The following is a 72,089-nucleotide window of genomic DNA, read 5'->3' as shown; positions in this document are numbered from 1 at the left end:
AAAGAATATTGGTAGCTCACGGTTGAAATGAGTTTAGTTGTTTTCTTGCAGAGGTATTATTAGAATGCATCAATGAACACCAACTAGTCAGAAGACATGATGAAAACTCTTTTAATTTCATAACATATAGACAGACTTAATTATAGTTTCAGTTGGGAAATTGTGACCATCCTAGACCAAGCCAAATCCAAAAATGCTAGGGAATTTCTAGAAGCCTGGCACTCTGACAATTTAGCCATCAATAGACATATAGACACAAACAATATTTATATACTAAAGAGACAATCAACAAGCCAAAAAGGGAACAAAAAGATCTAACGAACTTTCCACCAGCAATCACCATCCAGGTGAGCATAGATTAACTGCAAGATTAACATCAGATCAACAATCAAGTAAACATTACCTCAATCAAGGAACTGCCAAACAAACCAATAGACCAAAGAAAGACCTTCCAAGATCCCTTCCACCTTCACTGACAAGTCACTAGACTAGATTATAAAATGAGAGCAAACCCTACTCCTTACTGATACTGATCATGCTACCTACTGTAGTTTGGGTAATGAAATGTCTGCAAAAAAACAATCAAGCTTAGATGCCAACAAGGACACCTCAAACAGTGACAATCTCTGAGCTAAAGCATCATTTTATACCTTAAAATAAATGATAGTGAATTATAAAATAGCAATAGAAAACGATACATATCCCGTATCTATGCTGCCTTGAACCTATTTAATAGGATTACTTAAGATTTGGAATCTTCATTTGCTCATCATTCTAAATATCACTCACTTTAATCTTTGTTGATTTTCTTCTTTGTGGCATCCTGTATGAACACAGTTCACAACTGAGTTAAGCATGTTGTGCAAACACAGCTACCCAGGGAAAAAGCACTGGTTCTCCTTTTGACATGTATGCTTAATTCATTTAAACTAGACTTGCCAAATCAAATCTAGTGGGATGCCCACTCAACTATTTCTATAGTAACAAGTGGGTTTTTTCCCCCATATATTAAAAGGGTTTTGGCTCTGTGGATCCCAAACTAATCCCGTCTACTGTCCTACTGTTCTACAGTGTAGAATTTGTTATATTTATGCCTCACCTCATCAGAACAAGTCAAGGAAACAAAACTGCCCTCCATAACTGATACATCTTTGAGCAGTTCAGGTGTTCCATCAGAAACTGAGCAATAATGATTTTTAAAAAGTGAGGAAGAGTCTCAAAGTATAATTGTACAAAACAGGTCTTCTTGATAAGCAGAGCTTGTGGCTCATCTCTCTCACACATGGACAGACGTGCATTTATTACAAAGAGGTTTATTCAAACTGCCAACCACTAGTACAAATACCCATTGTTCTCATTCTGGTCTGTATAGCAATTAACAGTGATTAAAGGTCAAGTCATGTCTCTTTTGAGCATTCTGTTCTCTTCACCATGTTTCCATCACACCAGTATAACCAAGAAACATAGATGAGACTCCTCAGATGTCTTGTGCATGATATGTGCTTTGATTTTCAGTGGTTTAGGATTCTTGAGATAAGTATCACCTGAAATATGTTTGGTTTAACTTGCAAGCCTCATGATCTGCTAAGGATTTTAACTTGCAACTCCTAATTAATTATTGGCACACTTACTGGAAAAGTAACATCCCTGTGTTCCTCTTTCTTCTATGAAGGCAAATTGTAATTACAGGAAGGAAAACAATGTAATTCTGAGAATCAACTCACAACTTAAGGAGTTCTTAAGGAGCAGGTGGCAGCTGTGGCCACAAAGGCTTTTCTGCAGCTCCATCTTCTGAACCAATCGCAACCTTTCTTGGAGTAGGAGAATTACTCATTGTCGCTCCTGCTTCAGTCACCTTTCAATTGGACTGTTGCCATGTGCTTGGCATGGGGCAACGTTTTTATAACTCTATATTCAAAGAGCTGCATTGGTTGCTGGTTGATTTCTAGGTGCAATTCAAGATGCTAGTTGTCACTTTGAATGCTTTAGGCCTGATATTCTAGGACCATCTTCTCACAGTATCATCTGCCCAGCCATAATATCTATAATGCTGATCTGTTTACCCATCATATGATTGCCATCTTCCAGGGGCCATGAAGCCTGCTAGACTAGAATTCCTTGAAAAGTAAACCTTTCACTTCTGAGGTCCATAATACAGATTTGCCTGCCATCAAGAGAACTCCCTCTCTCAGGATGCTTTCCCTAGATCACAGATCTCCAACCATGGCAACTTTAAGTCTGACGGACTTGAACTCTAGGAGTTGAAGTCCGCCAGGCTTAAAGTTGCCAAGGTTGGAGGCCTCTGCTCTAGATTACATAAGGATTATCAAGCTCTTTAGCAGCCATTGATAACTGAAAGTAATTCTTTTCCAAACAAGATTCTCAGTGTTAACAAGATTTATTGAAATTAAAAATGTGGGTTATAAGAATTCCAGAACTGATTTTTTTAAAGTTTACAACTAATATGGGGGTCAAGGTGGAGATTTTCTCATTTTTCCATCCAACAACCTTCACAAGATCCTGCAAGGAAGCAAGTCTCTTTACTGATAACAAAGAAATTTGCAGTTCACTGCAGTTGGCATAATGGTTTCCAGAATCCTTACTGGTATGGGAACCCATTTTATAGCAATGTTGAAAAAAAGATGTTTCAATATCAAATGTGCATTTACCCATAGCTGTACACCATTTTACCGATTTGCAAGAACCTGCTGAGAAATCAAGCATATAAAACCAAGAAAATAGCATTGGTCATATAACCTGAAAGAAGTGCAGAAATGATTTAGGATCAGAGAATTACAGAAAGGGATTCAACAATGCTTTGTTTCATATCTGATGTAAAAACACTCAGGAAATACTATGAAGTTTATTAATTTATTGTGTATTTCATAAGTAAGCTACAAAAAAACTAAAAAGAATGACAAAAAACACTGAACAGCAATCTCAATTATTGAGAGTATAATTTTATCTACATTAATCTATCTCAAGACTATATCCCAACTCAAAAATATTTCACATAAGAATGTTTTATAATTGGGGAAACTAGTGATATCTTAAGCTATCTGTCCATTATCTGTAAAACAAGAAGTACTAAATTCCTTGAGTATTTCATATAGAAATTTCAAGACAGGAAACAAATCTGTATAATACTGAAAATGAATGTGTATCCCAATTGAGAAAGCAGTATAATTATAGATGCTTTACTTCTCTACTTCCTCTGGCTTAATGGTCTCTGACAGAGAGCTCGTAATCAGCCTTGATTAAATAGATAAATTAAATAAGAAATTTCATTTGGATATACTCTTCCTGGGCTGAAAACATTTCAAGAGCAATAGAAATGAGAGGATTGTTTAATTCTTTGTTCCTTGTTTGGGCATTGTTTTCCTTTTTCTAATCTCTATCTCTCCTTGTTGCTTATTGTCCATTGTTTCTCCTGCCTTTTCTCCTGCAAAGAAAAAAAAAAAGCAATTTCAAGTGGAAAATTGTTACGTTAGGAATATTTGTGGCCCTTTGTATTAATCCGGCAATATGCTGCCTGGGATGACAAGAAAGTACCCTGAAAAATCTTGGGAGAAAACCTTCAAGTAGCCACCAAACTGAAATTGATAATAATTAAATAAAAAAGGAGAAACTAAGTATATTGTTAGTTAGAAAAAATGCCAATGCTTTTCCAAGTAGAGAAAAGAAGGACGAGGACACAGTGGATAAAGCAAATAGAAAGAATCAGTCATGTCATTGGAATAAAGAAAATGAAAATATGTTTACAACTTTTAAATTTTTAAAAAAAGAATAACTATGGAATACCCATGGATTGTCACAGGGATTGTCAAGATGAAAAACATACATCTATAAAATCACCAGGTAGCGAGATAGACTTTGTGGCACAAAACTACTAGATCTGGGCCATAAAAACCCAGGTGACAACAAGATGGCAGAACAGACTTTTCTTTATGTCTCTGCTGCCATCTACTGACTATCAGGATTCTTGTAGTCCGATTAAATGTAAATTAAATTAATTTAAAGCATAGGCTTTGCTCTCACCCATATGATTTTGGAGAATGCAGTCCAACTTTCACACTCAGAAACAATTAATCTAAAAAAAACTTTAAAAAAATTAATCAACAAAGAATGAATAAACACCAATTACTAAAAGCAAATATGTAGCTTCTGATCATTTTTCTCAATAAATAAATGAACAAGTATAAGGTCTTTTACTCCTTTACTTAATTGGGTTTTCTCTATCTAGTTTTAGAATTTGCATGGAGAATAGATTACCTTTTAGGTCATATTTATACAGAAATATTGAATATTCTAAAGGATTCAGAATGGTTCACATACTTTTAAGCAATATTGTACTTAAGTTTTTCCTGATGTACTCAATTCTTCCTTCTGCATATCAAAGTAGACAGAGCCCATTTTTGCTTCTGGTGACAAACATGCATCCCTTGTGACATTATCATATACTACCACTAAGTTTCTATCAGCATTTCTTCATTAAAAATTCTTCTTTAATTTTCCTTTCTTTAATAAACATGCTACGAAGGTACGGTATTAAAGCAACTTGATCTGATTTTGGATTCTTTGTACATGACTTATAATATTTCCCTTTTCACTGTCAAAAACAAATAGCATGGTCTTTATTGCATTACTTTTCAAGTCCATACTCCATATTATCTCATATAATCTATGTAATATTTGCTGCAAAGTATGTGGCTTATTGGCTAAAAATACACCTGCATATTAAAGTATCTATACATTCATGTTCCCAACCAATAGATCTATCACCACAAACCTTCACCCTATAGTTATATCCAAATATATTAACAAATATATATTATATCCATGTGCCATAGCTACCAACAGGTGTACACATAAAGGTTGACTATGTGGACACATTTAAAGATAGATAGGTTATGTGTATGTCATATGCAGCATTTCCTGCCGACACTGAAGACTGAATGCCACACCCATTGCTGTTAATTGGTCTGGTCAACCACTTCTGGGGAGGATAACAGTGGTGTTGAATTGCTTCCCTTTATATGTGATCTGCCTGATAGTGGAGTAGTGGAATCCAAACTTTGTGAAAATGGTTTTATAACTTTTTCCAGCCTGATGAGCATCAACAACTGTTTTTCTGAGATCCTCAGAAATCTCCTTTGTTTGAGTTATGATACACTTTCCCATACCTCTGTTCTGAAGATCACATTTGGATAGTGACTATCCAGAATGCTGTTCTTTAAATAAGATAGAACCTTCCACACTCAAATCTGATTATTATCCTATTGACTGGAACACTTTCCTTTCAAATAAACTGATAAAGGTTCACTTATTTTTGCCAAAGTAAGTGCCAAATAGGTATCATTTTTGTCAATAAATCAGTGAGGAAACATAATGTTTCTGACTCATTTGTATAACTGGGTTCTCTTTATCTAGTTTTAGAAGATCTGTGGAGAACCGAACAGACGTGTTTCAGGTCTTATTTATGCATACTGAATAATATTGGATATTGAACATTCAAAAGGATTCACAAACTTTTAAGCACCACTATAGAATGCAATGAGTGTGTTACATAAAAACAATATTTCCAAACACCAGAAGAGATAGGGTAAAAATTGAACAAATGCTAAACAAATGTGGATACAAAAATACAAAACTGAGTTTGCCAGTGTGGAAAAAATAGATACACTGAAATGGCTTAGCCAAATAGAGACAGCATATCAGCATCAGATTATAATATTAACATTAATACATATTTTTAGTATTTATATTATTAGTATTTATATTTATGACATTTATTTTATTGTTGTTTATTATTATTACTATATTGCTGAAATGGTATAAATGAGGTCCACAAAGAAGAGTGGTAAGACATTTGAAGAATAAGAAGCAATATGTGAAGTGATATACAAATGTGATGAATGGAAGCAAGGATGGTTTGTAAAGATAAAAAGTCATAATGCAGAACCTATTCAATGGATGTGCTGAATGCCGTGAATGTTTTTTTTTTACTCATGCCTTAATTTCTTTGGCTTACTTTTTTAAACTTCTTTTCTGCATTTTGCATAATATTGCTGGTTCCAAAAGGAAAATGTGTAATGAATCAGTGTGGTGAGTTTTCAAGGTTCAAACCAAAGGCTCACCTAAATGGAGGTTCAAAAAGCAGAAGAGATAGCTGACTTTTGCTATTCTGATTGGTTACTCTGGAAGTTACACAGCTTTTATGTTTTCCAGCATCCACAGAAAACCAGATGCTGGCAGAACAATTTTGAAAGGGTTGTATGTTTGTGACACTGGAAGCACAAGGCACAGAGGGAGAAAAGACTTGTAGAAGAAAGAGAATCTCAACAGTTAGTTAATCCTGTTAGAAACATTGTCATTTTATCCAATATTAATAAAACATAAAATTTAAATATTGTGATAGAAGTTCATCGGAGACCAAATATCACAGAATAATTTTATCTATGGTATAGTTGTATACATTGCTCATTATTTAAAAGACATACAGATGCTTACCAAATCTATCTATCCCACCCATATCATCCACACATCTATGCATGCATGCATCCATCTGCACTATCACCTGAAATGGATCTCAGTCAATGTTCAATTGTAAGGAAATTAGCTAGCATCCATTCCTGTTAGAACTAAGCCTAGATGTTGATTCCCTTTCAAAGGAAACAGAATGTGCACATCTTATTCAACCAAATAATAATTAAACCAAATTGCTTACATTCTTACAAAACACATAACCATCTTGTCATCTAGCATGCCCTGCAAATCCAGGGTCCTGTCTAATCTGCACAGACAAGAATAAATCAAATATATTTAGACAAATATAAGAAAATTATCCAAACTGAGTTGCTAAATAACAGATTTATATGCATTCTTTGGGGATAAAGCTTGGCGTTGATTCCAAAATCTGCTGAATGGGTGTTTATAAAATCAAGGTTTTACTGTAACACAATAGATTTACCTCAGGAAATGAAAATCATGGCTGGCTTAAAGCTTTTTTAAATAATCAAAACAATACTTATTTTCTTTAAAAGGATCTTGATAGGGCCTTGCCTGGCCCAGCTCCTGCCTGGGAACTTAAGAGGTTACCAGGTACAGAGGCTACTTTATCTTGGAAGCTAGGACAGAGCAGCTTTATAAACCAACCACAAGCTCTGTGAAATCATCCCTGATTACCAGAGTTGCTAAGGAGTCAGCCACAGGCTGGGAGAGGCATCAATACAGGTGGATAGCCAAGTTATTCATTGTGACACCTCTGCGGTGCACAGATCCTGCAAGCTCTTACAAGTGAGGAAACTGTTGAGCTGTACAATTCCAGTTCTCAAAGTTAGAAGCTTTTTGCATTTCCACAGTTCTTACATCATAAAATCAAGCAATATTCAGGGCCATTCAGCCACTGTTTACATCTGCAGCAATTCTGTAGAACAAGGGTCAACAGTACTTTTATCACCTCTTGAGTGAGCTAGCGTAAAGGAATGATTTTCGACATAGTTAGCTTTACTATGTCAAGTTCCTAACAACTCTGCAAGAGTTATTTCACTATTTAACATTCATGTTTATAAGCAATTCAATCATTAAACGTTTGTGAAGGCAACTTGAAGCATCTCATCAATGTTTGGCACTCCTTGAATAAGCCAGAAAAGGTTCTAACCTTATACACAATGTGATCCTCACTTTTTCTGATTTAACACAAAACACAATTCATACCGTACACACTGAAACCCAGGGCTTCACAAACCAGAGGTTTAAATATCAAGGCATAATTTAAAATATATACATGGATACATGCTTTCAAGCGAGTGCTGAGGACAACCATAAGCTCAGTTTGCCTGGATTGGGATAGATAGAGCCAAGATTCATCTCTCAGCAAGAAAGAAAAAATGCAGTTTTCAAGTTCAAGAGTACATCTAAATTAAGTCACCAAAATCTTCATTTGAGATCATATTAACCCATAATGTGGCTTGTTTTGATTGTATTTAGCACATTGTCGTCACCCTACCCAATATGACTTCAAACCATGGTTTATAGCTTAGCATGTTGTGTGACACAAATCATTGTGTCCTGTTCAGTCATTCAGTCATTTATTTGATTTCTATATGTACCCAACTCAGATGCCAAGAATAAACTTTGATTTTGGGTAATGTGTCAACCCATCTTAGCAGTGGATTAAAATATGGCATTACAGGTGAATTATTTATTTATCCTATTTATGCAGCAGCCCATCTCACAAGACATGACTTTGGACAGCATACAAATTAACCTTGAAACCATAGGTATCTATATGGCAGGGGTGTCAAACTCACAGCCCGAGGGCAGGATGCATCAAGCGCTGGCCACGCCCACCTTCATTTTAGCGAAGGGGGGAAAGTCATCATACGTCACGTGAGGACAACATGACGCCACAAGTTTGACACCCCTGCCATATGGGACGGGGTGGGGAGGGAGAAAGCAAATGACCTCATCACAAGAATGTCATAGTTTGTGTGACATCACTGTGGGTTCAAATGGATGCCTACATTTAGCAGGATAGGATGGTTCCTGAATATCCTAGGACACATCTGGGAAGCTTGACTGGAAGAATCCCAGTGCCTACTCTATATTAACAAAGGACTCTGAGGGGCTTCTGGAAAACTTCTAGTCAAATGTCTAAAGGAGAACAAGAAAAAGAAAGAAAAAAGGGGGGGAGGATGTAAAGCTAGGTGCAAGCTGCATATTAGCCATGATGGGATTTAACAATAGCACTTCTACTCCTTTTACACTTGACTACAGTAGACTTTTTTTTTCCAGACTGTGAATCTGTTCCCCAAATCTAGTTCCACAAAGATAGAAGAGAGCCTCAGATTAGTAGCAAAGATAGTCTTTAATTCACTCTCATTCTTGAGTTGGGGAAAGAAAGGAAGAATGTCTTAACAACAGAGAAGTAAACAACTGAGCTTCCCCACTTCAAGATGAATTACTGATAGAGAGAATCTTGGAGAAAGGAAAGCAATAAAAGCAAAGTACTATAATTGATACTCTTCTTATCTGAAAACCTTAGTCCACTGCCAACTTAAGGGCACTTACTAATCAGGAAAGCTCTTTAAAATAATACTCTACGCCCATCTCTTTCAAGGCCCAATAAAATGATTACTTTGACATTTGAGCATTACTAAAGGAGAACGAATGTTAATTTTCTAAGCAGTGCAATTTGGCATACTTGAGGGTTATCCTATTTTGTCTTCACCATTTCTTTTATGAGGTGGATTAGGAAGGGGCCACATATCATGTTAAGCCACAGTATATTTTAGGTATATTCAGGTACTGAATAAATCTGATGCTTGAACCCACACATTATGTTCATAATTCATGGTTTGCATCTACATCTTATTCGGTTCACAAAATGCTTGTGAAAAAAAAATGAAAAATTATATTATGGTTTATGGGTATAAACCCAGTAAATGCTATTTGCTTCATATGATCCTAGGAGTTGAATAGTTAAACCGGTTAGAGAAATTATAACTTAACATAGAACTGAACTATACAAGGAGTAGTCTGACAGTAAATCCTCCAAACCAGAAAAGGGGACTCTGGAGGGGAAATGAGATTACTGTAGTTCTCTGGAATGTTCTGTTCTCAAATTATTAAGCTTTGTACTTTCCTAGTTGTTACAAGACTCTAGAAATTGTCCATATTTTACAGTCCAGTTGTGATAGCTCTACTTAATAGCAAAGAACTAAATGGTGCACACATTCTTATAGTGGCTATATTTTGAACCGAGAACTAGGGAACAACCCATCCCAGGTCCCATAATTCTTTTCTACAGAAATCCCTACATTTCTATATGTGTTTAACAGATGCACCCACCAATGTTGTGTAGCAGTTAAGAAGTTATGGTGAGGACCCAGATTGAATTTCATCCTCATCCATGGAAATTCACTAGGTGACTTTGGATCCTTCCTGTACTCATTCACTCTTTCAGTCCAGTCTGCCACATAGGGTTATTTCTGTGGGGAAATTCTGAACTGCAGCTATCAGGACAAGATTGTAAAGCCCCACTGTTCCTTATTAGCTTGGATACAAATAACTGGATAGAAAACATTTTCTAAAGAATACGCTGAAATGAAAACTAAGCATTGCCAAGGGGTTGTAGAGGATGCCGGAGGAGACCTATGAAAGGCAGATTTGATTCAGCAGGAAGGTAGTTTCCAATGCTATGTTTACTAACAGCCATCCAGTACATCCTGGAGGCCGCCATTTCCTTCTTATCTCAAAATTTAGCATTAGTCTTTAGAAAGATATAGGTCAGGTGTGTCAAACTCGATTTCATTGAAGGCTGCATCAGGATTGTTTTTTACCTCAGAGGGCCAGAGTGGGCGTGGCCAGAGTGGGTGTGGTCAGATCTACATCACTCGTGTCAGGGGTGCCTGTGGTGGTCCAAGCCCTCCGCCAGAGAAAACAGACTCCTGAGCTCTGTTTTCGGCTGCAACGGCCTCCTGCAAGTAACCCTCTGTCAATGAAAACAGAGCTCAAGAGGGCTGCGTGCAGCCCACCCGAGTTCTGTTTTTGCTGGCAGAGGCACCGCAGGCCAGACTTTTGCCGTTTCCAGGGTGGCCCTGCAGGCCATATCTAATCACCCCACGGGCTGGATCTGGCCCCCGGGCCTTGAGTTTGACACCCCTGATATAGGTGATCACTTTGAAAGAATAATTATCATTGCGGTTCTCCTAAGGTCATATTGAGGTAGGAGTGGTAGAACTGGGAAAGCTGTGGAGCTAAAGCCCTGGTATCCCTACAAGGCTTAGAACAGGATGATGACCTAATGAAGAAACTGCAAACGTCAAAAGATCAATATAAACAAATGAAGGGAAAGGCCTATAAAACCAAAGGGAAACTGAGAAAGAACAAGGTTGCTGTAAAACAACAAGCCAAGAAGCTTATACAGGTAGTCCTCGACTTACAACCACAGTTGAGCCCAAAAATTATGTTGTTGAGTGAGACAGTTGTTAAGTGAGTTTTCTCCATTTTATGACCTTTCTTGCCACAGTTGTTAAGTGAATCTGGCTTCCCTGTTGACTTTGCTTGTCAGAAATTTGCGAAAGCTGATCGATCACATGATCCCAGGACATGGCAACTGTTATAAATATGAAAGAGTTGCCAAGCATCCGAAATCTGATCACATGACCATGGGGATACTGCAATGGTTGTAAGTGTGAAAAAAAAGTCATAACTCATGTTTTTCAGTGCCGTTGTAACTTTGAACAGTCACTAAATGAATTGTTATAAGTCAAGGGCTAGCTGTACCTTGGCTAATTCTGTCACTACAGACTAAGAAAGGTGTTCATGTGAAAATCAGTGTCTCAGGCAAGGCGGTAAACTTATTATATCAATCCAACCAGAAAATTAGGCACGTTGGCTATCATGGTGGGAGATGTAGTCGAACATATCTGCAAAATATGTTAGATTTATTTTGTTACATAATTAGAGAAGTGCAGCTTTATTGTCAAGGGGAAAACTAGCCAAGCTGATAAGTTTGATCCAAGAGTTTGAATATATTTTCCAACATACATCTTTAAACTAAAATCCTACAGCCATGATGGCAAATCTATGGTACGTGTGCCACAGGTGCTGTGGGTAGGCGAGCCATCACCCCACCTTAGCTCTGCCATGCATGTGCATGTGCCTCCCCCTGGCCAGCTGGTCTTCAGGTCTCTCCTGAACATGTGGGGGGCACATGCATGAGAGACTTGCACACATGCACGGGGCAAGCCGCATGCACAGAGACATGTGCAGGTATGGGCGTGCTTGTGCATGCGTGGGGCGGGACGCATGCACGGGGCAGGGGACGTGCACACATTATATTTTGCAGAGGCGCGTATACATGCTTTGGGCCCTCGGTGCCGAAAAGGTTAGCCATCACTATCCTAGAGCTACCTAAAATTAGTGAGTTTCAGTATTGGGTTTTTGTAATGAGATATTGATATAGTAAAGCAAAACACAGGATGAGAATTAGAATGTCTCTTGAAAATGTTTTCCCTGCGTAAACACTACCTTTCACGCTCCAGCTTTCTGAACCAATATAAAAAGAATCACTAAGAAAAGTAAATAAAATCAAAATCCACTTTCCGTAGAGATGCGTAGATGATGCTTCATTTCATTTTAACCTTGGCTGCTTGGATGTTAAAAACCCACTGCTCCTTATCAGTTTTCTCCATAAGTAATCAGGCACTTTCAGTTTCAATGACATGGCAAACTCCAGCTTACAAACCTTTTCCTTTTTCTGAGTGATTTTCTTGAAGTTTGGAGGAATATAATATACTTGCCCTGGTGAAGACACCTCCAGAGAAAAGCAAAGTGATACTCCAAAGATAGAGAAGAACTCGGTCCAAGTGGAAAGAGTTATGCATTAGAGTCTATCAGCCCTAAAATTCTAAGAGAAACATTTCAGAGAGAGCCAGTGAAAAATGTACATTATATGTTGAGTATCACAACTCAACACATTCTTCTCTGTTGGCCTTAGAGCCAATTGGTGTCGACCATTGAGTGCCGATGATTGTGCTTTTGTATGGATTTTCTTAGGAGACAACAATTCAAGGTAAGAGGTTTCAATATTAGTAGCAGGAGGTTCTACTCAACTGCTCCATCTTTCTTCTCTTAGGATTCTTCACTATGAAAAAGTTGGAAAACGCTGGAGACTTACAAATGGAAGATAGCAATCACCCAACCCACAGAAAATTCTGCAAACGAATCTAAGCAATTGTATAAGGAATGTTTCACATGGAAGCACTCAAAGGTGACCCTATCGTGATCAATGAACCAAAAGCACAAACTGGATATAGTGCACATCCAGTTTTGCAGCAGTGTGTTTGATTATTGTGTTTTTATTTTCTTTGTACAGAGCCTGTACAGCACTACTTATCAGATTCTAGGCATTGTAGTGCCTATAAAGAAACAAAAGAGGACAGAGAATTTCTGCCAACCCTGGCCAGAGATCTAAAAAAATGTTTTTCTATGATCTTTTCATCAATTATGCTAGAAACCTTACTATTGGAAAGTACTTCTTGCTTGTCTCTGTGTGTGATAGGTTGGCCCATATCAACAATGAGAAATGGATTTTACTCAGTCAAACCTGTGATTGACAGCAGTTGACAACAGGCCAATGGAACAAGACATTAAATTAAAACTGCAAACAATAACAACAATGTACCAATTAAAATGAATAAGCAATAAATACATTCAATTGTACTAATACCAACTTGACTATCAAGCAATATTAGCCCTCAGGTATTTCTTGGACAAACTGTTTGGGCAGCTTTGTGAAAAGACAACAGTGTCAGTGCTAACTGGGGCCAGGGGCTCAAGATTATTCTACAAAACAAAGATTGCCCCATTTGTATCTGGGTACCACATAGTATCCTCAACAGTCCTACTTAGAAAAGAGAGTCTTGCAGATCTGTAAGCCCAGCTTTGTAAGGCTTTAAAAGTCAAAACTAACATTTTGAGTGCTACCTGAAAAATTACTGGAATTTAGTATAATGCCTGCTTATTAGATGCTACATGGCTGTGATGATACCACAGCAGGTACTGTGATGATACCATAGCAGGAACTGTACCACTGAGGTATTTCTGTAATCTTCAATGCATGTTACAGTAATCTGATCTGGTAGGTAACCCATTAAATGGCACACCATCCAAAATTCTTCAAAATGCACTTTCAAACATAGCTCCCCTCAAGCTTATCTTCATCAACGACTTAGGTGAGGGAATAGAAGGGGAACTTATCAAATTTGCAGATGATACTAAGCTGGCAGGAATAGCTAACACCCAAGAAGATAGGGACAGACTAGAACACTGGGCTGTATCTAACAAAATGAAATTCAATGTAGAGAAAAGTAAAGTCCTACATTTAGGCAAGAAAAAAACAAAAGTACACATATAGACTGGGTGAAACCAGGCTCAATAGCAGTAACTGTGAGAGGGATCTTGGAGTCTTAGTGGACAACCAGCTAAATATGAGCCAGCAGTGTGCAGCAGCAGCCAAAAAAGCTAATGCAATCCTAAATTGTATTAACAGAGGGATACAATCAAGATCAAGGGAAGTACTAATACCACTCTATAAAGCCTTAGTAAGACCACACCTAGAGTACTGCATCCAGTTTGATCACCACACTATAAAAAAAGATGTTGAAACTCTAGAAAAAGTACAGAGAAGAGCCATCAGGAAGATTAGGGGACTGGAGACTAAAACATATGAAGAACGGTTACAGGAACTGGGCATGGCTAGTCTAGTGAAGAGAAGGACCAAGGGAGACTTGATAGGAGTCTTCCAATATTTGAGGGGCTGCCACAGGGAGGAAGGGGTCAAGCTATTTTCTAAAGCGCCTGTAGGCCGGACAAGGAATAATGGCTGGAAACTGAACAAGGAGAGATTTAATCTGGAAATAAGGAGAAACTTTCTGACAGTGAGAACAATCAACCAATGGAACAGCTTGCCCTCGGAGGTTGTGGGAGCGCCATCAGTTGAGACTTTCAAGAAGAGATTGGACTGCCATTTGTCAGAAATGGTGTAAGGTCTCCCACTTGGGCAGGGGGTTGGACTAGATGATCTACAATGTCCCTTAAAACTCTGATTATCTGTTATCTGTTAATCTTCACCTGCAAATGTAACAGAAGCCATAGGTCTACGAAAACATTCAAGATAAGAGCTATTTCTTCATCCAAAAATAAAAGCAGAGCAGACACAGAGCCTGATGGCTTCTGGACAAATGCTGCCTTGATCTTATTAGGGTTTAATTCCAGCTTGTTTCTTCTCATCCAGACCCCACAATCTTCAAGCACTTGAGCCCAGACTAATCATAGAGACCCTGGCCTAGTCTGGATGACAGAGTAAAACTGGAATTATCAGCATGCTTCCCTGACACTGACAAGAAGGGGGAAAGAGGACCCCACAATAGAGAGCACATTGGAATGACCTCTCTGCTCCTTTAGGATTCATTCGCATTGCTCCTTTAGGAACGAGAAGAAACGCCATAATCCTGAATCTTACAAGCAATCCAGAAGGATATTAATGGGACCAAATGCTTCTGAGAAGACAAGCAAGATCAAAAAAGTTGTATTTCCTATATTCAGGTCTCAATGAAAGCCATCTATCCGAGCAATCAGAGGTGGTATTCAGCAAGTTCTGACCAGTTCTGGAGAACCATCAGAAATTTTGAATAGTTCGGAGAACCGGCAAATACCACCTCTGACTGGCCCCGCCCCCATCTATTTTCTGCCTCCCGAGTCTCAGCTGATCGCCTGGGTCTTTTGTTGCCTTGCACAGGAGAACGGAGCTGGAAAGCAGGTTAGTGGGGTGGGGAGGGAATGGGGATTTTGCAGTAATCCTTCCCCTGGAGTGGGTGGGAATGGAGTATCTTTCCCCACCAAGCCATGCCCACCAAGCCATGCCCACAGAACTGGTAGTAAAAGAAACTGAATTCCACCACTATTAGCAATGAATACTGTTCTGTCCTATGGCCAGGCCTGAATCCTAGTGAAATAAATACTGTACCATAGTAACTTGATATTTGGTGACTGATGGACTCTCCAAGCTTCATTTCTCCTCTCACCAAATACTACTAACTGGCAGGAAAACTTTTATCAATCAGTTACCCTAAATATGGTTAACCTGGGGTAGAGACAAGTTCTGACAGATGGCTCAACCCTCAATTTTAGCTATCTGTCAGAACCTGGCACATTATTCAGAGAGCTGACCTATGTGGAGATGATGGTGCCTGCCCAGAAAAGCAGATCAGTCACTGGACTTGCAACTGATTAATGGGACGGTAGACACTACTATCAAGAGAGGCTCTCGTATTTCATTAAGATATCCTCCCACAACCACCACTGGTCAGAACCTGCCTGGTAAAGGTGCCTGAAATCCTCAGGTGGAGAAGGCTGTTTCATCAGGCAATGAGAAGGAGCCCAGTGAGAGATCTTCCCACTTCACCATACAACTGCTCTCCCTCCGTCATTCAGCTGTTTTTAAGAGCTATTTTTAAACACAGGGCTACCATTCTTCTGGAAGAGCACTAAACCCATGTTGGAAAAAAAACAACTAGCAGGCCCTGGGGATACTGAAATGGAAATATCTTCAGTGCTAGTCTCTTGTTTTTCAGGTTGGCTGACAAGAGCTGGAGCCAGCTCTTTACCCACCAAGTTGTTGAAACACAAATATACACACAAAGACAGGCAGACAGATAGACAGATGATAAGTAAGTATGTAAGGAAGGAAGGAAGGAAGGAAGGAAGGACGGAAGGAAGGAAGGAAGGAAGGAAGGAACACACACACACACACACACACACACACACACACACACGAGGGGGGCGGGGGAGAAAGAGATGATCCATGCAACTGGACACCACATCACTATAGCTCTTCTGGGAGAAAATTGCTGAACAGACATGAAGGAGAGGAGGCATGCCAACACAGCATCTTAAAATGCAACAGGAGCTGAGCAGATCCCAGATGCTAACCATGCCATCATCCGCACTGTTGATGAAGCCTTGTAGGTCATGTTCACAAAAAGATTTGTGTTGGGAAAAGTGGGAGAACATTACTTCAAAACTGAAACAGTTAAAGCTTTCTGCTGTAAGCTGGGTATGAAACAAAGGTCATGTCCTTTAAAAATGGTTAGCAGTACATCTTTGGGCCACAGCTGGTGGATGTATGATAAACCCACTGACTAAAAGCCATTTCCCCCCCGTAGTGATTATAGCATCATCAGCTATCACGAGATGATAAAGAAAGCCTCTTTGCTGTAATGTGAATGCAATTGTTGGATGACTTCTAAATTCCCTAGTGATAATCCCACCAAGCAAAGAAAGGCAGGATTAATAGAAATAAAAATTAGAGAATGCATCCAAATAATGGGGAGCGTCAGAAACAAAATAAATTATCAACAAAATAGCAGAACTGTTGACATAAGCTTTCTTGCAAAGTGCATAAAGTAAAATGCACCTCACCCACAGCTCTGATAATTCTCAGTAGAGAAGAAATTCCTGAAAATGGATGAATATTGCTTTGGGGGGAGGGAGAGAGAAAGCATGATGGACTTTGCCAACAAAGAGCATTACTGAGTTATTGGCTTTTTCCATCTGCAGACAAAATTGCCTCAAGGAGTTTTGGGTAAGAAACTGTGATCAATAGATAAATATAATCTGGGATATATGTGGTCTTCAAGAGTTTATTATACTACAATTTCCAGCATTGTTTCTCCTGCTGCCTTCAACTGCCAGGTATTTTTCTAATAGAGCTAAAACTCTGTTTCTCAAATTTTATGCCATTATGGACCAAGAAAGGTTTGAACAATGTGAAGATCAAATATATCAAACCTCCCGCCCAAACACTCCCAGTGTTGTTTGTCTTTGCATTTTTTTTCAGTGAATATAATAAGTATAGTTGCATCTGGGAATGTCTTCTCATTCCCTCTATTTTAAGAGGGTCTCGTAAAATGAAATTCTATACCAACCACAATACCAATTAAGAATTTGCATATCATTAAAATTATTTTATGTACCCCTGCCATCCTAAAAATTACTAGGACAAATATGCTGGTAAAAACTGTTCTTCAGTAGAAATATCTGAGGAATCAAGGGGAAGATGATTCTCATTTTAAAAGATCCCAATCTTATCAATAACATCTAGGTTTATATACCATCCCATAGCACTTTACAGCACTGTCTGGGAGGTTTATAATGTAAACATTATTCGCATATGGCCCGAAAAATCTGCGTCCTCCTTTTACCAACCTCAGAAGAAAAATGGGTCAACCCAGGAAAGCCCTGTCAGGATCGAACTCCAGGCTGTGGGCAGTTTGCCTGCAATACTGCATTTTTTAACCTACACCACCAGGGCTTTTAATCTAATCTAAAATAGATTAGGGTTAGGGTTAGGGCTAGGGCTAGGGCTAGTCGTTATTCATCGTTATCTTTCTTAGTTACATGTTTCTTTTGAGGTTCCTTGTCTGAGATGACTGTTCTACTTAAGAGAAAATCTGTGGACTCACAATGGTAATCAAGAGCTGTTGATTTTCTGTCATGTTCTGAATTTAAATACATTGCTGTTTGCACATTTTTCCTATGTTCATGAAGCAGTTTTCAGCCACCGATCCATTTCTCAAACAGCTGATTCATGTTGAACAGGGAGAAGTTGGGATTGAGGTAGCAAGAGGGCTTTGGTCTGAGACTAACTGACTGGTGTTGAACATTGAATCAGAGGCTGAGGCAGTGAATGGATTGTAATCAACTGATCAACAGTGAAAGGGAAACGGGCACATGCTAGACATCCATTGGTCACCAATAGTCTGGAAGATCACTTTGAAAATCACTTATCCTAAAAGCCATAGCTTCTACATGTCTGGTCTAATGAATAGGAAGATTTTCAGGAACTATGAGTAACATCTCTTGCTCTGGCTGATGAAGGAGTTTTCTTTCTCCCATGGATTTTCCTGTGGATCTGTCTATTTTTAAAGCTGTAACAATTTGAGAGTCAGTCTCTTCTGAAAAATAAGCCATTACATATTCAGCTTTCCCTTGCAGGCCTGCATTTTACTTTGCGCTGGCAAATCAATCAATCAACCCATGAATCATAATGCAGGGAAAAGACTGAGGCCTGATTTCTCCAGTCAGATATGGTTATTAAGATGTCAGACTGTTCTAATTATTTGTGTTACTTCCCAAGGTAGAGAAGCCCAGGGAAAGCATAGAAATGCTTTGCATCCTTGTTGCAATCAGCTTCCGCCTGGTACAGATATATTAAAGAAAAGCCAGCTTGGCACAGTCGTTAAGATACCAGGCTGAAGATTGTGAGTTTTAGTCCCATTTTAGGCATGAAACCAGCTGGGTGACCCTGGGCCAGTCGCTCTTTCTCAGCCCTAGGAAGCAGCAAGGATAAACCACTTCTGAAAAATCTTGCCAAGAAAACTGAGAGACTAGTCCAGGCAGTTGCCAAGTGTCAACACTGACTTGAAGGTACAAAGAAAGTAAAAAAAAAAAAAACCATAGAGAAATCTGAGCTTTTTCATTGTTTCTGTGTCCTGAATAGAGGGAGGAGGAAACACAGATAAGCTGGACGATTCCAGGGGACTAGCAAAGAAAAAACAGTAACAATGGGCCACCCTGCCATTCAGTAGAATTGTTTTGAAATAAACTTGGCTTGATATGGAAATACAGGCAGTCCTCAACTTACAGCCACAATTGTGACCAAAATTTCTGTTGTTAAGAGAGACAGTTGTTAAGTGAATGTTGCCCCATTTTATGGCCTTTCTTGTCACAGTTGTTAAGTCAATCACCGCAGTTAAGTTAGTAATATGGTTGTTAAGGGAATCTAGTATTGATTTTACTTATCAGAAGGTCACAAAGAGTAATCACGTGACCCTTGGGCACTGTCTGCAACCATTATAAATATGGATCAGGTGCCACCAATTTTGATCATGTGACCATGGGGATGCTGCAATGGTCATAAGTGTGAAAAACAGTCATAAGTCATTTTTTTCAGTACCATTGTACCTTCAAACAATCACTATGGGAATGGTTGTAAGTTTAGGACTACCTGTAAAAGCCACCGAAGAATTAACTAAAGCTGCTCCATTTTAATTATGAAAAGGTGTTTTGGGGGTACTGTACTAAGATTGGCATATACATATGTAAACAACATTTTCTTTTTATTTTATCATTCAAAAAAACTTCTACCTTACGTTATTGCAAATCAGTGATCCCAATGTAAGATATTTCCAAATGAGAACTCCACAAAATTTTGCAACAAGCTTTGGACCTCTATAATCACATGCTCGTCAAGTGCTTTCATCAAGTAAACTAATTTACTTTTAGCTCAGTCGCAGTTTATCTGAATTTTTTTCCCCCTGAAAAATTGTAGCTCTATATCATTTGCAATATGTCTGTTTCTCAATGTCCATACACTGCTGCCTCATCATATTTGACTTTTTTTCAACACTCTCTTACAAGAACCACTTGGATTATTTTATTTTATTTATTTTATTATTTTGCATATGACTAGACAAATTCATGGAATGTGAAATAAAGGAAGAGACTGGAGAAAAGGGCACAGACATTTTTTTATTTTGCTTTTTTTTAATGGGGTTAGAGTAAAGAAAGTTTTCTTGCTACAGAAGCTACTGTGACTCAAAGGTGGAGTTATCTTTTTTTGTTTGATTGTTTTTTTGTTTTCAGTCCAACAATTTGTGCTCATCTTTGAAGAGACAGGGAGTGAAAATGGTAGCAAAGCGGAAGAGTTTTAATTCATGCTTTACTTTATTTTCTTACAGTTGGAATAATATATTTTCCAGAAGGACCATAATTAAATTAGACGGCGCTGTGAGGGAGTGGGTTGCTTTTTCTTTTCTTTTTGATAAAAGGGCAATCATTGCCAAAGTCTCTGTCTTCATTTTGATAATTAAATCAATCCAAAAAGAAGATAATATGCAGCAAGTCATTCATTACCTCAGTCATATAGCTCAATCTATTTAGAACCTACTTTTTCATAAAAAGAAAAAACAGCTATTCTAGGAAATTGCCTTTTTCCAGTTTTCTTGATCTTCCACCTTGGTCTTCTTCTATCTTCCCAATGGAGGCAAACGTGTCACTGTTGACCAAGAACCTGAGATTTCCTCAACAGGCCCAGCCCACAAAGAAGACATTGTAAAGCGGTTTTTCAATCACAGCAACAATCAGGCAATCGGCATTTTTCCTTTGTTTATCACAGAGCCAGCTGTGCTTAGAGCTAGTACAGATTAATAGACAGCAATATAAATCATGAAACGTGAAATCATGTAACAAGATCCACAGCTACAAACACAATATCCTCCCCAACATGATCAACTGCCAACTCACACCTACAAAATATAGGTAGTAATTCTTACAAGACAGTGAAAGGAATGCTGGAAGGATGAAGGTCGAGGGTTTTCTTTATCTTTAACAATAACTTTACAGAGAGTCTATCTTCCACGTGTTGAACTGCAATTTCCAGGATCTTTGATCTTTAAACCAGTCTATATATCTGTGGCCACATCTCCTGAGACCTGTGATTTAATAAGATCTGGAACAGCAAGTCACAGATTTACCATTCTCTAACTTGATATCTAACCAGCACCTGAAACTTGATCTGGATTAACACAATTTGCTAATCTTTGGCATGGTTTGCTTGGTGTTCAATTTGACTATATGAAGCCGGTCAACAGAAAATATGCAACAAATCCTAGTTAAGTAAATCATAGCTTAGCACAATGTAGAATGCAGGTTCCTCATTTTTTAGCTGTCCCACAACTACTGCAATACTCCCTACCATAACCTATACTATTTCCACATATTAGCAGGAAAGCAAGAATTGTCAAAAATGAATTCCCAACCTTTAAAAGCAATAGTTCATTTTGCAAAACCGTCATTGGCTACAATTCTATATACCTTACACCAAATATGTTCCTTAATAATAAGTGACTTCATAACCAAGGTCCGCCTATGAATACTGCAATGATGTTATATCCCATCCCTTATTTTTGACAGACGGGGGGGAAAAGCTAGGAAAGAGAAACACTCACTAACAAATATATCCTTGGTGTCTCCAGATTATTTATTTATTTGTTAGATTTGTATTCTGCCTTTATCCTGGTTACGAAAGATCCCTGAAGCTGTGACATTCTGCTGCTGGTCACATTGGTCAGAACAGAACTAGCTGAAGAATTCATATATCTAATTAGAGAAACAAATACATTTTATTTGAAATCTCCACAATTCACTAATCATGCTGTATTATGGTTGCAATACAGCAGGGGTGCCAAACTCATGTCGTCACGACCGTGTCATGTGACATATTGGGACCTTTTCCCCATTCGTTAAACCAGGCTTGGGCGTGACCCATGGGCCAGAAGTTTGATAGGCCAGGCCTGCAATACAGTATCATACAGAGAGTAAAGGAGCAATCTAGAGTAAACTCAAGCCCAGTAGAACATATGACTGGCTAACTGTTGTAAGAACTAGCAATGTACACAATCAATGATAATATTGTAATCCAATACAATGTCACACCAGCCAGTATTCACAAGATCCTTATTCTCCAACATGGTTTTTATCAAAGCCACAAGATGGAAAGTTCCCAAACAGCCCTAATAAAGTCTAGTGTGGGGTAGATGATGTGAAGCCCCAATCATGATCACTTTCTGTACTGAAGCACAAAAAAGAATTTGGGTGGCTTTTAATCTATCAACATTAATCACAGCTATTCATAAAGGGCAGGGTTTGTATTGCCTTGGGAATTCTGTACTGTGTAAAACACTGAAATAGAATAAGTTCAACTTCAAACTTTAATTGCAATGCCTGAACCAAGAATTTTGCAAATTTGGGGCCACACCAGAGAATTTTGTCTTTCTGTGTATTTGTAATATGTACACCCCATATATAGCGTTCAAGCAAAGGAGTATTAGGCAAGCCGTATGAAGTTTTCAGATTAGCTATTATCCAGATTGGATAAAAAATATGAGCCAAGCCTTTTGTTTTTCCTTTTTTGCCACTCTCGTTTTTTGCTCCAGCAATGCATCATAGCTGGATTACAGGCAGTCTGTATTAAACCAGAAGTCATGATATAGGATTCCAAAAGAAAGTCAATCCAAAAAAACAAAAAAGTCCAAGAGGCAAGACCAAAGTCCAAACCACAATCAAGAGAACAGAAAGATACCAGAACTCAGTCAAACTGCTGCTCAAACAGGGAGTCCTCTCTAGAAGATCCAAAGGAGGAGAGGTTCATAAATCACAGCATTTCCTAACATTCAGGATCCATCCATTAGAAATTCATTTTTTATATACTCCAAGCTTGCTAGTTCACAGGGCCATCCTCATTTCTATAACATCTAACCACATTTTTTATGTCCCAGTGTTTCTCTCTAGTAAACATAATTGTACTTTCCAAAGAACGACACAATGTGATTTCATAATTAACCACTTGATAATTTGAGCTTCAGAAACACATGGAAACTTCTAGAGAAACTTGCTCTAATTAATAAATAGGAAAGCTCTGCACTGCACTCCAAGGGCTGAAACACATAACCTACTCACTGATATTTACAAGAAGAGGTGGTCCAATATACATATCCCATTTATAAATAGGTGTAGACATTTGTTATGAACTTTTTTTGTTGTTGTTCTTGGATATTATTCCAATATTTACCAGGTACTAGTACATGTTCATTCATAGGAACAATTAAAAATAGTAACAGGGCTCCTAGCACTTTTGAGAGTTCAAAATATTATCTTACACTGACCTAGTTTTAAATTACCAGATTCTTGTTTATATTTTAAATATGATTCCATACTTCACCTGAATGTTAGGCATATTGCAACATCTATATATAAGGAGCATAGAATATTAGTTAAAATACATTTAAAACTCAGGATAATCCTATTCCACTTCAACCACAAGGCACACCCACTCCATGTGGGTACTTTTGATTCCAGTGATCTGTTCCATTCCCTCTCACCTTGTGAGTCATTGGAATAATGTGAAATGAGCTACCTATGAAATCAAACTTCCATGCACAACTGATCCAGATGGGTACTAGCTACGAGGAAACAATCATTTTATACCAAAGTTTACAAATCTATTCGCCTTCATTGCACATTTATAAATTCACTATCCAAAGGGTGCTTCACTAGATGTTTGAGGAGACTGGGACTTTCCATATGATTTGGGATTGCAACACTAAGAATTCCCACTCAAATGACCAAAGATGAAAAAGAATTGTGCCTTTGCTACTGTGGTGCACAGACTCTGAAGACGCCACCCAATCAATGCTGACATTCTTTTTTTTTTAAGCACCGCGTCCAAATCAGATTTTTGTCTAGACATTTGAAACTAATTTATTAAGCTGGTTGATATGTGTTGAATATTTGATGTGTTTGCTGCCTTTAATTTATTTAGTTGATGCTTTTTTTAAACTAAACATCCCACCAGGATTTTAAAACATGTTTAAAAGACTGCCTTGTGACTGTGAAATGAAGAATAATGAAGAATATAATACAAATATTTTAATGATATTAATCAGTGTTATATAGCACTGCTTTTGTGGCTATGATAACATCTAGTTATGTAGCTCCAGTGGCCTAGAGGTGGAGTTCTTGCCTTACAATAAGGAGGCTGTGTGTTCGATCCTAGGTAGAATATTTGGAATAGGCTCTTCTGCTCAAGCAGGGGGTTGGACTAGATGACCTCCAAGGTCCCTACCATTCAATCTGATAAAAACAGGACAGCACTTATTTTAGGGGGCGTGCATAAGCGCACCAACGTGCCTACCGTCCCTGTCCTATTGTTTCTTTTATTTTTCTTATATGTATCCATGTATTCATAACTATGTTTTTACTTATACCTATTATCTTGTAGGCAATTGACAAACCAAATAAAATAAAAATACAATAAATAGTTTACCACTGATAACTTAGCAAGTACATGAGTTAAGATACAGCTCAGTTTTTGATCCATACCTCCAAAGACAACAGAACTTTCTTGATTCAAGCTGATTTCAGAAAATCCTCAGACAGGGCTGCCTACTTCAATTGTCAAAAATAGTAGAGGATTCCTCCCCAACAGTCCCCTTCCCCTCTTTACTAGGTCTCTGGAGGAAGGTGGAATCATGCAGGAGCAACATATGGCTGGTTACTCCAGCCAATGGTATGGATCTTGAGCTAGCCAAATGTTACTGATTTACGCTAGTCTGAAAGCATTAGCAAGTTTAACACATACATACATGATAGAAACCATTATACAAATCTGGTAAGAGTCTTCACAATAAGATCTCTTTTCTCTGTTATGTCCAGATCTGCAATGATCATAGCTGGGAAAACAAAACATCTGGAATTGCCTAAGCTGACACCAAGTAACCATGCAAAACTGTATTATCTGTAGCTACTCCAGAAAACTGTGGAACACCCTTCCCCTTGAGGTTTACTGAGTTCAATCCTGAGCAATTTCCAGAAATACTATTTGAACAGATGATGACATATGTGGATAAACTGAACTGAAGCCTTCTACAATGTGTCTTCCAAGCCCTACAGACTATAGCTTATGGGACTAAAGGCCAGTATTTCTGGAGGAGAGGATATGAAGAGAATAAGGATAATAGTGGAGGTGAGTGACTGACCCACCTTTCTGTCACAAAGATGAAGCCTTGCTGTTCTAGTCCTGCATTGGAACAGCTGCTCAGAATCCATAAAGAGCAGCATAGACAATAGACAGGGCAAAAAGAAGAGCTGAAGAAGAAGGGAGTTTGGAAACGATGGTTTGGGGATCTGAAAAAGCAGCCAGCCAAGAATCACCAAGGGCCAGTTGGGCTTCAAAAAATGAAGATTCAACTTCATAAACAAAATATTTTGATGTAAGCATCTAAGCTTTATTTATCAAAGACTTTACTGGATTGCTGTATCATGATCTGAAAGTGGTTATTATTGTGCCACAAGTCTCTGGAAGTAAGATATGTAAAGAAAAAAAGGAGTGAGAACATTGTATGTCTTAACAAAGAAAGAAATTAACATTTCTTAGATCCATTACTGAAGTTCCAGTTAATTGCAGGAAGTGGCAAAGAGTAAATGTAGTAAGGGGCTGTTTTGCTTATGAGCTTCGTGGAGAAGTGCTCAGTGCTGGAATTAATATGTTGGGCTAAACAGGGACCAAATCATTTCAAGGTTCAGATAAATCACATGTTTTCCAATGATGCTAAGTGACACCTGACAGTTAATAATCACCTCCACAGACTCTAAGCAAGATCTCTCTTTCAACAGCTACTTGACACCCACAAGCTATAGATAATTTTTCATTATCTATAAATTATAAACATCCTTCATGTGAGTCTTTCTTTCAGTAAAAGTCTCATTACAATAAAAAAGCAATCCTTCTGCACACTTCAGTATAGCGTCTTTGGACCCAGGGACAAAGTCACATCAACATTCCTTCTGCACGAAAACCCCAGGGCAAAGACAGAGCAATAAACATATTCTACTGCATTCGTCAACAGCTTTATCTATACCTCCAACAAATCCCATTATTAAGATCAGCCCTCAAATATGGTCTCCCTCAAATATGTCAGCCAAACTTCTTTTAAGGAAGAGGGAGAAGGAGAAAGAGAAGGGACTATAGTATTGCATTTTCATTTACAATTGTTTACACTGTTTGCAAGCCACTTTGGGAAAACTTGTTATCCTGAAAGTTGGGATATAATAACTGTAATAAGAAAATTCTCTTCCCAGCCACATATCTTTGCTGGTTTGGGATTATGCAAATTGTAGCCTGACACATCTAAGAGGTACTTGGTGGGAGAAAGTTTCTCTACCAGCCATATAACAAACACTTAGTATCTAATTTTGCAAATAAATAAATAGGAAATTTAAAATGGGAAAATGTATCAGCATTAGATCTGATTTTGTTGCTCTAACCACTGAACCAGTTGCCCAAGGCTGCCCATCAGCTAGCATTCCCTTTTTTTAAAGTTCTGAAAATAAGCCAGTATTTCAACATTCAAGATATGTTCATGAAAGCTACTGTCCTTTTTTGTTCAAATTGTGACTCAGTAAAAAGGAGAATTTACTTCCAATAGGAAAGGATTTTTCACTGGCTGTTTACCTGGAGGAAATTCTTACCTTGCCATAGGCAACGATACAAAGGATAGCTACCAGTCTGAAAAGCAATGAACAGATTCTGCCAGCAGTGCCCAACTTCACTTAATTCCCTGCTCCACCCAATTCAAGAAACCTCTACAAACTATGACCCTCTTCACTTCCTGATGCTAGAAACAAGTGTTATTCATCTCCAAGCACGACAATGTTGAAAAATAAACTCTCGTTCTTGTCAGATCTGCAAGAATGCAGATACAGATCAACGCATCTAATTGATTGATCTAATTTCTAGACTATAATAGAAAATATGTCTTTCTTTTCCAGGAAGAGAAACATTTCTTAGCCAAGAACTTCCTGGTAGACAGTTCCTCTTAAGTCTAGAAAAGGCTGGGATGGGGAATCTACTACGAGTCTCTACAAATAAGACCCATATTTTTGTGATAAGCGCAGGGACCATAGCTGCCAAATATATGTGAATTCACGGACTAGGATTTTCCTTGATTGTTTTTCTTTACCCCGCCCTTCAGATGCAGAATGATGCAGTTTTGTCCACCTCGCGAATATCATGCCGTTCCAGGAGCAGAAGCTCACTCTGACTTACAATTATTATAGTGCACCAAGAATATTCAGCATTATAAGAGAGATGTGAAATCGCCCGCTCTTGTTTACAGCTCGCAAAAAAAAAAAAAAAAAGGCCCGGCAGTTTAATTCTTCTGACATTACTCAAAAGCAGGTTCATCGCCTTAGTTCCTCCTTTTTTTTTTTTTTTTTTGCAACGGTTTCCTACCTTCGTGACGGTCATGCAGGCTGGATTTTTTTAAAAAAATGTTTTATGTTGGGTGCCCGTCTGGTACCAGTCTTGTCTTTAGCTGCAGCAAAGATCTCAGATCCCGCCTGCACCACACCTCCGCCTACGCTTTTCGTACGCTCTCCCCTTACAGGTGTCGCTGCGCGATCGAAGAATCCCCTTCATTCATTATAGGTTGTGCGCCAGGCAAAGGCATCGCAAGCCGCCAGTTTAAAAGGAGAGGGGAAAAAAATCACAGAAGAATCTTTTTTTTTTTTGCTATCTCCCACCCGCTTAAAAAAAAGAAAAAGAAAAGGCAGCCCGTTTTAATATGAAAGATCCGCCCGCTTGCAGCAAGCGCGCTCGATAGGCAGGGCGCACGCTTGCGAAGTCGCTGCAGAACACACACACACACACATACATACACACGCGCGAGCGAGCGAGCGAGCGGGATGAGAGTGAGAGGGAAAGCGAGGGGGCGGAGCCAGAGGAGAAAGGAACCAAAGGCCGCTTACTCGCCCTTCCCCTCCTCTTCTGTGCGCGAGTGAGACGCTCTGACGGGGGAGGGCGAGGGCATTGCGGCCGAGGGAGGGGGCGGGGGAGGAGGTTGGGGAGACTTTCAGCCCTTTGAGGTGGAAAACGGGCGTGTGATGTGGGCGGACACGTTCAAAAATATATACTTTTTTAATTAAAAAAAAAACAATTTCTTTGCGGCTGATAATGACACACGTTCACCCGAGAGCGCGCGACTTAGAAATAAGAGTCACACAGAACATTTTGCGGTTTCCGAAGTCCGTTCTCCACAGGGTTTTCCTGCTGGCTTTCTGGGCATCGCTGTGCGGTTTTGCCCCGCTATGTCAATGGTTTACCGTTGTCTGCTATGCTGAGCTTGTTAAAAAAAAAAAAACACGCCCAGAATTTGCTTGTGGTCTCCCATCCAAGGCTGCACTCTGCTTCTTATTTAATCTTGGACAAGGCTATTGATTCAGTTTTCCCGGGTTGGTTAATTGTGACGAGGAAAACAGGGTAAATCGGCGCAATCCCAATCTGCTGCTGTAGGTTGCCCATCCCGTATTCTGAATTTCCTCTGGGCATAGGCTGTGACTTTCCCAGCCCTAAGAACTAGGCATTTCCTTATGTGCTGTCTCAGGACTGTGAAGGAATTTTAATTAAATACAAAACTGGCCGTTGCCAGGCTCTGGTGCTGCTTAAGAACATTTATCAACTTTTATATATTCTAAATGGAGGACTTTGTAGATCTCCATTGAATGGAAACTCTGCCATTTCTGGGCTGATTCATATAGGCACACTCCTCCCCTTGGCAGGGGGTTGGACTAGAAGATCTTGTAGGAAGCCCCCGCTCCCCAGATTAAAATATTATTTATCCTTAATATTAAAAGAGGCAGGATACAATATTTCCCCAAAGGAGAAATAGAGAAACATGCTCTTAAAGGCAGAAAGCAGCCCGTCCTCCTCACCCAGCTCTAAGGACAGGACAGGACCTTTAGGACATGTTAGGATTTACACACCCCCATTAGAATAGCAAAAGACAGAAGGCTCACTACATTGCACAACTCCCTGGAGCATCTCAACCATCCTGTAAAGATCCATCCACTCACTCAGCCATTTGGTCAGCCACCCCAGAAACATTGCTGCTGTCACTGAAATTTATGAAACCAAATAAACCAGATTTTTCTTCCTACAATCTCCAAAGTCCCTTCCAGGCCTGTCATTTTATAACATCTCCCTCCCCATTGCCCTGCTGATCATACCTCCCTAACTAACTCAGACTATTGTTAAATGGAATATAGCACTTGTTGGGGACTGGGGTAGTTGGAATTAGGATCTTCCTTGTTTTACTTCTCTTTTAGCCCTCTAGCCATTTTTTTTTTTAGTATCTGTAGTTTTACTTCTCCTTTTCCTCCTCCACTTCCTCTGTGAAGTATCTGGATGTTCGAAACTGGCATGCAGCAGCTGAGCTATTCATTTGAAGTGGCTTTGCAGCTGAAGAGATGGATCTTTCATTTTTCATTTCGGGCCCTGCCCAGAAACTCTACTGGAAAGCTCCCAAGAAGTTAGTTCAGAATTTCTACCTGGGATTAGCTTCAGCTTGAGAATATCTTGTGCCAGGAAAGCCATTGTGAACTGCGCATCCATCTGAATCAAAGAAAGCTGAAACATACAGTAACAGTGTGACTGTGCAAGAATGGGCCTTTCTCCCCAAATTATTAAGCAAGTAAGCCTCCTTCAAATGACTGCAAAGTATTCAGCTGGTTGCATACAAGCTCATTTCTGAAGGGCATTTACTTTTAAGTCCTAAAGCTGTTTGAAATCATTTTTAATCCCTTGAACATGTCATCATATTAAGTGATGTTTTTTCCAACACATGTAGGCAAATATAAATTGGTTGTGGATCTGATGTCTTGATTTTCATCTGTTTACCACACCAGTTCTTCCCTGTTTCATTTTTAAGATTGATTTTTTAAAAGTCCATAACCCTCTTAAAATGTCAACTTGTTCAGTTAACTGTTATCAATGAGAAAAGCCCACTTAGAAAATTACAGCCTTGCATCCCAGTTCTAAGCTATTCTTACATTTTTTTACTTACTACAAAAATAAACACTTTAAATAATATTTTAATAATATGAATATTAAATATTTTAGGTTCTCATGCTAGCATCCAATTAAAGAAAAAAAAAACTAATGAAACCATCACTGGCCATCTTTCTGAAAATTTTGTAAATGCTTTATAAATATATATCCATTTAAATTTGTAATTAATATCACTTTGAACTGCCTGTATTTTATTTTAGAGAAGCAATTCCCAAACTGACTAGCTTATTGACCTCTTCATGAAGTCTCATATTGTTCATCGACCCAAAAACATTTATTAATATAATTATTAAATACTAATTTAACTAACAGTACTATGAAGAAAAAGCAGCACAGAAACAGCAGTAGCCCAATTTATCCTTGAGGGTCAACATCAAGCACTTGGGTAATTCTGTTTTAGACAATATCCTTCAGGTTCCCATGTAATTAACCTTGTGGCATTTATGCCAGGTGGTGAAATGAATAAGTAGGGAAGTGTATTTCAATCTAGTTTATATCCACAATAAGTTTCAATACCTTTCAATAACCTTAATCTTGCAAGTCATCCTTGCTTCCACTATGTCTATACACCAGTTCATACATTGTCTCCCCCTCCATCTTCTTGTCTCTATTTGAAGATCTCAATTTTATGCTTCCCCTTTCTTTCTCTATTTTCTCTCTTCCTTCATGTATTTGTCCTGCAATTTGATCCTTTTTTATACCAGGTGACAAACACCTAGACACATTTTTCAGCCTACGAGCAAACTTTTATCGGGGCGATTTTCACAAACATGTTGAGACTTCATAAATGAAAACAACAAATTGCAAACATATTTAATGCCCCAGATAAGGGGTCTTCAAGGTTGACAGCTTTAAGACTTGTGGACTTCAACTCCCAGAATTCCTCCTCCAGTCATGTTAGCTCAGGAATTCTGGGAGTTGAAGTCCACAAGTCTTAAACTTGCCCAATTTGAAGACCCTTGCCCTAGATGTTACTCTTTATGTGTTGCTGTTTTATAAAAGTTCCATTTTGCATAAATGAGCTGCTTAGATAACCAAAATATAAATAAATAAAAATGCTTATCATACTTCCTCCTCATCTGCTTTTAAGCTTTCTTGGAATTTTGGATCCCATATGCCTAAACATCTTTATTCCCTGGTTACCTGGCAAGACAGTATAAGAGAATTTTGATTATCATTATCCAGAGACTTCACTGTAAAAATACAATAGTACCTCCTGTTAATAAAGTGGGCCCCCAGTGGTTAAAGGGGAAAAAATTGCATTGTCCTTTTCACCCAAAGGGACTTCATAGGTTCCCGTACCTTCCTGTTTAAAAATAAAAAATAAGCAGGAAGTATATTACCTCTATCACTAAGAAATATTTTGGAAAAATGGACACTGTTACTAATTTCTTAAAGAAAATGTATCAGATATACCATCATGAGATTTCTAGACCAAAATAGGAAGAATTCTTGCTGAAGTTTGCACAATGGTTTACATTTAAATAGAGATTTCCTCCAAGTCAAATAGATATGTCAAAGTGATTCCTTAAGTGCATTTATTGCTGCTTCCAACTTATCAGTGATAAAGTCCAAATTATACAACCATTTGTCAGGAGTAGGACAAAAAGTCAAGGCTGGAGTAGCTCATATCATGAAACTTTAGTCACAATTCACACATAATTTGTCAATTCAGAGGTCTTCAAATGGTAGGTTCAAAATGGTTCTGACTGCATTGTTCACATTGTTCTTTTCCATTCACTCTTTCAACATAAAGTGGTAATAGAATAGGATAGAATAGGATAGAATAGGATAGAATAGAATAGAATAGAATAGAATAGAATAGAATAGAATAGAATAGAATAGAATGTGATATTTAGTACTATAGTGTAGAACAACTTTAACCAAAAAAAGGTGTTCCTGAAATCTTATACAAAGGAGAACTTGTATGATCCATATGAGAACAGCAAACTGGCATAAGCTTTAGGGAGGATAAAAATTTTACAGAGATAACTAATGGTGAAATCACATATCAGTGGCACATATTTGTTTATTCAATTCATCTCTTCTCAGGCATACTGCTATAATATTGAAAATCATATTGCACCTTATTTGGTTGCTCTAAAGATTATGGTGTAATATATGTGTTAACAATACAGTACCTAGTACCCTCTAAATATTTTGAACTATAACCTTGGGCTGAATAGAGTTGTAGTCTACTCATCTAGGGGACTGGGTTGTCATCAGTTTTAGGGAAAACACATAGAACTATTAAATAATGTTTACTAAGGGTTGAAATAAACAGGTCAACAAAAACCAGTGGTTGAAAAGTCTTTTAAAATTATTGGTCTCTTTGGTTGATCTGAAACCTCTCAATACCTGTCTCAAAACCTCTATCTTTGGGGTCAGCAAAATAAGGTCCAAGTTTGGATGAAATAATATTTTATCATACTATCTTTGGTAGCAAGTTTAACCTGGGCTAGTAGTAACATGCCCTCATTAAATGCAATCATTTAATCACAAAGGTCAAGATAAAGAATAGTAAATTATTAACCTTGGTAAAGATGAGTGATGTTAAATAGTAACATTAATTATTTTGGTAGCTATCAACTTGCTACTTACTGGCAAGAATGATGATTTATTTAGCTCTGTGTATGCAAACAAAGATAAATGAATAAGCTATTGAAAGGGTAGCTTGTTCCTAATACTGGTGTTAGCTATTACAGTTTCAGTTTCTGTTTCCAGGTCAAGGGCTTATAGAAGACATCTCCTGAAGAAGCAGTCTACAGGGAGTCAGATTTGTCCTCCACTGCTTTAGCTCTCACATCATACCAAGATGAATGTAGATTGCAAATCTAAAAGCATACTCTGAAGTTCTGGGTGTTTCCCAAAAAACTTCAAAAGATCTCCTGAGAGAACTTCTCAGGGTCTCATACAGTACCATTATTTATAGAAGCAGACTTGTGTGTCTTTGAAGCCGAGGAAATGCGCATTAGACAATTCTGTCCCAATTCTTTCTAATCACAAAGGAAAGAATTAAACTTGTCTAAAATAGTCAGATGTTATTAAAAGCAGCAGCAGCAGCAGCTGGGGACTCAGGTAACAAAAATTAAAGCTTCAACCATGGCAGAATACAGAATACAGGGAATAAAGGATGTGAGGTATTTAATATATGTAATATCACTGCTTTGTGAGCTACATTGGTTGCCAATATGTTTCAGGTATAATTCAAGGTTCTAGTTATCATATTCAGAGTCCTTCATGGCTTGGGGCCGGGTTATCTCACAGACTGTCTTCTTCCAGGTGTTTCCCGCCATTCGATCAGGCAGGTTGGGCATGCTGTGGTCCCATCAGCCAAGGAACGTTGACTAGCAGGAACCAAGAGGCATGCCTTCTCTGCCATAGCCCCTGCCCTCTGGAATATTCTGTCTTCAAATATCAGCATAATCCTGGCCATCTTGACCTTTTACAAGGCTGTGAAGACTTGATTGTATGCCCGACCTTGGCCCTGAGTAGGTTAAGGGCCCATTTTCTGGCTGTATTAACATCCATAGTAACAGTTTTACTTGATGCCATATATTTTAATCATATACTGTTTTAATTGTTTTTAGTTGTTTTTTATGTTTTATGATGTATGCTGCCCATAATTACTTAAGATGAACAGATATAGAAATAAAATAAGTAAATAAAGTACGAAAGCACTTAGCATTATTCCTAGCAATGTGTGTATACCAAATTCTTTCTCTATCACTTACAGACTTTGCATAACGATAAAATCCAAGGTAGTCTGCTGAACATCACACTTAGGAATATGACATGGAAATTCTTGAAAATTCCAGACCAGATTTGTCTGTTTTACCTAGAATCAGGTGGGAACCATTTTTCCCACTTTGTGTTTCTGTGCAGGAATCAGCTCTTCAATGGTTTTCATAGATCTTAGATGATGGGAAAGAAGGGATACTATCAGATTTGCAAACAACTCAGATATGAGGAGAAATACTAACACCTAAGAAGATAAGCTCAGGATTATCTTGACAATTTTAACACTGGGCCTTTGCAACAAGATGCAATTTGGTGGCTTTCAGGAAAAATCAGATGGACAGTTATAAGGTAGGTGATTTGTGGATCAACACAGCTGAGAGGGACTTCAACCTGGTTCCTCCTAGTACCAGTATAACATCCCAGCCACTATATGATTCTGATTCTTCTTTCTTATATATGTCAAAGGCAGCATATTAGAGAAAAACTGGGGCTACTGTTTTGGTCTCTCACACACGCAGAACATTTTAAATAGAATCATTTTAGCACCATACACCACCACTTCAGGGCACCAATACATTACAATAGTCACCAAAGCTAAAAGAACGTGTAGACAGTCAGAATAGAGCCATATGATGTCTTCATGCTTTATGAGCTTATATTTGTTGCTCTTGGGGAAAAAAGTATGTAGATATTTAATCTCATCCTTATGGTAGTTTTTTTTTTTTAGGTAACTACATAGAGTTCCAATAATGAACACAAGAGGTCACTGCCACACTTTCCAGGCTGGCAGCTTTTAATGCTTTGACTGATAATCAGTAAAAAAAAACCTCCTATCAATGGTTAATACTTAACAGAATGTAAAATTAATGAATAACATTTACCACTAAACATGCACAAGTGCTTGCAAGTATAAGTGATTTTTTAAAGATGTATTCTACAGGTGAGTTTTATTATTTCTTTGTTGCTATTACTCTTCAGTTTTCATTCAGTGTTGTTTCCAACTCAATGTGACCCAGGATAGTTGAACTTGTAAGTTGTAGGGAACAGTAGTAAGAGGTATTCAGGTATGTTACCATCTTGTTATCCAAACGGCTGCATGGAATGATAATGTATAACTATCAAATCAAACCAACAAAATAAGCTGAAACAAAAGTATTTTCCCCTGGTATATGAGCAATAAAAGGAGTTTTTGGAAATAACTAATTTGCATTTGTGTGGTTGATGCCACCACAAATAGACAGCTCTGCTTTATGAGTCAGTGATCTCTGTTCCTATTCAGGTAATCCTCACTTAAAGGATCCTAACTGGGACCAACAGCATCATCACTAAATGATGTGATTCTTAAGTGAAACATCACATTGACTGTCAACTTATTGACGCAATTCTGGCAATCGCACTCGCTGTTTGTTGTTGAGAGAATTTTGTATGGTCTTTAGGCAAAGACCCATCCAAATGGAAACCCGTTCTTGGAAGATATAAGGGATTGCCTCCATTGAAACTTCCCCCATCTAGCTGACTTGCTGGCCATCACTACCCTTTTGGCTGCCCACTTACCCACTACCGCCAGTTGTCCCTGCCTCATGCATGCCGCTATTGATTGGGTCCTTCTTTTGCAATGGTACAGCTGGGGCCTTTTTTGAAACCCGCCATATAGAGCCTTTATGAAAAGAAGCCCCAGCTGGCTCATAAAAGAAGAATCCGGTTGGTAGTGGCATATAGCATGGTGGCACCCACCTGTGAGCCTGCAGGACATTTCCGAGGCATCTCCCTCATATGAGGCCAAGGCGGGGGTGAACCCAACTGAGGCGATGTAGGCAATGCTAACAAAGATCAGCTGGGGGAGGGCAGTGGCAGTCATAAATTTGCCTGGGTCTTGATTTTGTTTACATGACCATGGGCATGTTGTGATGGCCAGAACAAGAAGGACTGGTCTTAAGCCCTTTGTTTAGTGCTGTTGTAAATTTGAATGGTCACTAAATAAATGATCATTAAATAAGAATTATTTATAAAGCAGTTCTTGAAAGATAATTCTATGTTTCTCAACCTATACCTGAAAGCAAAGATCAAGGTAACTGGGAATGAAAACTAATTCAGGCTTTTAATGAAGTCTAGAGATCAGTGCCTTTCTCTACTGCGTCTCCACGTATCTCAAGGAATGGTACAAAATACTCATATTGGCTTAAAAGGGAATTTAAAAAACACAAGTCTTTAGTTTAATAAATTAAATCAATGCATTTAAATGACAGTACAGTTAGTACTATTACATTTGCATTCCACTTTTCCTTTTAAATGGAAATCATGAGGGATTAATCAACAACAAATTTAGTTTTGTTTTGATGAATAAGAAAAGAAGCCTTTCAGTTTATGAATCAGAAAAGAGAGGCACAAGACCAGCACATGTCACCCTAAGGAACTTGCAAAGAAGCAGGCCAAAATTCATTCAGACCAACAAGATACACATGAACTATAATTTCTTTATTTAAAGCTTTAAAAAAAAACACCTTGTTAGTCGCAAAGATAGGCAACTATGGAACTTAGCACAAATGGGAGAAAAACATCATATCAGGAAGATGGGCAGTAGCCCTCTGTCCATCTCACAACTCTTGAGCTGAAAGTGCACTGGGTCACAAACGTCATGGGGCCGATCTCTTAAGAATCCATTCTCTGTATCAGGTAAAGAGAGCACAAAGCAGATCCTTGGGATCAACTGTTGGGAAGCAGAGGATTTAAGCTCCTTAACATTAGGGACTTCTGGAAAAAGGAAGCATCATCGGAAGGCTCTGATTGGTTGCTCAGGAACAGTCAATGCCCTTACAAGAGACGACAAAGCAGCATAGAGAATCAGGTATGGCTGGTTACAAGGAAAGCACACAACCTGGTTTTAGTAGGATCATCTAGTTTCTGCTTCCATATTGCTCTCAGATAAATCTTCTATCACACTGAGCCTGCTATGGAGGTTTTTGATAATTTTGCTTTGCAGACACTTTTTGGGTTCTTCTGGTAGTTGCCACCAATAAAATACTTTGCACCTGTCATGCCAGGTAAGAAAAAGTGTTGGCCAGACAGGACAGGAAAATCCATTCATTCTACTGTCTCTCTTCTGGATCTGGTTTAAGACAGCAACAAATGTCTGTCATAAATCTGCATTTGCACTAGTCTTTTGAAGACAATTTCCTAGAGCAATCAGAAGTTCTTGCTCAGTCAATAGATTGTTGGGCTGGGCAAATTTCAAAAAAAAATAAATTGGAAGAAATGCTCATAAGATCACGACATATCTCTGGTCTTTGTGAAAGCAACCCTCTTTTTAGGACTGATATTGCTGCTTTAAGCGTCACATAGAGTTGAAGTTAAAGCAGAAGAACTTTTAATTATACAAATACAAGCTATAAGTTTTAAGGAAAAGCAGAAAAAGGTTGTGCTTGCAGCAGATTGAGTTTAAGTTTCCCCTGACATTTTTGAAATGCGCACAGCACTCCTAACCAATTCTCGAGGACTTGCACAAGGCTTTGCCTTCTCAGAAAGTTCTGCCTTGGGCTGTATTCTGTAGTCTTTTCCATTCTCAGACAGGATGCTAGTTTGAACACAGACAATTGCACTTATTAAGTTAAGCCCCAATCATAGAATGGGAGATTCCAGATTGGCAAATGTTTACATAATTGATGAGGGTGAAATGAATGACCAATATGCACCACTTGATTAACTACCTCATTAATATACACACAGATAGGATCTTGAGCTAACAAGAGCAATTTTTGAGGTTTTAAATCCCCCTTAGAGGGATCCATCATGGAGCAGACTATGAAGAAATATTCTTTCTATGTCCACTGTTGTTTAACCGCAGGGATGGGCTTTGCACAGCATGCTATATACAACACTCTAAAAATGGACAAAGTTGGGATTAAAGTGAATGGAGCCATTTTATTTTTTATTTAGTCGTAGGGTGGGTTTTTTTTTTTTTGCAGTTCCACAACCTATCAGGAGGGGGAGGTAGGACACCGAAGATAACTTTTAACAATAAACTTCTGCAAGTTTTCATGCATTTTCATGCACAGCTTCCTGTGTCTTCCATCAATTTCAAAGTCACACAAGTCCTTCTACTTTGTTATGGCCACTCTGTTAAAGCGGGGGGGAGGAGGAAGCTTTTGGGGGACCAAAACATCTGACTTGCTGCTCTTTCGATTTAAATAAATAAATAAATAAATAAATTGCTTCAAATTTAATGACTGAATGAATTGGAAAAGATTTAGGGGACGGAATACAGAAATGGTTACAAGGCAGTAGGAAGATTTGCGGGGTTGAAGAAGCAGGAAACAGCCACCGAGGCTGTTGTGGGAAATGCAACAATGGGCGAAGGTGGGAGAGCTAACCCTAACATGGGCAACCTCCACCCTCCACCTTGCCTTTGGCATTCTTGCTTTTAACCTAAGGAATACATTCCTTGACTCTTATCTCTTTGGGTGAGGACCTGGATTCAAGGTGTTACAATTACCTGTTAGTAACGGAAAAAGAGGGAAAAAAAGATGCACAATGAGAACAATTAATCAATGGAACAGCTTGCCTCCTGGAGTTGTGGGTGCTCCGTCACGGAGGTTTTCAAAAATAGACTGGACAACAATTTGACAGGGATGGTATAAGGGCCCGCTGTCTTGAACAGGGGATTGGACTAGGTCTTCCTAGGTCTATTTCTATTCTATGCCCCAGCCATGAAAATTTGTGGATAAGGTGCTGAAAAAATACCATCAAATCTCACTAAGAAAGAACCTTATTGTGCAGATACTTTTCTCCCCTCTCCAATTCTGAAATTTACAAATCTTCTGAAATCTGATTTAACTGTCTGTACACTACTAAAATTCTTGTTCTCGTAACCTTTGACTAGGTGGGATGGTTCCTCACAGGGAACTTAAGTTTTTTGAACTAAGGTACCTCAAATGAGCTACCTTATAGAACGTATCCAAAATCCAGGGTCTATGACTTCTATGGAATTGAAATTTGTGAAATTTTATAAAACATAATATATACTGTCTTAAAACATTCCCTGTCCGTAACTCTATGACTGTGCTGTACAGTTCAATCTGGGTTACTTTCAAGGCGGACACGTCTCTGAATATATCCCTGAATTTTTACGACCTGACCTGTTCAAGTACACTAGAAGCTGCACCACTGTTAAAAGGCATTGAGAAATGTATTAAGGAAATCTCTCTGAAACAATATTTCTGAATGCGGTAAGGAAATATCTCTGAAACAACCCTTAGGTTGTTATCGGTTGTCTAATATAATCACAGAATGGCAGTTCTGAATGGATCCCAAGAATAATCTAGTTCCGTGTTTTCCTATCTCAGCAATTTAAGATGTGTGGACTTCAACTCCCAGAGTTCCCCAACCAACAGGAGGTCAGATTTGCTAAGCTTGAGAAACAGTGATCTATTCTAGTCCAATCTCTGCAGGGAAGCCAATTGATTAGAAAGCCTGCTATAAAACAAGGAAAGCAAAAAAGGGGAAACTTTGTACATGCATATTAAAAGTGTGGCTTATACATTGGGTTAATCTACATTTTGCTTCACCCATGGTTGGCTGAAAAAGCCACACTGGAATGAACCACAGGTACTAGCAAACCATAAATCACCCCTGCATTTTCAGCCTGTGGGCTGTATGTGGCCCGGCAAGCAGCCTTGAAGGTCCACTAGCATTTTTGAAAAGGTCAATGAATTCACTGCCACCAAAAAAGCACCATCCTGAAGGATTTCCTGTTGCTTTCCCAAAAGACACACTGCCAAGTGCCCTCCAGGCTTTAGTGATGTTTCCAACAACCAGCCTTGCTGCCACTCTGCTAGCTGATTGATGCATCGGGTATTCTTACGCAGCTTGCAATTATTTTTAATTTATCAATGTGGTCTTTCTTCTCTACAAGTTGTGCAGGCCTGCCATAAATTAGGGTTCACAAACCCTAGTGATTGTATTTGTACATCATACTAAGTTCTAAGGGGATTCTTATGATTTAGAGTCGGAGTAACAGAAAATCTCTAGCGGAATGCAATCCAGGGTTTTTTCTGCACCACAAAATATCCAGAAAAGTCATAATGACAATAAGGCACGATATATCCTTATTTGCAGTGGACTTGCAGACTATCCAGTACATCTATATTCATTGCACCAGGTGCCAAGTGTTTATCATAAATAACTGCTGCCTTTATGTTTCAAACAAAGGCAATGTTTACAGATGACCAGAGAGTAAGCGAAGGTTATATCTCTTCTTCCTCCTCACTCGTGGGTCCATCTGGCTGGCTGGCTGCCTGTTCAGCCTGTTGCTTTACATACTGGGCTTTTAGTTGCTCCAGTTCTCTCAGCTCAGCTTCCACTTTTAATCTGTGCACCCCGCGTCGATTCTGAAGCAGCTTCATGGGAAACGGATTCATATCACCAAAGGCGATGCTCATCAGCTTTCTGGAAGAGGAGAACTACATGAGCCAAACAAGAAATAGAAACCTGGTAACTCTGGCTGAACATACATTTGGGAGAGAAATATCCTTCTTCAAAATAGAGCAGCTTTGCAAAGTGCCTGTCCAAAGATTAACATGTTTGTGCTGTTCTGCCAAAGGCCTCTCTTAGATCACACTAATTTAGATTTCCTGAGAAGCTTTTTTTAAATATGCAGTTAATTGAAGCTTTATATTAGACAAAACATCTGCAGCAAAGTACGATGATTGCCAAAGTGACACCTGTGTGATGACATTATCTCTCAAATGCTGTTATTATGTGCTTGCATTCTGACATACTGCAAGTACGCGCAGCACGGTATTTGTGAGATGCCATCGTACTGTCATCATTATTAATCTCCCTTTGCTATATCCTCAGAGACACCCATGATATTAGATTTGGTGGTCAATCAAATTAGAAAAACACAGAGACAAAGATTTAGAGATCAGAAATACCGAAACTCAAAACCCATTGGTGAGCATATTGAAATGAGAAGGAAAAAGGATATTAACAAAGTCTATTTACTTGATTGGTGCTCAAGCATCCTTTTCACATCATACAAGTAGAAGCCCCTTCCTTGGAGTTAGTGAGTTTGCTGTCTGACCATTGTGTTATTTCCAGATTGGGCAACAACTCAAGGAATTAGGGCTGGTGCGGCTTAATAAAGGAATAGAAACTCATTTTATACCAGGTGTCAGCCTGAAAAGTTCCCGTTTGCCTCAACACTATGTTATTTAAACTACTTGATGTGTGTTGGTTTTCCTGCACTGCCTTTGGCTTCTAAAAACATTCTTACCTGCCATCACAGATAGTTTTGGTGAAAAAACGAAGATATTGATAGAATTCCAGATTGTCCTGAATCTTCAATATTGCTTCTTCATTATATTTAAAAATTGCGAGTGCATAACGGAATATCACCTGGGGCAAAAAGAAACTTGATTGATTTTATGTAGTATATTACTGGAAGGATGTAGTCATACCTGAATAATTTACAAGGATAGTAAAGATTCAATAAACATGTCCAGAAAATTGGTCTAAGTTGGTCTAGCTGCTGGGAAATATATGAAGACACTTAACCAACTTTGTGGATGAGTATAACTTTCTTACCTTTGCACCTTCATAGAGGAAAGCATCCCAAACTTGGAGCAGAAGATCACTGATAAGACTGTCGACAAAAACAACCAGGAACCAGTTAAAGGTCACTAAGGACAGGTCAATTTGAAGTTGATCTAAGTGTGCTGTCAGCCTGGGAAGCTTCTCTGATAAGATGTCTTTGAAAACTCTTTGATCTACCTGGATTTGGCAAAATATCAATAGTGATAAGCACTTACGTTAGAAAGGCTATTCTTCATTTCTATGGTCTCACAGGTTGATAATTCTTATAGAGAAGAAGATCTATTTGGAAAAATGAGTTCTTTTAGCTGCTCCTGCCTTTTTAAATATTATTTCCAGCACTTTGAAACAAACATACAGTCTTACACTGTAGCTATTCCAGTAAGATTGGCTGTAGTGTATGAGATCCATATACAGTATATGGGTCAAAAGCCCTAATTGTGAGAGGGATCTTGGAGTTCTAGTGGACAATCACTTAGATATGAGCCAATAGTGTGCAACAGCAGCCAAAAAAGCAGTGCAATCCTTGGTTGCATACAAAGAGGGATTGAGTCATAATCACGGGAAGTATTAATACCGCATTATAAAACTTTAGTAAGACCACATCTGGAATACTGCATCCAGTTTTGGTCACCATATTATAAAAAAGATGCTGAGTCTTTGAAAAGTGTGCAGAGAACAGCAACAAAGATGATTAGAGGCCCGGAGACTAAAACATACAAAGAACGGTTGCAGGAATTGAGTATGGCCAGTCTAGAGAAAAGAAGGACTGGGGTGACATGATAGCAGTGTTCCAATATTTGAGGGGCTGCCACAAAGAAGTGGGCGGAGGGTCAACCTATTTTCCAAAGCACCAGAAGGCAAGACAAGGAACAATGGATGGAAACTAATCAAGGAGAGAAGCAACCGAGAACTAAGGAGAATTTTCCTAACAGTGAGACCAATCAACCAGTAGAACAGCTTGCCTTCAGAAATTGTGGGTGCTCGTATCACTGGAGGCCTTTAAGAAAGAGACTGGGGCAGCCACTTCTCTGGAATGGTATAGGGCCTCCTGCTTGAGCAAAGGGTTGGACTAGAAGACCTCCAAGGTCCCTTCCAACTCTATTACTCTGTAGATCCTTCCAATAGGTTCTGCTATAGTATAAGCAATTCTCAAAATTACTTATTTCTCACAGTATAAAATTCTGTAATTATCCTGTTCCTCGGCACAGAACGGAGCTCAGACTTACTTGTGAGCCTATTAATGTGTTGCTGTAGTAATCGTGAGGCATTAAATTATTTGTGATATGAACTAAGCACCAGAAAGCTTCCTCCTCCTCTTCTAGGATCAGCAAGGCAATGGCAACCAGTCTAGGATGAGTAAGACACCATTATAACTAAAGAAGGTAAGCATATTACACATTAAACCTGTGACACCTCAGATGGTTACAAATCTGAATTTTCAATGTTGAAAATAACAGCAAAATGGAAATAACAACAAAAAACGCTAGAGACCCAGAGGATTCTTTTAAAAACTTTGCTACATTTGAAATGAAGAAGTATAAGAAACGTAAGCAGGCACCTGTTCAGTCCTTGGCAATAGCCGATGGTTGGATTTTGCCAGGAGAATGCAAGTAAGACTCTTCTGAGTTTGGGAATAAGCTGGGAAGTCGGTGACATAAAATGTCTATTGTTGGGCAGCGTGCGATGCAGATCCAGTTCAATTTGCTGGGAAGCTGGGTGCTCAGCATTTTCACACTTCTTGAGTAAATTGTGGTAATGACCAGCAGAGCGTGTTTGCTTTAACCGGTGGCTGATAATCCACCTCCAGACCCTCTGGCGATGCACTGCTGGGACACCACACCGCAATAAGCTTTTTAGCTCCGAGGAGGGAGTCAGTTCCCCAAGGTTATTCCACCGCTCAGAGAAAGGTTTCTCTGTGGTCTCCTTGTTCAGATTGGTGCATTTGATCTCCAGGGCCTGGATTTTGGCCAAGAGCTTCCAGTCTGCAGCTTCATATTCAGGAACTGTCATAAACCCATAATCATCATATTGACTAAACAGTGGAAAAAAACAGAATTAGGGAAATGACAAATTATTAGGCCATGCTGGTGGAGAAAATGTGAATTGTCTTGAAGCATATTGTACAAATATTGTAATAATGTTTTTAAAAAATGGAGGTGTATTTTGGAAGCCTAGCATTTGATAATTGTGCACTTAAATAAAAATTAGTCCTAATGATTGTTTTTTTAGATTTTACAATAACACGGACCAAAAAACTCTGAAAAAAACAAGGCAAGCAAAGTGATCTACATTTACCTGCTGTTTGAATACACAAGTAAAGACCAGCAACTAATGCTAAGTTATCTTACTTCAACTTAACCTACACTATTGCAAAAGCAGAATAAGGACATGTAGCATTATCAGTGGACCATCAGTTGAAAGAATGAATCTGAAATTCTTGCTTCTAGCCAAAGTGAGCCTGGGACAAATACGAACTATCCCATCTGCAAACTCTCGTTGCTTTCATTAGAATGGTGGAAGTAGCATTGTGGCATTGCACTGGAAGCTCCACCCCCTTTGGAGGGGTGCACAAGGTTACAAGACAGGAAGAAAAGCCCCCAATCTTGCTTTCTTCCCCACCCCACTGAAGATATCACTGATCCATGCCATGCCTCTTTCACAAATGGTCCTATTAGTAATTTACTTGACTGGGCTTAGCTGAATAGGAATCAGGGTTTCTTCCTTCATATCCCATTGCAGTGCCTCTTCAATGAGTTCTGTCACCAATGCCATGTGCTCTTTCGCCAAATCCGGCAGCCCCTGAAAGGTCCGTAGAGACATCAGGTACTTGCTTTCAATCTGGCAATTGTGGGCTTGCAGTTGAGCACACTGCCGTACAAAGAGAGAAAAAATGGTTGTCAAAATAGAGGATTGTTCCATCTGCCTCTTGGATTCATTCTGAAAGTGTTCTGATTTTGAAGTTTTGTTTTGTTTTTTTTAAAAAAATAAAGTAACCATCTACAGATTAAAGTAGGGAGTATTAAAATCATTTGTTTGAGACAGGAATCTGATCTTGTCAGTATAAATTCATGCGTCTTGTAGTAGTTCAATTGACCTGTATATAGTTATGTAAAGGTAAAGGATTCCCCTTATCTCAGAGGTCTCCAAACTTGGCAACTTTAAGACTTGTGGACTTTAACTCCCAGAATTCTGCTTCAGAAATGCTGCTTCAGAACAAACCTGGGGAGGAAGGAGGAGAGGGACACCTGTGAATTCTGGGAGTTGAAGTCCACAAGTCTTAAAGTTGCCAAGTTTGGGGACCCCTGCCCTACCTAGTTGGGTCTGACTCTAGGGGGCAGTGTTTATCTCTGTTTCCTAGCTGAGGGAGCCAACATTATCCAAAGACATTTCCATGGTCATGTGGCCAGCATCGCTATATGCCAAGGGGGGCATAGAATGCTATTACTTTCACACCGAAGTGGCATTTACCCACTTGTGTTTGCATGCCTTCAAACTGCTAGGTGGGCAGCAGCTAGGGCAGGAATGGGAGCTCACCCCATCCCGCAGCACTTAAGTCTGAAACTGCAACCTTCCAGCTGACAAGCCCAGCTGCTAGGCCATTGCACCCCTCATATAGTACGTAGTATACTTATATGTTGTTTTGCATATTTATTAGATGGGGATTATTTTTCCCCCATTAGTGTTGTCATTGCAAGAAATCTGCAATTTTGTTAACCTTTTCATTATTTCATGATATTTTTGAAGAGGAAGTGATTGTAAGGCCTTCTGAGATGAATACATGGAAGGTATTGCAAAGACACACATGCTGCTAGCTTTGAAACATTTTGTCTGCTGTGGGAATTCAATAGGGGTTGGTGCCAGTCAGCTTCAGGAATGGTGAAAAAAATTCTGCCCATGCCATATTTTCCCAAAAAGTAACAACTGCAGCGTGTTACTTTTCTTCATAAGAATTTAGCAATCAGCCACTGAATTGGTAGCATCATTGGGTTAAATTAAGGATTCTCTATTTTCCACTGATCATCCCATCCATTAATCAAGACTGCTTTTAACTGCATTGCCTCATTTTGGATGTGAAGCTAGGGGCCTACTTAGATGATAATCCATAGTATCGTCGAGTAGGAAGTAATCAGGTCCAGCCCCCTGCTCAGTGAAGGCTCCTTGGTTGTCCGTCAGACAATCTCAGATGACCATTCAACCTCTTTTTGAAGATGATAGCTCATATCATCAGTTTATGAGGCTAAGCAGTTGATACGTGGACTTTATATTGATGCTTTAATCACAGAATTATAGGGATGGGGGGAGACAGGCATTAGAAACTTTCCAAAGATGGGTGTTTCTTACCATCATGAACCTCCTATACTCAATTATCTACTTAAGTCTCCATTGGGTTGTGCCTTTCAACGCAAGTCTGGTTCTTCTCAGGACTGCAATTTTTGTAAATTAAAAGCTTAATTCACTGTTCTTTACAATTTGATGGTTTCCAGTTTACATTCACCTAGCTGTTAATATGTTTTTTTTTTCAAAAGGTATGCTCTTTTTGAACACACCTCCCCTAAATATATATTTTGTGTTTATTTGTGAATAAAAAGTAATGGCTTTTTAGCAGACTCATTATTTATTGTTAACTACGTTACAACTGGAATTATTTGAGTTAACTGTAGCAGCAATTTGATGGCAGGTTTATTTTGTCTATCTACATCTAGGGAATCCTGAAATGTTGCAATCACTCTGAACCAATCTACACATTGTTTGTGGGTAAAATATTTTTTTTCCATATCTCTGAATTCACAGTGAACCCAAAATTGGGGTGAAGCCAGTCATGCGGCCCTCCTCAAACTGTATCATATGAACAGTCACATGCCAGTGACATGAGAAATGAGCAAATAAAAAGAGTTCCCAAAGTTTCTGTGTTTGACAGACAAGTAGAAAACTTCCTATATATTTGGAAATCAAATTAAAAATGGAAGAAGAAAATCAAGACACCATTGGGAGTCAAATAGCCTTGCTCCTTACCTTCATCAGAAGGTTTTTTTCTCTCTGTGCCACAGTGCTCCATATTTTGCTAACTTGGTGGACTTCGGAGTTCAGAAATTGGTTCTGAGTCTTGTATGCCTCAAGATCATCCTGAGAAAAATACATGAAAAAGCATGTAAAGTAACCCTCACCCTGAAATGTTTATGCAATTAGGTATAAATTGATGGACACTGGGATCGCAACAAGGAAGAAATGAATGAATGAATGAATGAATGAATGAAGGAAGGAAGGAAGGAAGGAAGGAAGGAAGGAAGGAAGGAAGGAAGGAAGGAAGGAAGGAAGGAAGGAAGGAAGGAAGGGAAAGATCAGTCTCTTTTTATTTCTTTTTATTTTTACCTTCCCTGGTTTTCCAAATTTGTCAAGAACATTGTGACCAAAAATGTAACATGAGCCTTCACTTGTCTAATGTCTGTGTAGAAAGTGTTACAGCCACACAGATAAATAGAACAATGACTTACAGTATTAATGTGGATTAGCCAATGGGAAATAAGCCCCATACAACTGAGGACTTAAGACAGATTGATGGATATTCATGTCAGATACTATTTAAAGTCCTCTCTGGCTTAGGACCAATCAAAGAGGAACAGTCAATTCCCATGTTCTTAGATCATCCACAAGAAACCTTTTATGTGTACTGTTGCAAATATGCTAGACATCTATAATCTATAAGGTTTTATCAGTTCATTTAAAATGCTGTTTAAAACTTATTTCAAGAGGCTATGGTGCAGATAGTCTTCGCTTACCAACTGCAATAGGGTCTGGTAACTCCTTCATTAAGTGAAGTAGTGAGTCGTTAAGCACAATGTCATGTGACCACATTGAGTTACGACATCAGTTCTGGGTTTTGGCTGCAGCCTTTAAGGCTATGTCTGCCCATGTTAACAAATATATAAAAGTTAACTTTGCATGAAGCATGGTGTAAATTGTGGGCTTATCATAGCTCTGCTGCTTGCATGAGTCTTACAAAGATCATTGTGCCATTTTCAATTATATGGATTATTTTATGTCAACAATTATGCATAATATATCCTAATTTACATAGATTTATTCTAGGTTTTTCATTTATAGGGAAAAGCCAAGAACTACAATAGCATCAGCTTTTTATTGTCAGGCAGGGAAATCTTAATTGAACTGCATCTCTGGTTTCCTAAAAATTAGGCAAGTATTGCCCATCCATTTTAAACATGGTTTCTCTATTGTAACTGCTACGAATTTGTAAACTAAATATGAGTCAGTAGTTTTTAGGAGAGTGTATTTGTTGCCCAATCCTGTTCTATTTTTAGAAGTGTCTACATACATATTCAACACGCAAGCATATCATTGGCAAAACAATAAGTGTGTAATTGTGAAAGGCTATATAGCCAAAACGCAACAATATTGTACTGATCATACAATTTGAGCCCTATTGTGAATTCCTCTAATGAGTACCTTGAGATGTTCAATCTTTTCCTGTTGCTTGTACAAGGTCTCGGTCATGATGCTGTCTGCCTCAGTAATGGAGTCGGGCATCTCTCTAGTGAGCTGTTCTGTCAGCTTGAGGATGACTTGTTGCTTGGCTTCGTTTTTGTCCATCAAGAGTTGCACGTGTTCCCTCAGCTCCTTGATGTGCTCCTCCTTCAAAGCAGCCTCCTGCTCCAGGTCTCTCTTTTCCATCTCTAGCACTTGAACCTGCCTGTTCAGCTCAGCAATCTGCCTCACTTTGTGGCGCACCAATTCCAGCCTGTCTTTTTCTGTAGCTGTGACCAGATATCTGCAGGACTCTCGTTTCTCTTGCTGAGCTGCCTCCAGAGCTTTTTGGAGAAGTTTGACCAGTTCCTGTAGGAGAAAAAAAAAAGAAAGAAAGAAAATCTATCCATGTCTATTAAACCGGGTAGGAGCTATAGAAACAACCCACCACTATATACTAAAAACCCAAGAGTAGCAATGGGAAAGAAAGGATCTCCTGGTTTTCCATTTAGGGCAGGGGTTTGCAACCTGAAACACTCAAAGAGGCATTTGGACCAATTTCCCACAGAAAAGAAAACACCGGGAGCCTCAAAACCTGGGTGGGCATGGCCAACTCAACATCACTCCCACCAGTCACATGACAAGTCCCCACCACACCTACCCAGGTTTTGTGGCTCCTGGTGTTTTCTGAGTGAAATGGGACTCTCTCTCTCTCTCTCCTCCTCCTCCCTCCCTCTCATTTCTGTTTTTTTGTGTTTTACCTTCTCAGGCCAGGTGAGGAATGACTGAGAGGAGAGGGTAAGGGGCATGGCCATCCAGTGGTGGGATCACCAACAGGGAGCCCAAAGAGCTGCATGCTGCTCCAGAGCCGCATGCAGCTCCAGAGCCGTGGGCTGCTGACACTCAATTTCGAGCTTCTTAGGTGCATCTGGTAGGTCACTGTATGAAACAGAAGACTTGCTAGTTAAGCTTAGGTCAAATTCAGCAGGGATATTTTTATGTTCTCTTCGTCTCATGAAAACACATTACTTTGTAGTTCAACCCTGACAAAATAACTCTTTAATTACAGAAAGAAAAACATACATATAAAAGACATAAGTCAAGCTCTCCACACTTGTAGCACATCTGGAATTTTGGCAGCATGTTTTAAGCACCTTGAAGAAAATGGCTGAAATGAAAACGGCTGAAGTGATAGGCACAGACAATAATAAATTATTTAATGGGAAACTGATTAACAATTGTTTCCTACCTGCTCCTCTGCCTTCCACAACACCCTCTTTTATCCTTGTTTTTTTCCCCTCTGGGCAATTAGGTAGATTGTCCTGTAAAGGACCAAAGCAACACAAAGCACCAAGCCTGCAGGTTCCAACGTTTTGTTTTCTAAAATGCTTCTGGGTCAATTTGGAGCCTGTATCACAGACATTGCTGGAAATAAACGACATTTGAAGCTGATGCTTTGCAGAATTGTATCTTTTTTTCTTTGATTAAAATATTTTTTTAAAAAAAAATCAACATGTAGCAGGTGGTCTTGTGGATGCCAATCAAAGTACACTTAAAGAACATGTTGTGGACCAAGATATAGATGAATACAATTCATAGCTCTCCTTCATCTAAAGTGAGGTGAGAAAAAAATCATGGTGGCAGATTTGCCTTCCAAGGAACTTGGGCCCAGTTAAAATGTTTTTCCATTCCCTCCTTCTAAGACTATAAGCAAACTAACAAAAAGTAGCAGAGTAGCATATGTGCCATGCTGTGACAGGAAGATTAAATATATATATATATATTGGCAAGATCTCTATGGAATTTTGAGCATAAACCAGCCATAGCCATCACTGGGATGATGTAATAATGCCTTTCCTCATTGTTATTATTTTGGCACAAAAATGACTGGATGATTCTAAAAGACACTATAACTCTCTAGTGGCCATAGACCTACCTCAAGCAATTTTAGGATTTTAGATTACAATGTCAAAAGATGGTACATCTGACTTGGTTACTATAGGTCATCTTAACACAGACTGAAGTTCTCTGTTTCCTTGAATCATCCTCAAGATAAAACAGCTGATTCATAAGTTCCCCATAGCCATTGGGCTTGTGATATTCATATGATGTATCCCGGAGAGCCACTTTGAAGTGACTTGTTGTTACATTAAATAACAACTCTTGGGAAAACTACCACAAATGTTGGGAATGTCCCGTCTGTTATACAAGCAGCTCTTAGGACCATTCTCTGAAAATGACATTGCATTTTCAGTCTCTCTCTCTCTCTCTTTTTGAGAAAATGTAGGACAGGAGTGGGGGGAAGTGAAAATGTCACAGTTATTGGGGTGTGTACAGAATTGAGTAGCACAGCATTTGTACAATGGCAAGACCCTCTCCCTCCTCAAATCAGTTCTTGTCATCTGAAGTTGCAGGAATGAAAACACACACACACACACACACACACACACACACACACACTTGCCTAACATTCTGGAGAACGATAGGCGAGATGGCCGCAAAGTTTCTTCCAGTTTAACATAGCATTCAGAATTGTTCTGTGTGCAGCACAGAAACATCATACATAGATCCAAAGCAAATATTTCCATATCTGGAAAGAATCTATATTTCTTTCATATAAGAATGACCCAAATTTTCATTCCACTAAAAAGTACAAATGGCAATAACCAGTACTAAATTTCCAAAGACAAATTAGGGGGAAATTGAAAAGATTCTGAGAGCTGGTATTGTGCTAATATTTAGCACCAAAAATGGAAACTTTCTATATTTTTCTGAAAGGAAGATGAAGTTCCCTCTTCCCCCAAACTGTGTGAATTGAGAAGGTCTTCTTTGCTCCCTACAACTAGATGTTCCTGAAAGCAAGGGAATATTTCCTTAGATGTAGAGAATGGGGACAAACACCTGCCATTTAGATCCATCTCCATAATTAGGGGCCTGGAGGCTAAAACACATGAAAAACAGTTGCAAGAACAGGGCCTGGCTAGTGAAGAGAAGGACCAAGGATGACAAGATAGCAGTATTTCAATGTTTGAGGTTCTGTCGGAGAGAGGAGGGGGACAACCTATTTTCAAAAGCACTTAAAAGCCAGACAAGGAACAATGGATGGAAACGGATCAAGGAAAGAGTCAACTTAGAAAGAAGGAGAAGTTTTCTGATAGTGAGAAGAATCAACCAATGGAACCACATGCCTTTAGAAGTTGTGGGTGCTGCATCTCTGAGGCTTTTAAGAAGAAACTGGACAGCCACTTCTCAGAAGTGGTATAGAGTCTCCCGCTGGAGCAGGGATTTGGACGAGATGACCTCGGAAGATCCCTTCCAGTTATTCTGTTATTCTGTATTCTATTCTGTAGCAACCCACAGATTATCCAAGGACATTCCAGTGAGTTCATTGATCCCGCCTATATGACATCCATTCTCAGCCCCTTAGCTATTGCCAAGCATTGTCATCTTTTTCCTGCCCATCATTTGTTCACATATAATGCCCAGAGCAGAGTTTCTCAATCTTGGCAGCTTGAAGATGTATGGACTTCAACTCCTAGGCCCCAATATGGCCTAGACTAGAGTATATCAATTCCTGCTTGCTGATAATTTCTTCACCTTGGGCTTTATTTACATCATGAATGAAGGCAAATATACATATCCCAGGATAATGTTGCAGGGCCCAATCTGGGTCGGTATCCAGGACTAGAGGTTTAGTTTTCCAAGCTTTTGAACTTGTGCTGGGGTTCCTTCTCAGGGAACTTCTCTTTGGCAGAATGTGTGCTTTGGGCTATTCTATGTGTAGTATTTATGTGATGCCTGGTTGTGTGTGGTTTTTTACTTGTTGGTTGGGGAGATTGGGGATTTATTTATATCAGAATTAGGATACTGAATCTTCTTTCATATATGGAACACCTACTAGCCATCTCCAAGTAAGTCCAGAAATATTTCACAAGAAGAGTTCTCCACTCCTCTACTCATTGTAGAATACCTTATGCCACCAGACTTGAAATTCTAGACCTAGAAAACCTTAAATCTAAACCTTAAATCTGATCTAAATATGGTATATAAAATCATACATTGCAATGACTTACCTGTCAATGAATACTTCAGCTTCAACCATAACAACACAAGAGCACACAATAGATACAACTCAAGGTTAACCGCACCAAACTTGACTGCAGGAAATACGACTTCAGCAACAGAGTGGTCAGTGTCTGGAATACTCTTCCTGACTCTATAGTTTCTTCCCCAAACCCCAAAAACTTTAACCTTAGACTATCTACTATTGACTTCACCCCTTTCCTAAGAGGTCTGTAGGGGGTGTGCATAAGCGCACCAATCGTGCCTACCATCCCTGTCCTATTGATTCTTTTATTTTTCTTATATGTGCCCATTTCATGTATTCATAACTATGTATATGCTTATACCTATTATCTTGTAAGCGCTTGACAAATCAAATAAATATAAATAAATAAATAAATAAATGAGTTTTTCCTCCTCTCATTCTATTAAGTATCCAGCTTTCATAGGTATACATTATTGGGAAAATGCTTTAACTGTTCTGATGGATTTGGCCATTGCAATATGATTTGTTTTCATGATCTTGACTGTCACTGCCCTCATTGCTATGAGCAATTGTTGAAATAAATTGTTTACCACTTTATTGCTTCAAGATAAATGGTGAAGTCACTAACCTCACTACTTGGCAGTACCTTTGTTTCCTTAATGTTTAACACTCTATTAACCTGGGTTTGTTATGCCAGTTGTACTTTCAACATGAGCTCTTCTAAATCAGGGGTGTCAAACTCACATCATCACGGCATCGTAACATGACGTATCGTGACCCCCCACACTTTGCTAAACTGGGCAAGGGCAGGGCCAGCATGTGATGCATCTGGCCCAGGGGCTGCAAGTTTCACCCCTGTTCTAAATCCTTACTTTCAGTTACTGGAGAGATAGTTTGCAAACAGTAAGAACTTGATTTTTATGGATGCAATGCAATGGATTTTGAATGCAACAGGATGAAATGTGGTTAAGATTTCAGCTGCAAAATCTGTTTTTTTCCGAAACAGAACTGATGACTAAGATAATTTATATCATCTGCCTAATTACCTACTTGACATTATTACATCATATGTTTTCTATCATTTGTATCAATTTGTGTCACTTGTATAATTAGACAAATATGTAATCTCATGCACACTATGTAATTAAGTCAAATGCGTAATCACACAAATTACGCAAATTACTTTTTTGTACATGTTTTCATTGCCCAATTCCTTGCTCAGGCAAGAGACCCTATATCATTTAAGACAAAAGGTTGTCCAATTTCTTCTTAAAATGTCCAATGATGGAGCACCCACAATTTCTGGAGAAAAGTAATTGTTCCAATTGTCAGGAATTTTCTCCTTGATTAGTTTCCATCCATTGCTTCTTGTTTTGTCTTCAGGTGCTTTGGACAATAGCTTGACTTAGTTCTCTTTGTGGCAGCCCCTGAGATATTGGAACACTGCTATCATGTCTCCCCTAGTCCTTCTTTTCATTAAACTAGGCATACCCAATTCCTACAACCGTTCTTCATATGTTTCAGCCTCCAACCTCTCATCATCTTTCTTGATGTTCTCTGCACTCTTTCTAGTTCTGAAGTTCTTTCTATTTTCTGAAGTTCTAAGCATATGTGTTTAGGAATCAGGAGCAGTAATAATGGTAATTTTATTTCATTGCAGAATTAGCCAATGTAATTTTTTTTCTATTTGCAGCCTCTTCCAAGATTACATTATGAGGGAATTAGCAAATCTAGTGGATAAAGCAGGGCAGTTGAGCTGTGTATAGGGGTTTTAACATGTTTATAGCTATTTTACCTCTCTAATCTTTCTCTCTTGAGGGGTTAGCATAAATTTAAAATTGCCTTCATTTTGGAATAAAGCATTAATCGTGTTGGTAAACTCTATGTGTGTATGTACTGTATATGTGACTTACCACAGTGTGTGAACCAAAGCAAACTATAACATAGAATGAGTCACAGAGTCTAGTGAATGAATTCATTTTCTTAAAGCAAAATAATTATAGTATTTAGTAAAATCAGCAAAAGGACTGAATTGGGACTTATATTGTAAAAGCTGCTTCCTTTTTTCCTTTGTGAAATAATGAAGAACAAGGGTGGTTTTCAGCAGTTTTACAAGAAGTGTGTCACAACAGAGATTTTTTGGTAGAGGAACTACCGAATGCAATATCTTGCAAAGTTATGTCCTCTTTTAACATTAGGTTAGCACGTTGAACATCCAGCAATTTATTACAGGAACAAATCAACTCACTCTGTTATTCCAGCAGTTTTTCTGTAGGGCTTTTAATATCTGAGATTGTTGCTGGATTAAGGACATCAGGGAGGATGGTTGATTTTATGTTTCACTGGATTTATATATTATTTTTATTGATTTTAAATGGGTGTTGTCAAACATCAGGAATCCTTGTAGAGCTTGTAAGATATATATATATATATGTATGTATGTATGTATGTATGTATGTCTGTATGTATGTATGTATATATGTATATATGGATCTTTGGTTATTCGGGTTTTCTCCTGCGTAAGATTGGAAGTATCTAGGCAATGTTTCGATGAAGTCTCATTCATCATCTTCAGGCTTGTGTCTTCGGCTCTGTGCTTCTCAGAGTGGTGTGAGCTTGCAACTGCTTCTTCCTTTTAACTGCTAGTGGGGGTGTGATTTGATTGGGTGGGGGCTTGGCTGTGTTCTGATTGGGTGGGGGTGTGTTCTCATTGGTTGGGGGTTTGGCTGTGTTCTGATTGGTTGGGGGGTTGGCCGTGTTCTGATGGCTGGAGGTGTGTTCTGTTCAGGTGGGAGCTTGGTTGCGCTCAGGTTAGTCTTAGTTGCTGGGGGATTTGAGCTGGTGAGCTGTGATCCTTCTGTTTGGCTTCGAGTTCGTGGTTGTGCCGCATCTTCATGGTGGGTGTCAGTTCGCTTCATGTATGGCTCGAAGGGGTTTGAAGTGGGTAATGATGCAGCTGCAGTGCGGCTTCTGGTCTGTGGTCGTGTCTCATCTTCTGTGTGGGTGTGAGTCTGCTTTCTACATGGAAGTGTGGTGGTGGCATTTTGTGTGGCCCTTGAGGGTGTGGGTCTGGTGTCATTCTTCATGTTAGGTACTCATCTGTTCATGAGGGCGGGTTTCCAAATGGCTGGTAGGCAGGAGGTGCCATCTCGTTTATTGGGTGTCATCTCGTTTATTGGGTAAATAAAGGGAGGAATCATCTCTTCTATTCATGATGATTCCACCAGACTGTCAATTATTTGGAAGCCTGCGCTCACAAACAAAAAAATCTCCACACCACAAGCCAGGCAAACACCTGGGCACAAACAGATCCCCCCTGATACCTCCACCTCAAACACACCCCAACTAGGCACCCAGATGAAACTTAGCTTCCTAACAAATGATAGCCATCCATTTACTTGGAGCCAAGATGCACTAAAAGCCTCCAATTCAGGAACACAGTGTTGCCAGCCAACCAAGACAAAAAAAGCCACAAAACAGACAGAAGATATTAGAAACACCAATCAAGCAGAACACAGCAAACTCCAAGACCAATAAACACAGACCAAGACTCCCAACCAATCAGGATGAAGAAAAAACCATTCTGGCACAGCAGTAGGCTAGCCCCAAATTTAAAACTGAAACAACTATCGTGTTTCTCCAATATGGCCTCCACCAATAGGAAGCCCCAGCATGATTTATTGGCATAAAATCAAATTAAGCCCCTCCCCCCAAATTAAGGCCCATATTTAACATGCAAAATGGGGGGGAATGGCGGGGGGGGGGCTTGCCGTTAAGTAGTACTTTTATTGTATGCCCGGATATGGTGCTGCCTGTGTTGATGGGGCACTTCATATCTGGAGACCTTCCACCGTTACTTTCCCTTCTCTTTTGCTGCCGCGACGTTAGAGCAACGCCGCGGCATTTGGCGCAGCCACATACGGCCAGTCAGGGCTCCTCCCTGCAACCGGAGCCCTGAGGAGACACTTGGGGAGACACTTGGCTTCAGGCGCTCCTGTCGCCGCCTTCCCTTTGCTTTCGAAGGTAAAGTGAATTATTTTAAAAACGACACCCTACTACAACAAAGCCTCCCCTGCCCAAGAGGGCAGCCCAACCCCACATGGGGAGGCAAATCTCCCAGGGCCTCTTCGCTTCCTCCCCGACCTCCCTACACTGAGCGCCTCTGATGCGCTGGTCCCTTCAGCCCAGCTAGCTGTTCCACCTCAAAGAAAGGCCAGGCGGGCGGCTGCGGAGCAGCAGCAGCGGGTCCGAGCCACTCACAGTGGAAACAGCCACCACCCTTAGCCTGATGCAGGGAGAACGACCGAGGTTAGTGCCCGCCAGCCCGTCCTTCCCGCCTTTGGAGGCACCTCCACCGAGCGCCTCTGCGGCCGCCGGGCTGAAGGGACCGACACATCAGTGGCACTCAGTGTAGGGCTGAAGGGACCGACGCATCAATGGTGCTCAGTTTAGGGAGGTCGGGGAGGAACCGAAGAGGCCCCAGGAGATTCGCCTCCCCACGTGGGGTTGGGCTGCCCTCTCATGCAGGGGAGGCTTTGTTGTAGTAGGGTGTCATTTTTAAAAAATTCACTTTACCTTCGAAAGCAAAGGGAAGGCGGTGACGGGAGTGCCTGAAGCCAAGTGTCTCCTCAGGGCTCTGGTTGCAGGGAAGAGCCCTGACCGGCCACACGTGGCTGCGCCAAACGCTGCGGCGTTCCTCTAACGCCGCAGCAGCAAGGGAGAAGGGAAAGCAATGGTGGCCCGAACTCAAAGGTCTCCCAAACATCCAAGCTGTCACCGCCCGCCCACCCACCCGAGGATGCAAGGGGGGGGAATTAAGTCACTCCCGAAAAGATGGCCTAGCCGTTTTTTCGGGGGTCAAAAAAAAATAAGGCCCGGCCTTATTATGTGAGAAACACGGTATAAAAGTCTGACTCACAGACAAACACAATACAGAAGCCTGATGATGGCAGATGAGATTCTGCCAAAATGTTGCTACAACTTTAAAAGCACAACTGAATAAAGCTGAATATCATACATGTAAGTACCCACGAAAACTTAAGAATATATATATATATGTGTGTGTGTGTGTATGTGTATGTATATGTACACACACACACACACACACACACCAAAAATGAATCTCCTTAATCTGGGAGTTGTAATTATTTGGGAAGGAAAAGATTCTATTGTGTTCCATCCAAACACAGAAGTCTAATAGTCAGATTAGGGAAAGGGCAATAATCTTATTTACTAATAACTAGAAACCCGTTTTGGACTTTTTGCTGAAGAAAGGAAAAAGAACTGAACTCATGATTTATGGATTTGATGGTTAGAATGGGAAGAAAAGTTGATGTAATCTTAGAGAGAGATGGTGAAGTATTAACTGCTGCTAAGAAGATTGGAAGCCATTTTTTAATAACCTCTTTTTTCAATTTTCTTTCTTATTTATTCACTATGTTTTATTTTCTGTATTTCTGGTCTAAACTTTGCAGTGTTTCCTTAATAAAATTAAAACATTTTCCCCCTATAGAACATACTTTGGATGTAATATTTTTAGGGTGGGTATGCTTTTATGGAGCATGAAAAATATTATTGTAAAATCATGTTTCTTTCACCATGTTAAGCCCATCAAGGTAATATTTTCATCATTTCCTTCCTACAAGCAGTATACACAATTCACCCCATTACTGTTATGTTCCTCAACAACCCTGTCTGGTTGGTTAGGTTCAGAGTGACAGACCCAACATTATTTAGGAATAACTTTCTTACTAAGTTGGGATTTTAATTTGGATCTTTCCTCTCCTACCTAATTATATTGTAGCACCTAGCTACCATAAAAAGCTAACTAAGACGTGAGCTGGTTAATATTTGAATGAAAGTCATCAGAAAACCACAGGACTATTAGCCAGACTGGAAAGTTGGAAAAAATGCTACAAAAAGTTCCACTATCATTAAAAGCTTCATAGATACATCTGTGATTCACATAACCCAAAGCATATCTTACGTATACAGAGATAAAACATAAACCCATACAAAATACAAAAAATACAGTATAGGCATAGGCATAAAATTGATAGTTTAATGCGCATAGTATAAAACAAGTAATTTAGACTAACTTGGAGTGGTCTTCTATGACTCACAGAAATTACGTATCACAAAAATACATCTAAATCTGGATTAGCTACCCAGGTCTGTCCAGGGGGCATATCCAGAACATTCCTGCTAAAGTAAAATCTTTCAGCAAAGAGAAAGCTTCTTTATGGAGCAGTTTGAAAGGCACACTAACTTCTCAAAGGTTGAATCTGTTTAGCATTTAGCAATAGCATTTAGAGCTACATATCGCTTCACAGTGCCTTTACAGCGCTCTCTAAGCGGTTTACAGAGTCAGCCTATTGCCCCCAACAACCTGGGTCCTCATTTTAACTATCTCAGAAGGATGGAAGGCTGAGTCAACTTTGAGATTCGATCTGCCAAATTGCAGGCAGACGGCAGTCAACAGAAGTAGCCTGCAGTACTGCATTCTAACCACTGTGCCACCACGGCACTAAGCACCTGTTAGTACAGGTAGTCCTCAACTTACAGCCATTCATTTAGTGATCTTTTGAAGTTAGAACAGGACTGAAAAAGGTGACGTGTCACACTTACAACCTGTGGTGACATGATCAGAATTTGAATCTTGGCAACTGGCTCATTTTTAATGATGGTTTCAGTGTCCCAGGGTCATGTGATAACCTTTTGTGACCTTCTGACAAGCAAAGTCAACAGGGAAGCCAGATTCACTTAACAACCATGTTATTAACTTAACAACTGCACTGATTCACTTAACAACTGTGGCAAGAAAGGTCGTAAAATGGAGCAAAACTCATTTAACAACAGAAATTCTGGGTTCCACTGTGGCCGTAAGTTGAGGACTACCTATACTATTCTTCAATTGCCTCAGAGTGTTTCTACTAGTATTCTTTTTTTTTATGGAAACAGGCACCCTTAAACTGCACCCAGCATGTGGCCTAACACAGAATTGCCCACCTTTCTGGCTTTGCAGACCAACCTGGGGGTGGGGGGAGGGGGTGGCGAAACAACATTTCCGCATGAATGGTCGGCAAGCATGCACACACAGCTCCATTTCCATGAGTCTTGCACATGTACTTGACACTCTCACAAATGGAACGCACATAAAAGTGCTCACCTGCTGTTCGCGCAAGTGGGGAAGTGTGTGCATGCGCACTCGCCCACTGATTTCACAACCCAGTTGCAAAGAAATATCCTACTTCAGTTTCTTTATATTAAAAGTCAAGCAATTTACAGTCTGGATGATTAAATATATTTATCAATGAAAGGTGCCAGGTTTATTTGCTGGCTAGAACATGCTACTCCAAGGACATTTTTCCAGAAACTTTTCCAGTTTCATTTTGCTTCCATTTGCCAACAACCTGCATTATCACTAGAAATGTACCAGGAAAGAATTTCTAGTCCAACATTGTCTTATACATGGCTGGATACTTGATTTAAGGCTTACCTTCTGAGATTTTACTTCCTCTGTAAGAATCAAAACTTGTTGCTGAAGAGAAGCTATTTTTCCCTGTTCTGCTCCTTCAATAAAACGATGAAAACTGCTGTTTCCTTTTTTGTATTTTCGGAGTGTTGATGGCTTTGGTCTCATTTTTGTGTCTTTCTGCATGTCTGCCATGACTGAAATGAATATAAATGATAGGGAATAATCTACTTGCATTGGAAGATCTCAGAATTATATTCTGAACAATTGGTAGTTTAGCAAAACATTAATATCTCCTCTAGATAAGTCACAAGATTTATGAGCAATCCTCTGCATGTTTATCAGGAAGTACATTACTAAATCAAATAAACCTTTATTATGGTCAAAGACTAGCATAAGAAGGGTAGGGTACAAGAAATTTAAAAGCAAAAACTAACCAACACAAAAATACAATTGCATAATATATATAATTATACAGAACAACAAACATCTTTAAAAAGAGCCTAAAAGGAGAGAAGAAAAACAATAAATGGGCATAAAAACATGATAAACTATATATATATATATATAATGCAAATAATTCAATGAATCAATTACAAAATAGGCAATAATCATGGTCTAAATGCTCATTAAAATCAGTTTGTGATACAAGTCATGTTCTCTAAAGATTTTAAGTACTGCTGTGCAGAATGTGACAACATTGTGCGTTGTAACAGGATTGATATCTAAAAGCAGCAGAGGGTATAAAATTGTCTTGTGCACCCCAGGTATTTTTGCAATAAGGGCTAGTTCAAATACCTGTGTGGTATAGGCACTGGAGAAGTAAATCTTCTGTTCCAAAGGCATTTTTTTCAAGAACTGGACTTTCTTGTTTTTCTTTGAAGACGTTTCGCTTCTCATCCAACAAGCTTCTTTAGCTCTGGATGAGAAGCGAAACGTCTTCAAAGAAAAACAAGAAAGTCCAGTTGCCTCTTGAAAAAATACCTTTGGGACAACCATGGATGACTGAGAATCTCCATAATAAACATTCTGTTGTTTCTACAAAGTCAAATACTTAATTTGCATTAGATCTAATATCCCTGATATAAATCCCATTCAATTTAGAGGGGTTTATTTTTAAGTAACATTCAGATTGTATAATTATTTTTGTTTTTGTTCATCTCCCCCAGTTTGCCTTCATTGATTTACTTCATAACACGATCACAGGAAATGTCTTTTATATATTATCATAAATGCAAAGTAAGTACCTGTTTCCTCGGTTTCTCCTTTTAGGTGCTCTTCATCAGCAATAATTTCAAAATTATCCTCAAAGCTACCGCTGTCTCTTCGGTTCTGACGGCTGCCACACAGATTATGCACCGTGTTTCTGAAAGAAGAAAATTGCACAGAAAAGCTAATGCTTACATCTTAATTCTAGATCTCCCTATAGTGGTAAAGCATGCCTGGCTGCAGTATTTCAAAGGGCGTGTAGAAACTCATGTGACAGAACTGTACCTTCAAACTAACCCCCACCCCACCCAAATTCTCTGCAGACCGAAAAGCAGCATTCAAAAAACAAAAACCGCACTGTTACACTGGGTTTCTCTGTGTAGTAGGGCTACAAATCTGGGCTGCAAAAACCAACCAAGCCCCAGATGGCAACAAAGATATAAGCCATCATAGTTGGCCAGAAAATTTGCAATCGATTTGGAATCGACAGATTTTTGCAGCCAATATGTGGTATTCTAATCTAATGCCTAAAAATGTTTGCCTAGTGAAACACTAAATCATTATAAACTACCACCTGGTCTGAAGAGTTAAAATATTCAACTATCAAAATGGTCACAAAATGGCCTAGTAGTAAAGACATCAGATTACAAATTAGGTAGGATGTGAGTTCTAGTCCTGTTTTAGGCATGAAAGCTGGCTGGGTGACTCTGGGCCAATCGCTCTCTCTCAGGCCATTACATCAGGCTCTGATGACAAGCTGGTCAATCAATTCTTGTTGTAACCAATGTATCAACACTTATTTGATCTGAAAAAAGCAGCCCTACAATTGCAGGAAAATGCTAGGAAAAATTAGTTGCAAATGCCAGTTTGTAGCAACTGCGGTTTGCTTTACTAAAATCAAAGCATTACAGAATTTTCTAGGTCCAAAGTGTTTCTGTTTTCTCAATTCCATTGGCTTTTAATACGTGAGCAGAGAAACAATAGTTATGTTAGGTTTAGTTGTTTAGGCTTACAACTTTATAAAGAGCTGAAGAATTAAGCAAGTGTTCCTGTTTTTTTTTTAAATTTCTTATATTCCTTCATTCCTTGGCTGGTAAAACAGAAGCAGATTCAGAATAGCTACTTTAAATCTTTTTCAGCAATATTTTTCATTTCTGAGATTGACACCAAAAGTGATCATGTACTTTCATTTTACAATCGAGAGTATTGGAAAACACTTTCTGCTCTCATTTATTGGTTTTTGATAAATAAAAGTGCTCATTAACCTATACATGTACTTTGCAACCAGCATCTCACTCTGCTGTTGAATTATGGTATAAACAAAGTCCAAATGAATCAAATATTAGAGAATACATATCTACATGGCTAATTTTTGTGTAAGACTATCAGTTTGGTGTAGTCGTTAAGGCACCAAGCTAGAAATTGGGAGACTGTGACATCTAGTCCTGTCTTAGGCGCGAAGCCAACAAGGTGACCTTTGGCCAGTCCCACCTTCTCAGCTCTATGAAGCAGACAAGAGCAAACCACTTTTAAAACCTTGCCACGAAAACTGCACAAACTTGTTCAGACAGTTGTTAGGAGTCAAAAATGAACTTGAAGGCAAAAAAAAAAAAAAAAGCTTTGTGTAATCATTTTACCATATTACAGTACATTTACTGACAATATAATTTAGTGGCAAATTAGATGTTAATTTTTATTGCTACTCCATGTATAATATGCCTTATACTACATAAATAAATGTCAAATCTCTTGGCAGCTGACAGATATTTGATTTAGTAGTCCTTTTACTCAAATGTAGGTTATATTACATGAGTTTACAAGTAGTCCTTGAGTTATGACTGTAATAGAGGCTTGCCTATCACAACTGTAACTAGTGACAGACACAAAAGTGCAGTCATGTGATTGCAGGATAGTGACCAATGGAAGTTCAAACCTGGGTCATAAATACCCCACAGACAGATCTGTTGTAATTTTGAACGGTTATAAGTGGCGGAGTCATAAATCAAGCACCACCTTCAGAAATGGCATCCTATGCATAAATTGTTCACTACTAGATGACTGCTGAATCATATCTTGTTTCATTTTCGTCACATTAGAGAAAAAAACCCTCTTAAAGTGTTTTAGGATTAATGGATCTCTTTAGAGCTAGATCATGCATTTAACAATAATCTGGGTGGAAAATGAACAAAACTAAGGAAATCAGCATTTCTAAAACTGCACTGGCATCATTAATTCTACGCAAAAACAACCATTTTGTTTAAGCATTCAGTTTAAAGGAATTTATAAGCTAATTTTCTTTAAAAAAACAAAATAAAGTTAAGTATTCAGTTTTAAAATAAATAAAATGTTTAAAAATGTATTGGTGTAGTAGTGGTTAAGACATCAGGCTGGAACTTAAGAGCCTGGGTTCCAGTCCTGCCTTAAGCATGAAGACAGCTGCGTGACCTGGGGCTAGTCCCTTCTCTCTCAGCCCTAGGAAGCTGGCAAGGGCAAATCACTTCCAAAATATTGCCAAGAAACCTGCAGGACTTGCCCAGGGTCACCAGAAGTCAAAAACTGTGAATACCACACAATCTCTATCTAGGCCATGCTAAGAGAGGCACCACAGTATGTCTACCCTCTCCCCACTCAGCTACTGACTGCTGTAGCCAGTTGAGAGGTGAATAATAGTGGATGGAGCCAGTCAAGATTGCACAGGGAGGAAAATTGAATGACAGCTCACAGATTATTTCTCTGCTATGGAATACATGACAAAGGGGCTGTGAATTCTATTCACAATTTCCACAGGGCACCAAGTTCAGTAAGATGGCTACTTCAACGCAATATATTTAGCACAGTTATTTTTCTGGAATGCAAACAGATGAAATAGTTACTGAATTTCAATCCAAGGATGCTTGAGAGAGATGTTCTGAAGAGCAATAGAAGTCGGTGGTGCTGGTAGAGAAGCTGCCTTTAGGCCAACTACGTCAGTGGGTGTTTTCACCGGGGGTAAAAAATCCTGTTCTGCCTCAGCTGCAAAGAAAGAGATAAAGCTTAACAGCAGGCGGTCAGGCCTGCTAAATCTACAGATCGCATGGCCCAGCCACCACAAGGCACCACAGTATTCTCAACCGCCTCTTGAGCAAACATTGTCCTTTGACTTGTAATTACTTCCCTTCAACTTTGTGCAGACTGTATCTAAAGAGGCTTTGTGGGAAGGGGAAATCCTGCTACCAATCTTTATTCTACTGGGGAACAGATTGGGTAAAACCCAGGATTTTAAGAAGGTGAATTCAAAGTTGGCTAGTTCTCAGAGTGTCTTAACTTCCTAAGTCCAAAGGAAATAGTTATCTAAAATTAACTTGCACTTTCTTTCCGCTATTGACAAATTGGCTAGCTGCAGTTGGGCAACTTATGCTCAGCTTTTGCCTAATGACAAAACAGGAGCACACCCATTCTTCTTTTACTTTGCCTCCAATAGCTGAAATACAGAAAATCTCTTCCATTCTGTTGATTACACGGACAACCTCGCTTTCTACAAAAAGGGGCCTAAAAGCTAACAACTGTAATAATTCAAAATTTAACCAAATACAGCACCAGAACTAAAGAGCATAAAATAGAAAAGAACAGAAAGCTGTAAACCAGCGATCAGAACTTCATTCATTCAAAGTTTATTACAACATATATGCAATATATAAATCAGAATCCAAAATTCAAATTATAAACATCATCAATCAAATGGTTCAGCTAACTTTAAATCACATGAACTCAATGTGTGATTTTATATATCTTCTTCCCCCAGTTTGGAAAATTGGGAGTATATGGATTGGGCCTAAGCATGTGTGTGTGTGTATATATACCCAGCTGTTTACTAGCAATAAACTAGGGACAAATTGAATTATGTTTAAAATGCCCTTTGCTTGATATATGGATGAAGATTGAAGGACAATGTTTAGGATGATGAATGAGGAACCAATATTCAAAAGAGGAAGAAGCAGAGTAAAATGCAGGGCAACAATAATAATTTTTTGCAGCAAATACATGCATTTAGAATTCTTGTATGATGGAGACCTTAGTATGTGGAATCAAACTACGGCCAATGGTCATCTTGATCTCCACCAGGACAAGCATAATTTTAATGAATGGGGAGCCACTGCTTAGCCTTCCATGCATTTAAAAGGCTGCAGCACACATTCTGCAATGTTATATTAATTCTTTAATAATATTGCTATGCTGAACTGATTACAGTATGAAACATATTGGAATACTGGGAGGGAGGGAGGGAGGCTATGATATCACCAAAAGGGATGGAGCCATCTTTTTCAGGGTGAATTTAGGAGCAAGATGCTTTGGAGGCAAAACAATCTCCCTCTCTCTCTTCTAAAACAGTCCAAAGTCATACTGATGTTCAGCAGCACAATCTGGTGGCCTGATGGGGGAATAGAAAACAGTGTACTATCACAGACAGTCAAGAGATGAAAAGCTACCTACCCTGACTTACATAACCTCTAACAAAAGTACTACGCCTGTTGCAATTCAAGTTCAAGCTTTTGTACTTTTATTACTTACTGTTGCTCTGCTGGGCCTCATTTATGGAAGGAAAAGATGGCATAGCTTCAACAAAACCCTTCGCCTGTTTATTACAAAATTCCCAGCGTTTTAGCTGCAGTTGTTGTAGCCAATACATCATGGCTTGTTTGTTGACAGCCTGTAATTCAATTTAAAATCAAAACAAAAGAGAAAAGAAATAGTCTTTATAACAAAAGTAGTCCTTTCTAAAATTGTTGCTGTTCAGATGGGTTGGGAATGCCACTCCTAATGTTCTTGTTTAGCACTAATCAAAATCAAAATCTTTATTACACTCATAGACCAGCATAAGAAAAATAAAATACGAACACTAAATAATTGTAAAACCTAAAAAATACAAAATACATAAGGTTACATTAAAAAAAACTTGTGTGTGTGTATGTATGTATGTATGTATGTAGATAGATAGGTAGATAGATAGGTAGGTAGGTATAGATATAGATGTATACACACATACACACACATATATATATATATATATACAGGGGTGGGATTCGAATTTTTTAACCGGTTCTGTGGGCGTGGCTTAGGTGGTGGGCATGACTTAGCAGTCATGTTATTGGCTGGGCGTGGCCAACTCAATATCACTCACATCGAGGCACGCATCTCCTCTCCTGGCCTCTCATGACTGTGGGGATGCTGCAACAGTCGTAAGTGTGAAAAATGGTCATAAGTCACTTTTTTCAGTGCCATTGTAACTTTGAATGGACACTCCACACAAGCAAAGTACCAGCAAAGGATGGAAAAAATACTGAGACAGGAAGCCTAGTCCTGCCAAGAATATAATAAGGGTTAACCAAGTGGCAGTTTCTGTAAGCAACACCAGAATGTTTCCTTCCTGCCTTCCTTACAGGATTAGGCCAGTAATTTCTTCTAACAACCAGTTCTCCGAACTGCTTAGAATGTTAGCAACCAGTTCTAGAGAATAGGTACGAACTGGTAGAATCCCACCCCTGTATGTATGTATGTATGTATGTATTTATGTATGTATATATGTGTATATATATGTGTGTGTGTGTGTGTGTGTGTGTATATATATATATATATATATATGTGTGTGTTTTCTAAGTTTTCGGTAGTTATGTATGGCATTATATGGCAGATGAGATTCTGCTGAAACGTCGCTACAACTTTAAAACAACTACTATGATGTGGGAAAATACCCAAGCAGCAATGATATATATATATATATATATATATATATATATATATGTGGATCTTGTTGTTGGTTTCTCCGCAGATCATACCAATCTTACGCGAAACACAAGATCCACATACAAACCCGAGAACCTCAGAAACAATATATATATATACACACACACACACACACACACACACACACACACACACATATACATACACACATGTAAATACATGCATACATACATATACTGTGATTCTAAAAAAACTTATAAAAAGGAATAAAGACATTAATAAAAAACAAATTCTTACTAATCTATCAGAATGAAAACACTCTTAACTAAAAGTTAAAATAATTTTGCTAGTGATTTTTTATTTGAATCTTATTCATCCATAATATGCTGAACAATTACAGGTAGTCCTTGACTTACAATTCATTTCAAAGTTACAAAGCACTGAAAAATGTGATTTTATGACCATTTTTCACAATTACAACCTTTATAGCATCCCCATGTTCCTGTGATCAAAATTCAGATGCTTGGCAACTGGTTCATGTTTATGATTGTTGCAAATCCCAAGGCCATCTGATCACTTTTTGTCGCCTTCTGATGAGCAAAGTCAATGGGGAAGCCAGGTTCATTTAACAGCTAGGTTACTAAATTATCAACTGCAGAGATTCACTTAACAATTGTGGTAAGAAAGGTCAAACAATGAGGCAAAACTCACTTAACAAATGTCTCACTTAACAGCAGAAATTTTGGGCTCAATTGTGCTCATAAGTCATGGACAACCTATATGCTACTGTGATATTTTAAAATCTGATTGTCCTGGGCAGAATATATTTATCCACCGAGGAAAAAGTTACATTTATTTGCATACAATGTCATGTTTCATAACAGCGCTATCTATTGAGAATGTTAGAGATAAGCTAATAGCTTGCCCAACAATGTCATATTGTCAATTTAAAAAATCACATGAAATTTTTTTTTAAGAAAACATTTGCAAGCGTAGCAGGTAGCCAGAACTTTTCAAGCCATATTTCAATACCAAGTTTGTTTAAATATTTCTACACTGAGTGAGAATTTGTTTATCTATCATAGGCAAGAACACAGTTTCATACTTCATGTTTTGTGTAGCAAATTTAAACTTAGACAGTTCTGAATCATTTGTTTAGCAACTTTATCGAAAATATCTCTCAAGATGCTGAAATAATTAATATGATTGGGGTTTTGTTCCCAATTCAGGACACATCCACTCCCCCCCCAGCTTCCTGCAATTACATACCTTAAGAATAAAGTCTTTGATGGGAGTCCTGATTTCAAAAATACCCTCATCTGCTCCCACTTTAAGATCAAAACTCGCAGTGGAAATCTCTATACTTCCTAAAGGATTAATATCTTGTGCTGTCCTGTAATATAGCAAGTAGCATTTATTTTCATCATAGCAAAACCAGCGTGACTTCCAGGTCTTGATTGGTGCTTTGGAAGAACATTTATATAAATAGCCACATAATTTTTTCCTGGAGGCTTCTTGGCTAAATTTTATATCAACATTTCCCCAAACCTCAGGACATGGAGATACAACTTTGATGATATCATGACTGCTATTCCCGGTGTCCATCATTTTTTCCTCTGGTGACATGTTTGATGTCCCAGGTACAAGACCCTCTCTGTCCTCATAATCTGATTTCATGTTTCTTTGAACAACAGCTCTTTTGATGGTAGAATACTAATAGCAAAAAAGAGAAAAGAGACACCGGTTAAGAACAGTAAAGGATAACCAAGTACATGCAATAAGACCAGTCACCCAAAATTATCTGAAATATCAAATAGAATATATAAATATATTGACACACACACACACATTAATGCCAAATACAGAAAATATTTTTTCCATTTGCCTTATTTATATAAATTGGTATTATTCATTCTGCTAAAGCCATAAATAAATAGAAAAATTATTATTTTTAAAATCTATTGTTGGCTGTTATCTTTATTAGGAACAAGGAAAATGGCTCTCAAATGTGCACATTTTGAATTCCCCAGAGTTCTTTGGGCAGGAAGTTTTAAAATGCATAGACAAGAGGGTACAGTGTAATGTTAAATTCCTTCTCTTGCCAACAAGTTTAGGCCAAATAGGAGTTGAACTTTGAACATTCATAATATTACATAATACAACAGGGGGCATGTTTCAGAGAATATAAGTTGTGACTACAATGACTCTGAATAACCAGTCTTCCCACTACTACAGCTTTCTACCTTCTCCAAAGTTACAACTTACAACATTTAACCTCTGGTCACCAAAAGACTGGTCAGCCCTGTCTTAAAAGGAATCGGAAGAGTTCCTAACAGAAACAGAAATGGAAAAATCCTCTCCTCCATCTCCTCTGAAAATAATACAGGAAGAAATAATAGCATTAGTCAGACATTGAGATTTGCACACTTGTTTGTCTTGTAATGTAATATCCACTATCATCTTTGTCCTATAATTTTGTATTATAGACAAACATCTCAGTCCCCTGGTCTATGCCAAAGATCAAATCCAAATGGAAGCCTCAAAAATTTCCAAAACTAGGCGCCAGGCTAGAAACCAGGAGATTGGTGTATTCTATCATTAAAATGAATAGATGGAAGGCTGATGGCTGCCTTGAACTCCCATTCTTTCGTGGGGGGTCCCACTATTTAAAAAAAAACAATGGAAAGTGGAGAAATCTATCTGTCTGCCTCTTTTTAAGCGACATTTGCCATTGGATAAATCCTGTACATTGTACTGACCCTCTCAGTTCAGCCTGCCTCACAGAATTGTTATGGGAGGAGGGGTGGGAAAGCTCCCGGGTAAAAAAGTCAGGCTACAAAGCAAAGCAACTCCAACCCTGCGTTTTTGTTTTTTGTTTTGTCCCGCACTACTAGTCCTCATATCCTTTTGGCCGCTCTGGCATCACCTGCTATGCATCAGGGGCGTCAAGCCGAAGAGCATAGCTGCCCTAAGTAACAGCGCGAGTGGTTCAAGTGAGCAATGCCCGGGAAGCCACGGTTGTGCTTCTCCTGTTTTACGACACATTTCAAGGCGGCTGCCCTCTTGAAGTCAAAAAGTTAACTTCTGCCTGACGCGCATCCCGATAATCCACGCTAGCCGTTCCCCCGAGAACGCCACTGCTCCGACTCACTCTTTTTACCTCGGCTCAGCCTGTCCCCGGACCTCCATGGCAACGCTCACAGCCGCCTTTGGACCCTCGGCGGAGCAGGCCGGCGCGAGGCGATCAGACAGCTGCTTCCTGACAGGGCGGTACCAGGCAGTGCCGGCCCCAACAGACTCCAAGTCCCGTAAGCGGGAAAGAGAGCGGGGTGCGCTCTCTTAAGCAGGAGCTGCGGATGCTTCGAGTTGAAACCAGGAGGCGTTGCCCGGCGAAGCACACTTTGCAAATCTTCCTCTTGCCAGCTATCTGAAGGGAGGCTTAACTGAACATTTTGGCACCGAGCAAAATACGGGGTTGGGCTGGATGGCATTAAAGACCTCTTCTAATTTTTAGGGTTCTTGTGTTGGAAGTTACGATTCCCCCCTCTTCTGGGGAAACAGCCCCCACCCTTTGTCAAGTAGGGCTTTTACAATAGCTGGAGCCAGCTTACTTTTCACAACAAAGGAAGGAGAAAATTACAGGCATGAGATACAGCGAAAAAACCCTGCAAACTAGCTAAGATCCTCTCCCATAAAAATCAAATGGATGGCAAGCTATAAAAACTTGTGAAAAGCAAACCAAAAGGCATGGCAGGAAGCAACAAACAACTACAAAGGATCAGGACCATAAAACCAAGATCCCAGGAAGAGATCCCAAAGAGACAGGAATTCAACACACACAAATCAAGGTCTTCAAAGATTCACACCTACAAATCAAAGAACCTGAAGTGTATAAGAGAGGTTTTTCTACTCATTTATTAGATTAATCCTAGGAACGCTGTGAGATTTCTTCTTATCTGCCTTCCTATTAAACTGATTCTGACTTTCAACGCAGCTGACCAAATCACTTTGCATTTCTCCCAGCCGGGAAATTTGAATCTACAAAGGAAAGAACTTTGCCTATTACAAAAGGGCAAGGCTTCTTTTTCCTTTCCTCACTTGGATTGCAACTTTCGGTTTCACCAGGCAAAAGAGCCGGCTGAGAGCAATCGGTAATTATAGAAAGGGTCGTAAAAAAAGGGAGGTTCATGAAATATTTGACCACAGGTGCAATTTAGTTCAATGATTTCTCTGGGTGGGACATTCAAAGAAGGGATCCAATTTATTTTGGAGTTCTGGTTCTAATTCTGATTCCCAGATTAGGCATCTGTTTTTTTTATTGGCTCACAACTATCCAAGGAACAGACTAACCACATGGCCGAGCCACAATTGTGTCAAAGGTTCGTTTCAGATAGTATAATTTTGAGTATGATTGCTGTATTACCTGTTTTTTCCTCAGTCCTTTGCTGCCACAGTGGCACTACAGGAAGATCTTTGAGTTTTCAGCTACCATTTATATTTTTTTCCAAAACTTTTTCAGGGGTCTTCAAACTTGACAGCTTGAAGACTTGTGGACTTCAACTCCCAGAATTTCTCCTCCAGTCATGTTACCTCAGGAATTCTGGGAGTTGTAAGTCCACAAGTCTTAAACTTGCCAAGTTTGAAGACCCTTGCTTTAGCAGCTCAAATAAAACAAGATTGTTTATGATGTCTGCATGTTTGCTTTAATACTTCTCCCAGGATTTTTTTTAAAAAAGCTATGAACATTTCAGTGAATCAAAGCTTTACATATTGTCCCCAATTCGGGTCTGAGCCTGGTTCCAAAGCCAATGATAGATGACAGACATAAGATGCAGGTTTTCTGATTGCTTTTTATTGGAGTACTCCAAGGAAAAGTGCTCCTGGTCAAAATGTCAAGAGCCAAGAACAAAGGATTGAGTAAGTTTTATACATTTTCACTAAAGGAGAAAGTGGGACAAAGTGAGATAATAAGAAATATCATCTAATAAATATTTTAGTAATAATTCTACAATTTCTTCTGTTGGTCTCTAGCTGTCCCTATTCCCAAGTCTTGGCTAGTGAATGCCCTAGGAGTTATCTAATACACGTTTGATTTGCTGCAGGCATAACTTTTAGCTGAGGTCAGCCTTCTAATTAGCCAGGATTGTTACAAGATATACACATGCATATTTCCTGTGGATAAGAATTCTTTGTTTTTGCCAGACTCCACAATTACAGGCTTCCTTCCTGATTTAGTTTGAATTATGTGTATGACCTTGCTTTATTTTAGCAGATAGCCCATCAATATCATCCCCAACCTGGAATCCATCCAGCCATTTAGTCTTTCTTTGGCTTCTCAACTCCATTACACTCTTCTGTAGTGGGGTCAGAAACTGAACAACAAAAAAAGATAACACCATTAAATGCATACATCTTTTGACCCTGCTGAATATTAACTTCAGCTTCAGCTTTGTTCCCTTATTGTACCACCAATGGCCTCCAGACTCTCAGCTGATGGCAAGATTAGAAAAAAAGGAACCCATTTCCAGCACCAAACTGTTTTAACCTGATGTATTTTTTAAATGCAGAAGCAATTTTTAATTATCAGAATTCCACCACCCCTTTAACCAAATGGATTTAGGTCACATGGAGGAGAAGATTACAGGTAGTCCTCAGCTAATGACAATTGATCCCAAAATTTCTGTTGTTTTAAAAGCAAAAAGTACAAGAATGAAAAAAGATCTGCAGGTTACTGAGTGAGAAATAATGGGATTGTTCCCATTTCTGCATCCTGTGGTGAAATTCATGATCTT

At 39.0% G+C, this 72,089-nt stretch overlaps 1 protein-coding gene across 2 annotated transcripts; it reads right to left on the bottom strand.

Annotated features, from left to right (window-relative positions):
• Window positions 1-36,231: 36,231 nt before the first annotated feature.
• Window positions 36,232-69,665, bottom strand: TBC1D2 (TBC1 domain family member 2). Of its 2 annotated transcripts, XM_087926320.1 has the most exons (15): window positions 69,458-69,665; window positions 68,563-68,668; window positions 67,567-68,010; window positions 65,125-65,263; window positions 63,450-63,588; window positions 60,615-60,733; window positions 59,392-59,564; window positions 47,828-48,214; window positions 46,379-46,489; window positions 44,049-44,233; window positions 42,924-43,397; window positions 42,592-42,712; window positions 41,357-41,542; window positions 41,046-41,167; window positions 36,232-40,216 (listed from the first exon to the last, which is right to left on the bottom strand). In XM_087926320.1, the coding sequence occupies exons 3-15, from the start codon at window positions 67,972-67,974 to the stop codon at window positions 40,015-40,017; spliced, it is 2,766 nt and encodes a 921-aa protein (XP_087782446.1). In that variant the 5' UTR covers window positions 67,975-68,010; window positions 68,563-68,668; window positions 69,458-69,665; the 3' UTR covers window positions 36,232-40,014. The 2 variants fall into 2 exon arrangements, with proteins under 2 accessions (XP_087782446.1, XP_026568441.2); XM_026712656.2 differs by lacking the exon at window positions 68,563-68,668 and having other exon boundaries at window positions 69,458-69,660.
• Between the last annotated feature and the right edge of the window lie 2,424 nt (window positions 69,666-72,089).

The sequence above is a fragment of the Pseudonaja textilis genome, chromosome 2 (genome assembly GCF_049901715.1).
Source record: "Pseudonaja textilis isolate UNSWEBS1 chromosome 2, rPseTex1.2, whole genome shotgun sequence".
Lineage (NCBI taxonomy): Eukaryota > Metazoa > Chordata > Lepidosauria > Squamata > Elapidae > Pseudonaja > Pseudonaja textilis.
The sequence above is the reverse complement of the archived record's forward strand: the minus strand, read 5'-3'. Positions and strand labels throughout refer to the sequence as shown.

Excerpts from the sequence above, each read along its gene's own strand:
- TBC1D2 (XM_087926320.1), bottom strand. The coding sequence starts at position 67,974 with ATGAAATCAGATTATGAGGACAGAGAGGGTCTTGTACCTGGGACATCA. Across the intron at positions 46,490-47,827 it reads AAAAGATTGAACATCTCAAG|GATGATCTTGAGGCATACAA; the intron begins GTACTCATTAGA and ends TATTTTTCTCAG. Across the intron at positions 40,217-41,045 it reads AAAACTATCTGTGATGGCAG|AAAGCTGATGAGCATCGCCT; the intron begins GTAAGAATGTTT and ends CTCCTCTTCCAG.